Source organism: Pipistrellus hanaki, assembly GCF_964339955.1.
Source record: "Pipistrellus hanaki genome assembly, chromosome: 16".
In the NCBI taxonomy this organism is placed as follows: Eukaryota; Metazoa; Chordata; class Mammalia; order Chiroptera; family Vespertilionidae; genus Pipistrellus; species Pipistrellus hanaki.
The window spans coordinates 45,566,151-45,638,065 of record NC_140518.1 but is presented as its reverse complement, the minus strand read 5'-3'; the positions used below and the strand labels follow the sequence as shown (position 1 = coordinate 45,638,065).

General features: G+C 44.6%; 2 protein-coding genes across 4 annotated transcripts in view; both read right to left on the bottom strand.

Annotated features, from left to right (window-relative positions):
- The window catches only part of AKAP10 (A-kinase anchoring protein 10), an 80,199-nt gene extending 70,250 nt beyond the window's left edge, over nt 1-9,949 (bottom strand). For 2 of the 3 annotated variants that reach the window (XR_014792946.1, XM_084861430.1), the window contains exon 1: nt 9,672-9,948. Coding sequence is in view for 2 of the 3 variants with exons in the window: in XM_084861430.1 (XP_084717556.1) it covers nt 9,672-9,759 (88 nt within the window). In the remaining variant the exon portion in view is untranslated. Of the gene's footprint in view, nt 1-9,671 lie in introns of all 3 variants that reach the window. The other variant, XM_084861428.1, reaches the window with a different exon arrangement.
- An 18,024-nt stretch (nt 9,950-27,973) lies between these two features.
- LOC311610783 (phosphofurin acidic cluster sorting protein 2-like) lies at nt 27,974-41,157 on the bottom strand. The gene is made up of 3 exons (XM_084862303.1): nt 41,101-41,157; nt 40,545-40,655; nt 27,974-31,872 (listed from the first exon to the last, which is right to left on the bottom strand). Exons 2-3 carry the CDS (start codon nt 40,602-40,604, stop codon nt 28,144-28,146), a joined length of 3,789 nt encoding a protein of 1,262 aa, XP_084718429.1. The 5' UTR covers nt 40,605-40,655; nt 41,101-41,157; the 3' UTR covers nt 27,974-28,143.
- Between the last annotated feature and the right edge of the window lie 30,758 nt (nt 41,158-71,915).

Sequence of the window (71,915 nt, the reverse complement as noted above, 5' to 3'; positions counted from 1 at the left end):
ATAAAGTATATTTTAGTTAAGGTATGTACGTTGTTTTTTAAACATAATGCTATTGCTTACACACTTCAACTTTTATATGCACTAGGAAACCAAAATATTTGTGTGACTCACTTTGATATTTGCTTTATTGCAGTGGTCTGAAACCAAACCTACAATATCTCTGAGGTATGCTTATGCTCTTCTACACATTATCTTACACTTGTATTCATATAATAAATCAACATTTGTCTATATTGTTGCAATTCTAGTTTTCATGTAGCTCTAGTTCATTTTAGCTGCTTTATTCCTTTAAATAAATATGCCTCTATCCATTTTCCTGTTAAACATTTAGATTTTACTTTCTAGTTTTCACAAAGATTGATGTGATGGGCATTCTAGTACATATCTTCCTATGTGTATATATAAGAAATTCTCTAGGATAAATCCCTAGTAATTGGAGCTGCTAGGTAACATATTATGTGCATTTTTTTTTATTTTTTATTTTTTACAAAAGTAGCTATATCAATTTACACTACCTCTGTTTCATATTTATATCCTTGGTACTTCTAATTTTTGCCAACTTATTAGTTCCCAAATGGTATCTGATGGTGTTTTTAATTCATTTCCTTAATTTTCTTTGATGTAACATCCTTTTATGTTCATTGGCTATTCAGGTTTCCTCTTTTATGGACTGCTTATTCATGTTGTCTTTTATTATTTGTAGAAATCCTATACATATCCGGGATATGAATCTTTTGTTGTTTGCAATGCAAATACCTTAGGTATATTTTATTGTATGAGTTTTTTTATTTTAACGTCAAATTTACATTATGTGGAATAAATTTCCCTGACCTATTTTTTGAAATATCCTTTCCTGGCCCAAATCAAACCCCCCACCCCCAATTTTCTTCTATATGATTTCAAGTTCTGCTTTTTCAAATTCTGGCTCTTATTTACTTGGTATTTATTTCTGTGTATTAAGAACTGGCAAACTATTTAGCACATGGGCCAAATCCATCCCAATGCCAGTTATTTTTAAATATATACCATATTTTTATTGATTTCAGAGAGGGATAGTGAGAGATAGAAACATCAATGATGAGAGAGAATCAATGACTGGCTGCCTCCTGCATGCCCCCTAGTGGGGATCGAGCCCTCAACCTGGGCATGTGCCCTTGGTCAGAATCAAACCCAGGACTCTTCAGTCCACAGGACACTCTATCCACCCAGCCAAACTGGCTAGGGAGCCACTAGCAGTTTAAAAAAAAAAAAAAAAAAAAGTTTTATTTTAGCACAGCCATATTCATTTGTTTATATACTGTCTATGGCTACAAGGATAGAGGAGAGTGTGACAGTGACCATATGGCCTGCAAAGCCTAAAATATTTACTATCTGTCCTTTTACATAAAAGTTTGTTGAACCCTGAATGTATATAATAAGAGACGGGGAATCTTATTCATTTATTATTTATTTATTTTGCCAGAGGAATAACAAGCACCATTTAGTCCCCAGTGAATAGGAACTTTTTATTTACCAAGTTCCCATGTATACACAATCTGTTTCTGGGCATTCAGTTCTACTTTCTTAATTACTAAACTATATAATAAGCCTCTGGCAGGGCCAAGTCCGCTACCTTATTCTTTTTTAAAATATATATATATATTATTGATTTTTTACAAAGAGGAAGGGAGAGAGATAAGAGAGTTAGAAACATCGATGAGAGTCATCGATCAGCTGTCTCTTGCACATCCCCTACTGAGGATGTACCCACAACCAAGGTAATGCCCTTGACCAGAATTGAACCCGGGACCCTTCAGTCCACAGGCTGATGCTCTATCCATTGAGCCAAACCGGTTTCGGCTACCTTATTCTTTTTTGAAACTATCTTCAATATTAATATATGATCAACTTCTTATCCTAAACTCCCAATGGAATTTCTTTTTAAACAGCACTAACTTAATGATTAAGTTGGGAGAGTTCACATCTTTTGGTATTAAATCTTTTTATCTGCCGAAATTGGTTTGGCTCAGTGGATAGAGCGTCAGCCTGCGGACTGAAGGGTCCCAGATTCGATTCCAGTCAAGGGCATGTACCTTGGTTGCAGGCACATTCCCAGTAGGGGGTGTGCAAGAGGCAGCTGATCGATGTTTCTCTCTCATCGATGTTTCTGACTCTCTATCCCACTTCCTTCCTCTCTGTATAAAATCAATAAAATATATATTTTTAAAATATCTTTTTATCCACGAGCATAGTATACCTCCTCATTTATTTGATTCTCCTTTTATGTACAACTAGAGGCCCAATGCATGAAATTCGTGCATGGGGAGGGGTGTGTGTCCCTCAGCCTGGCCTGCACCCTCTCCAATCTGAACTCCTTTGGGGATGTCTGCCATTTTAGGCCCAATCCCACAACCAGCAGTCAGACATGCTTCTCGCAATCTGGGACCTCTGGCTCCTAACCAGTCGCCTGCCAGCCTGTCTGATTGCCCCTAACCACCTCTGCCTTGGCCCCTCACCTGGGACCAAGGCTTTTCTCCTCTGGCCAGTTACAGGTGCTAGGACCAGAGGTGGGCGGCTTCACCCAGGACACAGCCACAGGAGCCCTGGACTGGGGGCAGATGGCTTCGCCTAGGCCCAGCTTTCTCAGGAAGGACATCCAGAAGATGTCAAGTCTAATTAGCATATTACCCTTTTATTAGTATAGATTCTGTTTTATAAATTCCTTAAAATTTTAAGTCTTTTGTTTTAACTAGAATATAGGGAGATATAATTGAGTTTTATTGTGTTTAAAACATATTTTTATTCATTTCAGAGTAGAAGGGAGAGGGAGAGAGAGAGAAATATCAATGAGAGAGAATCATAGATTGACTACCTCTTGCACACGCCACACTGGGGACTGAGCCTGCATGTGCCCTGACCAGGAATCAAACCATCACCTCTTGGTTCATAGGTCCACGCTCAACCTGAGCCAAGCTGGCCAATCACGATTGATTTTTAAATACTTGGATATTTTTAAAACCCAGCCAAGCTCTTTTTTTGAGTTCTAATGGTATGCAATTTTCTTAAATTTCTATGTATACAATCATATTATCCCAAAATAATGGCTCTTTTGTTCTCCTCCCCTTCCAAACTTAATTTTTCCTTCTTTTTTCATGTATGTGCCATTGTAAAGATTACACTAACTTTCATTTTTAAAAAATGTGGTTACTGATTTCAAAGAAAGGAAAGGGGGAGAGAGAAACATCAATGATCAATGATGAGAGAGAATCCTTGATCAGCTACCTCCTGCAAACCCCTACTGGGGATGGGGCCCATGACGGGCATGTGTCCTGACTGGGAATTGAATCATGACCTCTTGGTTCATAGGTTAATGCTCAACTACTGAGCCAAACCAGCTAGGCTAGCTTTCTTTTCTTTTTCTTTAAAATATATTTTATTGATTTTTCACAGAGAGGAAGAGAGAGGAAGAGTTAGAAACATCGATGAGAGAGAACCCTCACTGGGGATGTGCCCACAACCAAGGTACATGCCCTTGACTGGAATCAAACCTAGGACTTTTGAGTCCGCAGGCCGACGCTCTATCCACTGAGTCAAACCGGTTTCGGCTAGGCTAGCTTTCTTTTTGTTTGTATCTATGATGGTATTTTCCTATTCTTTTACTTTTAACCATCCTATGATCTTTTTTATATTTAAATTAGTGGCCTAGTCACAAAATTTGTTCAGGGAGTGGGAGGAGGGGGGAGAGAAGGATGTCCCTCAGCCCGGCCTGCACCTCTCCAATTTGGGACTCCTAAGGGGATGTCTGACTGCCAGCAGTCAGTAATCCCTCTTGCAATCCAGGACCACTAGCTCCGAACTGTTCTCCTGCCTGCCTGCCTGCCTGATTGCCCCTAACCACTCTGCCTGCCAGCCTGCCCGCTCCCAACTGCCCCACTGCTGGCCTGCTTGCCCCCAACTGCCCCGCCCCCCCACTGAACTGATCACCCCCAACTACCTCCCTGCTAGCCTGCATGCCCCAACTTCCACCTCCTGCTGGCTTGCTGGCCCCAACTGTGCCCCACCCCACCCTGCAGGCCGGCTTCCTGTCGGCCTGCTCACCCCCAATTGCCCCACCACCAGCCTTACTCCCAACTGCCCCCCAGTTGACCTGCTAGCCTACTTGCCTCCAATTACCTCCTCTGCCAACCTGATCACCACCAACTGTCCTGCCGCTGGTTTTGATGTCCAGAAGATGTCAAGTCTAATTAGCATACTACCCTTTTATTAGTATAGACAGTACATACATAGCAGGAATCCAATCCATATTTTTACTGTCTGGGTTAGTCCATCTCTATTTAATTCTAAAATACAGCATTCCTAAAATTCTAACTCTGATTATGAATTTGTTGATTTCTCTTGGTAACTCCCTTATATTTTGCTTTATATATTTTGAGACGACATTAGGTGCAAAGTAGTTAGAAATTTTATCTTCCTAGTACCCTGTTCATTTTATACTGTAGTGACCTTTTTGCCCTAACAAAAAATTTTTGCTTTATGCTTTGAAATATTTCATCTGTGACACAAACTTTTTTCTGGTGAACGTTTGTCTAGTGCTGTGGTCAGCAAACTGCAGTTCGAGAACCACATGTGGCTCTTTGGCCCCTTGGGTGTGGCTCTTCCACAAAATACCACGGCCTGGGCAAGTCTATTTTGAAGAAGTGGCGTTAGAAGAAGTTTAAAAAATTTGGCTCTCAAAAGAAATTTCAATCGTTATATTGTTGATATTTGGCTCTGTCACCTAATGAGTTGGCCTAGTGAACTTACCCATTTATTTTAAATTTAAATTTCATTATGCCCTTATGTTTCGATTGTCTCTCTGGTAAATGGCTTATGGATGCATTTCAATATCATCAAAACTGAGTCTTTAGCTTACATGGACTTTTACTATATATTTAGCCATATGGATTTTAGTCTATTTAATTTTATTGTGATTACTGATCCATTTAGGTTTATTTCCGCCACCTTATTTTGTACTACTGACGAAGCTTTTTCTTACCTGTGTATTTCTTTTCATTAGAAACATTTAAAACTATATAAAAAAAAAGACCTTAATATGAGGCATATTCCAATTTATCAAATCTTAACATTGTCAGATTTGTTTCAGAAGGACTTTTAAAAGAAATAAAACACTGCAGGTGCAACTGTAACATCGCCCTGATTTCATTATAGTTCTCCCAAGAGAAACAATTTCATAAATTGAATATTTATTGTTTCTGCCGCATTTTCACTCTTTAAGACATTTATGTATCTATGAACAATACAGAGTACTGCTTGAGATTTTTAAACTCATACAAGCGGCAGTACTGACATTTCCAGCAGCAGTGGATTCTAGCCAATCTTGGTATAGTCAAGTTTTAATCCCAACTTCATAGGTCTTCTCACTCATGTGAGCTACACCCCCTCTTCCATATCAATCTCTCCCTCTCTAATGAGTCATTCCTATCAGCATACTCTGGTATATTTTATCTTAAAAATAAAACAAAAAACACTCAATCCAATATCCCCTTCTGCCTGCAAAGTTTCTTGAAAAGGTGTTCTTAATTACTTCTATTTTCCTCACTTCACATTCTTCCCTCAATCCATTCCACTGACACCACTCTTATATAAGTCTTTACTTACACATTATCAAATTGAGTAGATAGTTCTATTTATCTTGGCCTTGCAGGTAACATTCCACACAATACTTTCTCCTTTTTGAAATATTATCTATCCTTAGCTTTCATGACATTGCACTCCTACACCCATGACATTTTATTTTCATCTCTCCTTTGCCAATGGTGTATGTTTCTCAATTCCTAAAATCTGGATAAGTCTCAGAGCCTTCTCCTAGGCTCCTGTTTTGGCGGAAGATGCTACCAGGCCACTGAATTCATTCTCCCCTTAACTACAGTGTGGCACATAACTGGCCCACTATTTTTCATTTCCCAGAAGCCTTTACAGTTATCTATGACCATATAACTAGGATCTCACCAACGGAATGCGAATAAAAATGGAATGTGCAATTTTCTGGCCAAAGCTTCTTTCCTTCATACTTTTCCCCTTACCATGGATGAGAAGACCTAAGGACAGACAGAAGAGGCTATGACCTGCCTTTGAGGAAACAGCCCACAATCCAAGGGAAAGAGAAATAACAACCCAGGAGGAAAATGATCCTTGAATGATCATGAAGCAAAGCCACCCAATGACCAGCAACCTGGACTGTTACACAAGAGAAAAATATAGGTCTGTCTTTAGTGTCTGTGTTTTGGTAGCTTAGCTGTTCAATCTAACTCATATACTATATGTAGCCCTTAGGTGGTCATATATAGTTCCATGTCTTTATCATTTATGCACAGTACTTCTAAATCCACATCCAGACCTTGAGTTCTAACCTCCTTCCAGAACTACAGACTTGTACATCAAAAGCTTCTGTGACATATGCTTATGGATGTCTCAAAGTTATGGCAAGCTCCCAACAGCCAAAAGAGAATTCCTGATTCCTTTTACCCCAAACTCTGAGTCCAAAGCTTTCCTAGTTTTTCTTCTCTCCTCTCACTTATTAAAGTGACTGCCCTCTTCTCCAAGTTCTTTCTGTTCCTTGAACACAAGGAACTCGTTCCTGCCTCAGGACATTTGCACTAGTTAGTTCTCTCTAGCTAGAATGTGGTTCCTTTTAATCTTAAAAAGGCTGCTCTCTCCTCATTCAGATTTTAGTTAAATATCATTTGTTCCTTTAATGTAAACTGTTATTCCAGGTCTGCTCCCAAATCAGTTTAAATTCACTGCACAACACTTATTGCTAACTGATATTTTTTATTGACTTACCAACAAATATTTACTAAATTCCTAACTATATTCCAGGCACTGACCTAGACATAGATATAGTCATAAAAAAAAAAAAAAAAAAAGTCAGCTTTCATTCTAATAAAATGCATAGTAAAGCAGATGGTGATAAATGCTATAGAGGAAAAATAAAGTAAGGCAAGGGGATGGGAGTGCAGGGGCCAGTGACCGCAATGTTAAGTAGGATGGCAAAGAGAGCTTTCCTAAGATGACAACTGCTCAAAAACTTGAGAGAGATGAGGAAGCAAAACAGGTAGGTATCTGTGAGAAGTTGTTTCCAGCAGAGAAAACAGGTGCAAAGGCACTGGGGTGGGAATACACTTGACAAGGAGGGCAATATAAATGGAGAGTGATGGAGGAGAGCAGGAGATGATCCTAACGAGAAAATGAGACCTAAATTATGGAAGCCACTAGAGCGGTGGTCCTCAACTTTCTAATACAGCGACCCACAGGTTGAGAACCGCTAGCAGGGTCGCCTAAGACCATCGGAAAACAGATATTTATATTATGATTCATAACAGTAGCAAAGTCACAGTTACGAAGTAGCAACGAAAATAATTTTATGGTTGGGAGTCGCCACAACATGAAGAACTGTATTAAAGGGTTGTGGCATTAGAAAGGTTGAGAACCACTTCACTAGAGGAATCTGAACAGATATTTTGAAAATATACCACAGGGGTCAAGGATGAAAGAAACCAAATTGTAAGCAAAATAATGCTGCTTCCTCAATTTTCATAAAACCAGCTTCCTCTTGACATCTAAACTGATATTGGAATGGCATCCTCTCAGAGGACTTCCTTAACCACCCAACCTAAATAGAGATGACTGTTTAGACGAGGGTGGTGAGGAGTGGTTGAATTTGGGTATGTTCTGGGGTAGACCTAACAGATTTGCTAATAAATTTAGATAGAGGAGTGAAAGAGAGGTCTAAAATGTACTAAAGTTTAGCCTGAGCAATGAAAAGGCCAGAAATGACATTTATTGAAATGAGAAAAGCAAATGAACAGGTTTAGAAGAACTATATATGGAGTTAAATTTTAGATAATAATTTAAAGATGTATCTATTATATCTGTATCAATAGTAATAACTAACAATAATCTACTAATTAAATATCTATTATGCACTGGTATAAAGTGGACTGACAACAAATTAGGCTAGTCTGAATTCATAGAGGTGTAAATTTGGGAATCATCAGCATATGGGTATTATTTAAAAATGGTATTTAAAGACTGGATGAGGGTCCCAAATAAATAAGACCATCTCAGCGTCACATTCAGTCTCCAAAATATATCTAGAATAATCTTTTTAAAACATAAAATAAGATCAAGTCACTCCTCTTTAAAATTTTAAAAATAATATTGTCTCTGCACTTGGAATAAAATGTAAATATGGCCCACAAAGCTCATCTACGTCTCTGAGCCTGAGCCACATGGCCTTTCTTTATGTTCTTGAAGGACTCCAAATTTTCTTCCTCCTGACCTTGGAACACGCTTTTCTATGCCTGGAATGCTATTCCCTGACCTCTACATGCGACCTCCTGCTGATCCCTCAGCTCTAAATTTCAAGGTCACCTGTGGAGGCCTTTCGCTAACACCCAACCTAAATGTTTCTTTAGTCAAGATACCACTTTCAAAACACTAATCTCAACTGAGAGAGAGACTTACTATCTACTCCAGCAGACAGAAAGTTCCATGGGTGCAGGGACTCTGTCTTGTTCAGTGCTCTACACTGAGGGCCTACCACAGTGCCTGGCAAATAGTAAACATTCCTAAGTATTTGCTGACTAGAGACAACAGTCCATTGTCAAAACGCAATTTGTCTCACTATACATAGAATGCTCCCCACGCCCCTCTAAATAAATGACAAATACAACTAACCACTACAAAACCGTCACACAGTCCTAGCTGGGTTGGCTCAGTGGATAAAGCATGGATGGGCCTAGGGACTGAAGGGTCCCAGGGTTTGATTTCGGGTTGTTGGCTTGATTCCCAGAAGGGGACGTGCAGGAGGCAGCCGATCAATGATTCTCATCACTGATGTTTCTCTCTCCCTCTCCCTTCCTCTCTGAAATCAATAAAAATTTAAAACAACAACAAAAATACACACCTGTCAAACTAATTACAGCTAGTAACGACAAGGTACCTTACTTCCTTGTACCACTTTACTGTTCCATTTATTCAGCACTGTTTTCATTCATTCACCAAACTTTGTATGTACTTAAAAGGAATTCTTTAATTCATAGTCATAGTTGAATAAAGCTGTTGGGGAACAACTAATTACTAGTTGACAGACAAGTTACACACTTGCTGTAAGGTGAACCGAAGTCCCTGACTTGATTGAGGGTTTTTTCCAAAACCAGTTTTCATCTGGGACATTATCTCTGAAGCAGCAAGAATTTATACAAGAACCACTGTCATCCCAAACTGGAAAGAAGCACTAGTTGAAAAAATATTATGTGTTGCTTTTAGGCAAAAAGCTCGCAGTATTCTGGAAAGTCGGAGACTTCCGCAACAAGGTACCAGAGGAATTTCCTTTTTCTTGACCCACAGTGTACATACACTCCAGGACGCACAGCACCCGACCAGCGATTCTCACGCGAACAGTCATTAACTTGTCTGCGTTTCCGCAAACAATTCCGGACCAGCGGGCGCTTTCCCAGTGACCCCGCGCGAGAAGGCCGCCTTCCCCGCCCGCAGCCCGGGAGCAGAGCGCGGCACGCACCGGCGTCTGCGTGGAGGCCCGAGGCCTCGCTGCCCCGCAGAAGGCCAGGGGACCCACCGCCCACCGCCGCCCCGGGCCGCCCGGTTCTTCGCCTGCGCCCCTCAGCTACCTTTCCGCCGGAAGAAGGACATGGCGGGGCCAGGGTCGGGGCGGAGGGCGCGGGGGGACTGTCGCGGGGACGGCCCAGCTCCCTTCATTCAGCAATCGGCCCTGACTTCCGGCCCGCAGCGGCCGCCGCACTAGCCCGAAAAGAGACCCTTCCTCCAGGCGTGGGCTCCGCCGCCTCCTCGCGACGCCCAGGTACCTCCTACCGCCATATTATCAACTAGCCGCCGGCCAGAGTTCCGGTCCTTCCCCGCGCGAGGCTTCACGGGAGGCCCCGCGCGCCGGCCCCGCCCCGCGCGCCGGCCCCGCCCCGCGCGCCGGCCCCGCCCCGCGCGCCGGCCCCGCCCCGCGCGCCGGCCCCGCCCCGCGCGCCGGCCCCGCCCCGCGCGCCGGCATTCCTCCCCTCTCCCCCCCCACCCCCTGCCCCGCGCGCCGGCCCCCCCACGCTCTGAGGGAAAGGTGCCCGGGGCGCGCGCACAGGGAGCGGCGGCCGCCGACCGCCGGATGGCTCAGGCCGCTGGGTGAGGAGGGCTGGGGCCGCTGCGCGAGACCAGTATCAGTCCTTCCGGAAGAGGCGCGCGGGGCGCCAGCCTGTCCGGCGCCTGAGCGGCGCCTGCCACTCCCTGTGCGCGCGCCCTGGGCACCTTTCCCTCAGAGCGAGCCCTAAAAGGCAGGGCTCATCCCGCCCCGCTCCGGTTTAGCCCCTCCCGCCTCTCCGAGTTTGGCTTAAAGGCGATGGCGGGCCAGAGCATCTCTACCCTGACCGGACCGCCTTCCCGTGCTCTCCCAGGGGAGCCGACCACCACCCACCAGGTCCGGATAGAGGACTGGGGGGCATAACGGGTGTATGCGGCTCCACCGGCACCCTAGGTCTATGACCTTGGTAACGGAAAGGGTTGGATTTAGCGAGTTCTCAGAATGCAGGCTCTGAAAGCTGAGATTTGAAAGGCACCTGAAAGGAAAGCCTCGCCAATATTGACCCGGCAAACTCCAGTGAATTACTCTGCAAGCGCTGTTCAGATTTACTTTCCTGTGAATCTGATGACAGTCCTTTGTCATAAACCATTGAAACAAGCCTCCCCACCTTCAGGACCCCTCACCACCCCACGACATACTCAGGGACTGGGTGTTGATTGTAACCTTGAGCTCCTGCTGCAGAGCTGGAAAATCATAGCAGCTCAATAAATGTTGAGTGGGATTTTTAAATTTATGAAGTCCCATCAGGTGACAGGGAAACTGAGTTCCAGAGAGAAGAGGCAACTTGCCTAAGAGTATTCAGTGTGTCAACCTTGAGGCTAAATAGAACAAACTTGAGACTAACTAGGCTCTTTTGACATAATTAGAGCAAATTAATTGAAATTTAACTATTAATTAGAACTAATCAAATTAATTAAAACTATTTTGGTTTTGTTACTAACTCAAGGGGTTTGAGCTTGGAGTGATCTATTCAAACGAAATGTTGCAAAATAGTTGTTTTCTTTTTTTGAAATTTGTTGATCCACATATGAATAAAGTTAAAATAGAGAGGAATGGGGGCATGAGAGATCCCCTTGGTTTCTCCCCTTGAAGTTTCAATAATTTGAACAGCTATAACTCTACAAAGAATTCCCTGCTCAACGATTCAAGCATTGAAACATCTCATTTCAGTATATAGGTCCTTCACATCCTTTGTTAAGTATAAAATCCTAAGTATTTTATTCTTTTATGTTGCAATTGCAAAAGGAATTTTGCATGGGAAATTATTTATTGGGCAAATATAAGGGAGTGAGTGATATCTAACAGTGCAGATGCCTTCTGAATCATCACCCATTAAAGTGTGTATATACTTAGGGAAACATTAATAGTTTTGTCATTTAATTTTTTGCAATCCCCATAAAAATCACAATTCTGGTTTGGCAGTAATGAACTCCTTTAGCTTTTTATTTATTTATTTATTTATTTATTTATATTATTAGTGAAGCTCTTTATCTGGCTTTCAATTCTGAGTGATAGTTTTGCTGGGTAGACTATTTTTGGCTGTAGGTTCTTGTTATTCATTACCTTGAATATTTCTTTTTTTCTTTTTAAAATATATTTTACAGAGAGGAATTGAGAGGGACAGAGAGTTAGAAACGTGGATGAGAGAGAAACATTGACCAGCTGCCTCTTACACCCCCCCCCTGCCGGGGATGTGCCCACAACCGAGGTACATGCCCTTGACCGGAATCGAACCCGGGACCCCCTCAGTCCGCAGGCCGACGCTCTATCCACTGAGCCAAACCGGTCCCGGCACCTTGAATATTTCTTGCCATTCCCATCTGGCCTGCATGGTTTCTGTTGAGAAATCAGCTGACAATCGTATGGGTGCTCCTTTATAGGTAACTACCTGCTTTGTTCTTGCTGCTTTTAATATTCTCTCTTTGTCTTTTGCTCTTGAAATTTTAATTATGATGTGTCTTGGTGTGGTACTTTTTGGATTCCTTTTGTTTGGGGTTCTGTGCACTTCCTGGACTTGTGAGTCTATTTCTTTCCCTAGGTGGGGGAAGTTTTCTGTCAACATATTGGAAGAAAACATATTTCTTCCAATATGTTTTCGGTATCTTGCTCTCTGTCATCTTCTGGGACGCCCATAATTCTGATGTTGGTTTGCTTGAAGTTGTCCCAGAGGTTTCTTACACTATCTTCAACTTTCTGGATTCTCTTGCTTTCTTACTTCTGTGGAGGAGTGTCCTCTGGCTCTTCAATTGTTCCAAGTCTTTCACTTGATTCTTGCAATCTTCCATTCTGTTTTTAGGACTCTGTATAATATTTTTTATTTCAGAGAATGTATTCTTTATTTCTTGTTGATCCCTTATTATTTCTTATTGATCCCTTATTATTTCTAGTTGATCCCTTTTCATATCTTTATAAGTCTTGTTTATTTTACCAGCCTTTTCTAGGAGATTCTTGAAAAACCTTATAAGCGTGGTTTTGAACTCTATATCCAGTCGCTTTTTGTCCTCCATTTCTTTCTTTTGTGATCTGTTTCCTTGTCTTGGCATTTTCACTGCTTCCCTGAGTTGGTAGGGTGGGAGGATCAGCTGTATCAATGCCAGGAGACAGCCTTATTCAACTAGACTTGGAAAATTGCAAGAGCCTGTGTGCTCAGTTTGGATGGGGCGGAGTTTTAGGCTGGAGCCTACAGCCTTGGCTTCCCATTAGCCACGCCCTATGAGGCTCCTGAGTCTAAGTGTACCTCAGTGTCCTTTGGTACTTGCTGCAACCACTTCTGAGAGAAAGGTGCCTTAGAGTTTTGCCTGCTACCAGACAGTCTAGTCTCTCCCCCAACAAGCCCACAACTGGGTTCTGTGCAGTTGGAGTGGGGTTAAGAGCAGTCTGGAGCTTATGTCTCCTTCCCGCTAGGGCAATCCAGTGGCTCAATCAACAGTCTGCGCAAACTGTGCATGACTTGGGGGCTCTGCCTTTTGCCGCTCCCCTGAGCTTCCGCCTTACAGCCCAGATTCCCACTGTATAAGCCTGTGGCCTGAGGGTCTCGCCCAGAACTGGGGTTCAGTGCAGTTGGAACTGGGGCTCAGCATAGTCCGGAGATTTTGTCTCCTTCCTGCTAGGGCAATCTAGCAGCACAGTCAACAGTCAGTCCTCTGCGCACAATGTGCACGACTCTGGGGCTCTGCCTTTCGCCGCTCCCCTGAGCTTCTGCCTTACAGCCCAGATTCCCTCTGTATGTGTCTGTGTCCCCAGGGTCTCGCTCAGAACTGGGGTTCAGTGCTGTTGGAACTGGGGTTCAGAACAGTACGGAGCTTTTATCTCCTTCCTGCTAGGGAACGCCAGCCAGGCACTCAGCTGCCCCTCCTCTCCGGCTCCATCCTCTCCGTGCATGCAATGTGTCTCCGTACCTTAGGCTTTTACAGCTCCTCTGATTTTCCTTCTGGTTTTCTCTTTCCTTCTCATTGTAGAATTTCCAGTCAGTCAACTTTCCTGTAGTTCTAGATAATGTCCACTTTATATTTTAGTTGTATTTTTTGAAATTGTTGTGTGAGGCTGCAGTTAGGCAGTTACCTATGCCGCTATCTTGGTTTCTCTCTGTTTTGTTTTGCTTTTAAGGTTGACCTGTAATGCTATGTACTTCCCTCTCAGGACTGCTTTTGCTGTGTCCGAGATTTGGGATTGTTGTGTGTTCATTTTCATTTGTTTCCAGGATGTTTTTTATTTCTTCTTTGATCTTTTTAGTAACCAAGTCATTGTTTAATAGCATGCTATGTAGCCTCCATGTGTTTGATTTTTTAATGCAGTTGATTTGTAATTGTATGCCTTTATGATCTGAGAAGATGCTTGATATGATTTCAACCTTCTTGCCTTTGTAGAGACTTAGCTTGTGTCTAACATGTGGTCTATATTTGAAAATGTCCCATGTGCACTTGAGGAGAATATATATTCCATAGCTTTAGGGTGAAATGTTCTGAAGATGTTAATTACCCTGTTTCCCCGAAAATAAGACAGTGTCTTATATTAATTTTTGCTCCCAAAGTTGCGCTAGGTCTTATTTTCAGGGGATGTCTTATTTTTCCATGAAGAAGAATACAGTACACATTTATTGTTAAATGAAAATAAAGGAAATTTATTACCTGTATACAATACGGTAGTTGTCAACACAAATCAGACAAACTGTGAATCCTACAGTATCAAGAATCTACTCATTTATTCAATGACAATCATGTCATCATCTTCTGGAACATCATCATAACAATCCAATTCCTGAATTTCCTGGTGAATTTCTTGTGACTCCATTTCTTTCAGAATCAGTGGACCAAATCTCTCATGGTTAGCCTAGAAAAAGGGGGAAGGCAAAATCTCTAGATGCAGCACTTAAATAAAAAAAATAAAGTTAAGGAATTGGATGAATAAGGGAAGTACCACGGTTTAGAATAGAGGAGGGAGAAAAGAAATGAGAAGACAAAAAGCAGAAATAAAAATAAAAAATTAAAAAATTAAAAAAGAATAGAGGAGAGAGCAGATAGGCCTACATTTAGAAAATGAAACAAGTTAAAAAAAAATTTAGGAGATCCAAAACTGGTTTGGCTCAGTGGATAGAGCGTTGGCCTGCGGACTGAAAGGTCCCAGGTTCGATTCCGGTCAAGGGCATGTACCTTGGTTGCGGGCACATCCCTGGTGGAGGGTGTGCAAGAGGCAGCTAATCGATGATTCTCTCTCATCGATGTTTCTAACTCTCTATTCCTCTCCCTTCCTGTCTGTAAAAAAAAAAATCAATAAAATATTTTTTTAAAATTAGAAGAAAAGAGCAAGAGGGGAGAGAGAAAAATAAAATGAAAGAAGAAAAATTGAGTAGTGAAGAAAATGATAAGTGAAGGATAAGTGGAGTAGGAGCAGGGAAGAGGAAATTAGATATATGAATAAACCAACAGAGACTAAAATAATAACACATCAATAACACAATTAAAGAAGATCGATTTTTAAAAAGAAAGGAAAGAGAAAAATGAAAACGTGGAAAGGAAGAAAAATGGGAGAACAAGAAAAGAAATGAAGACAAAGGTGCAAATAATAATAATAATAATAATAATAATAAATAAAAAAGTGAAGTGTTGTTCACCTCAGCTGAGTTTTAATGCCCCATGGGAGCTGGTTTAGGACCCCACTCTTCTGTTCAGTCTGCCAGTTCTGTGCTCCCTGATAGGTACTGAGGTGCTAACCACTATCTTTTGGCTTTTAGCACCTGCTTGAAGCTCCAACTGATTTCCAGTCCTCTGCTGGTGTCTGCCTCCACAGTCCTCAGCTGCAAGCCGGCAGGGCCAACTTTCCCTCTTTGCCTGTCTGCCCGCTGTCAGTCTTAATCACTCAAGCGTCCATTTCTGACAGGGCTTTAGGTGGGTAGGTGCTGTTTGGCTTTCGGGGAGTAATATGGGTGTTTTTTCCCTGTCCCAGAGCTACTCTTCCAAGAGTGGACCAAAATATCACTATGGCTTTGGTAAGTCAGAGATCCTTGTATGGAGACCAATGGGGTTGGCTGGCAACCTTGAGTTTTTATCAGTCTGGATCCCAGAATAGCAGGGTGGATGGCCCCTCTTCCAATGCAGTCGTTCAGGGCTCTTTGGGACTATTCAGACCCGTAAGCTTGGCCGCTGCCTTTATTTTCTCTGAGTAGCTCAAAATGCCTGCTGTGCCACCTGCCCTGAGGCTACTGGGAGGGGCAGCTTCTCTGGGGAGAATGGCCACTCAGGGTTGGAAGCTTCAGAAGGTCCCAGTGCAGGACTCCTGGCCACGTCTCTCTGCCCTGCTTCCTTTCTCAGCCTCTTCTCAGGCACCTCCAGTCCAAGCCTCCCTCTCTACGCCAAAGCATCAGGAAATGAGAAGTCCCATGTTCTGATGTTAGAGATAAACACAAAGACAAAAGAAAACAAAACCAACAATGAAACCGTGGCTTTCTCCCCCACTGCCCGAGCTGCTTTCCCAAGTGGCACTGCCTTCCCAGGGGCAGCTGTGGTCTTGGGTGCAGACTCCTGGCGGCCAGCAGCCCCGCGGCTTTTCCTTTCCACAGCTGGGTGCTTTCCTGCCGCCAAGGGGTGTGGCTTTGGTACAAAGCAGCTTCCTACTCTCCCTCTCAAGCTCATGGCTCTACTCCTACTGGTCTCCAGGCATCCTCTGCCCTGGTTGTTAGCTGTCTCCTCAGCTCTGCCTCATTTGTTCATTACGGGTGGACGTTCTCCTCTTCAGTTGTATTTACAGTCTGGCCCCAGGACGAGGTGCACTACACATCTGCCTGTTCCGTCACCATTTTTTCTTCCTCCACACTGAACCCATGAGTAATTTACCTAGATTTTAAATTAGTGGCCTAGTTCACCATAAGAGATTATCAGGTATAACTTCTGACTTATTTACAGGGCAGGGTAAACTACTAATTATGTGCACCTGCTCTTCTAATTGTCACGCAATGACCTTCCTCCCCATTGAAGTCCCAAGGCACTTACCTTGTTCTTATCTCAGAATGCCATAAATACTTCATTTTCCCTTTTCTGACCCTGAACTTCTCATGTACGTGGAGGACTCTGACTCTCATGTACAGGGGGTTCCCAAACATATGTGGGTAATTAATTTGGTTATTTTCTGTTGTGACTCTGTCTCATGTGGATTTAATTATTACACCGGCTGAAAGAACCAACAACACATTCTTCCTACTTGTTCCTGAGTTTTATTGTCAGCTAACAATTAAGTTTAAGGGAGAATTTAATCTTTTTTAGATTCCCTCCTTAATTCCAAATGTACAAAAGAAACTGCCAAACTCATTCTCCATAACATTTGAGATCTTGCTTCCCAGAATTGTCGTCAGTTTGATTCAAATAAACTCATAAATATTATTTACAGGTTTGGATGTTTCTTATGTCAACATTTTTCCCCTCTCTTTACATCTCGTTGCTTCTATAACAGAAGAAGGCTGAGCTAACTGACATCTTTTTTGAAAAAAAGATTTAAAAAAATTGATTTCAGAGAGGAAGGGAGCGAGAGATAGAAACATCAATGATGAGAGGGAATCATTGATCAGCTATCTCCTGCATGCCTCCTACTTGAGGATTGAGCCCGCAACCTGGGCATGTGCCCAGACTGGGAACCTAAAAGTGACCTCCTGATTCATAGGGCGATGCTCATCCACTGAGCTACACCAGCCTGGCTGAGCTGACTGACACCTGAGGGTTCTTCCATCCTTTTAGGTCTGTAAGTTTTCTTGGAAATCTCAATTCTGAATGGGAGCCTACAACTTTCATCGGCCCTTCTACAGTCCCCTTCTCGAATGGTAATAATTCCTGCTTAGTTCCTCAAAAGCAGAAGATCCCACTTTTGTGGGCACAGCTGCTTCTTTCAACTCGACACAAACTCCCAATATTGACAAACTGGTGGGCCTCCTCAATCTGTGGGAATGCCATAGTCTGGGGAGGTGAAGGATGTTACTCTTTTTTTTTTTTTTTTTTTTTAATTGTGGTAAAAATACATGTAACAGAATTTATAACCTTCAGCATCTTCAGTATACAACATAGTGAAATTAAGTACATTCACATTATTGCACAATTATCACCACTATCCATTTCCAGAACTTTTCACCTCCCAACTGAAAGTTTGTACCCATTGAACACTAACCCCCTCCTCATATCACCGGTCCCTGTAAACCTCCATTCTACTTTCTGTTTCTGTGGATTTGACTAACCTAGGTATCAAGTGTAAGTGGAATTATACAATATTTGTTCTTTTGTATCTGGTTTATTTTATTTAGAATAATGTTTTCAAGTTTCATTCATGTTATAGCATGTACCAATTTTATTCATTTTTAAGGCTGAATAATATTGTATTATATGTATATAGCATATTCTGTTTATCATCTTTTGATGGTCATTTGGGTTATTTCTACCTTTTGGTTATTTTGAATAATGCTGCTATAAACATTGGTGTACAGTTAAGTTCCTGCTTTCATTTCCTTTGGATATATCCATAGGAGTAATTTAATGGGGTCATATTATAGATAATTCTACTTTTTGAGCAACTTGCAAACTGTTTTTCAAAGTGGCTACATTAATTTATATCAGCAATGCATAAGGGTTTCAATTTTTCATCAGCACTTGTTATTTTCTGTTTTTATAAACAACTAGTGGCCCAGTGAACAGATTTGTGCACATTGAAAGGAAATTAATTAGAAGAAAAAGCTGAAACCAGTTTGGCTCAGTGGATAGAATGTCGGCCTGCGGACTGAAGGGTCCCAGGTTCGAATCCAGTCAAGGGCATGTACCTTGGTTGTGGGCACATCTCCAGTAGGGGGTGTGCAGGAGGCAGATGATCGATGATTCTCTCTCATCAATGCTTCTAACTCTCTATCACTCTCTCTTCCTCTCTGTAAAAAATCAGTAAAATATATTTTAAAAAATTCCACAGCTGTTAAAAAAAATAATTAGAAGAAATATTTTAATATTGCTGTTTGCCCTCTCTCTATAAGTGTCAGAGATGAAATAAAACTAGTAAAATGTATATGAAAATTATATATAAATTGATTAATAAACAAACAATAAAAATATGATATAACAACAACAAAACATGATATAAAAACAACAAACACACAATATAAAAACAATATTGATAAAAAAAAAGACTGATAAATTGATTAAACTTATTCTAGCATATCCCTGTATACCACCAAGTCACTGCAGCTGTGCAGTAAACCAAATTCAGGGCTGACAGTGCCTCAGCAATAATGTAACCCACAGCCAAAGGTGGAATCAAGTGGCCCTGCAAGAAATCAGGCTCCCACCAAAACCGGTTTGGCTCAGTGGATAGAGCATCTGCCTGCGGACTGAAAGGTCCCAGGGCATGTACCTTGGTTGCCGGCACATCCCCAGTGGGGGGTGTGTGGGAGGCGGCTGATCAATGTTTCTCTCCCTTCCTCTCTGTAAAAAAATCAATAAAATATATTTTTTTAAAAAAGAAAGAAATCAGGCTCCCTCCTCTCTGGTTCCAGGGAGTGTCACTCAAGAAGCACTGCTGCCAAATCACTACAGCTTTGCAGCTCCTGCATTGAATGTCTGCCCCCTGGTGGTCAGTGCATGTTATACGTACTGGGTGGTCAGCCAGTTGGCTGGTTGGCTGGTCACTTAGCCTTTTATATATAGATATATAGATAGCCATACTAATGGCTATTAGAAGTGGTATCGCATTATGGGTTTGGTTTGCCTTTTTCTCATGGCTAGTGACGTTGAGCATTTTTTTCATTTGATAACTGGCCATTTGTATATCTTCTTTGGAGAATGTCTATTCAAGTTCTTTGCTAAGGCCATTACCAGTAAAAGCTGATTGTGTACTTTCTCCAAATCAGTATAGGGTAGGTTATGCTGCAGTAATAACCAACTCTAATATCTCAGTTGCTGAAGACATCAAAGTTTATTCCTCAGTCTGCACAGGCCCACAGGGAGCTCTGCTCATCGTGGTCCTCAGGGACACAGCTGACAGTGACAGCATCGCCACAGGTGCTTCCACTGCCACAACATGTGAAAGGGCATGTGAAAGCACGTGTTTGGTCTCAGAGCTCCTGCTCACATTCCATTTGCCAAAGCAAGTCACATGGTTAGACTCAACTTCATAGGTGAAATTCAAATAAAGCAGGGACCTATTCTAGCATAAACTTGGAAAAAGAAGAAACAGTACATTTGTGAAGAGCGATAATGACCACCATCTCTGCCCATCTATGCTGCACTCCCGCCCCTCAGGCAGTTCTTTCCCAGCCTCAGCTGGGGCTGCATTATAGTGGGAACCTGGACCCATCCAAAAGAATGTTAATTGTTACTAGAGTCTCTGGTCTCTTCCTTGGCTGTCAATCTTTGCAGTTTATTGTATGAGGTTATATCCCCTTTCTTTAGTTGCCACTGTGAATTTCTGACTGTTTCCCCCTATATCTTGTTAGTTGTCATATTCCTGATTGGTAGATTCTGGCACCTGGAACTCTTCTCTTGCATAAATAGTGAAGAGGCAATGCAAAGGCAAAATGTGTGTAATGCCCTCCCAAGCCCTGAGCATGAAACCCATCACAGCAGTGAGAAGCTGCACTGGCCAGGCTTCCCTGCTCCTCACACATGGGGCCTACCGCCCTACCTCTGGAAGTGGTGTTTGGTGCCAAAAAGCCCCAATTGCAGATGGCCTTCTGCTCACAGGTTGCATCCCACACAGGGGCCAGGTCCACAAGCATGGGGAGGCCAGACCCCCTTTCGGACAGCCATGGGCCTTCATGAGCCCCTGGGGTCCCCTTTGCCCCCACCGTGGGGCATCTCACAATGGAGTGTCCTGTGACTCCCACAGCCCTGTCTATGTTCTTTGACATCAGGGAGAGAGCTGTGTCAAGGCCCCGAAAATCATTTTCCACTCTGGAGGCACTGACCTGCCCTTCCTGAGGTACTTACTGGTCACCGGGCCCTGCGGGCCTTCCTTGAGGATAAGGGACCTTCTTGCTGGCATCCAGTCTGGACTACGGGATGGTGGGGCTTTTGCGGCCATTCGGGACCCCGTCCTCTCTCACAGGGCCCCATGGCCTTATCCACTGGACCACTTCCAGGTGTTTCCCTGGACCCAACCCATTCATGGCTTGGCCACTTCTGGCTGATCACCTAGCCTGCCCCCAAAACCCCCAACCCCTTGGTCCGGTCGCTGCTGCTGGGTGGCTGGCCTAATGGCCAGCAGGCCTTTCCCTGTCTCCCTGGTGACCAGCCTTTCTCCTGCTTAGGTCACAATGGCAGGCTCTTTACCTCCCCGCCGCCCCCCAATCCTCCCTTGTTGACAAGACGGCCTTCAGCTCTACTCCTGGCCCCACCCCCTTCTTGACATGACTGCCTGAAGCAGGTCACCTAGCCCCGTCACCTCTTTGACTTTACCACCTTCAGCTCTCGACCTGGACCTGTCCCCTTGTTGACATGACGGCCTTCAGCTGTTCAACCCCTTGTTCCAGAATACCCGCCCCCTCATTCATTGGGCCAATGAGCGAGCAGCACTGGCCAGGCTGCCCTGCTCCTCACACACAGGAGCCTACCAACCCACCTCTGGAAGTGGTGTTCAGTGCCTAAAAGACCCAACTGCAGATGGCCTTCTGCTCACAGATTGCCTCCCACCCAGGGCTCAGGTCAATAAGCATGGTGAGACCAGACCACTTTTCGGACAGCCATTGGCCTCCATGAGCCTTGGGGGGGCCCTCATTGCCCCCACCATGGGGCATCTCACAACGCAGTGTCCTGAACCCCCACAGCCCTGTTTATAGGCTTTGACATCGGGGAGAGAGCTGTGTCAAGTCCCCAAAAATCACTTTCCAATCTGGCAACTCTGACCCGCGCCTCCTGAGGTACCCTGTTTCCCCCAAAATAAGACATTGTCTTATATTAATTTTTGCTCCCAAAGATGGGCTAGGTCTTATTTTCAGGGCTTGTCTTATTTTTCCATGAAGAAGAATATGGTACACATTTATTGTTAAATGAAAATAAAGGAAATTTATTACCTGTATATGGTACAGTAGTACGGTACTTGTCAACACAAATTAGACAAACTGAGAATCCTACAGTATCAAGAATTTACTCATTTATTCAAGGACAATCATGTCAATATCTTCTGGAACATCATCATAACAATCCAATTACTGAATTTCCTGTGACTCCATTCTTTCAGAATCAGTGGACCAAAACTCTCATGATTAGCCTAGGGGGGCCTTATTTTCGGGGGATGCCTTATATTTCACTCAGAAAGAAACCTGTAAGTAGGTCTTATTTTCAGAGGATGTCTTATTTTCAGGGAAACACGGTACTTACTGGTCGCTGGGCCCTGAGGGCCAGCCTTCTGCCCCATTCACGGGGAAAGCCAGCCCTTCCTTGAGGACAAGGGACCTTCTTGCTGGCATCCAGTCTGGACCATGGGAAGGTGGGGCTTTTGTGGCCACTGGAGACCCCACCCTCATTCACAGGGCCCCATGGCCTTATCCACTGGACCACTTCTGGGTGTTGCCCCTGGCCCCAACCCATTCTTGGCTTGGCCACTTCTGGCTGATCATCCAGCCAGCCCCCCAAAACCCCAGCCCCCTTGTTTAGGTCACTGCTGCCTGGCAGCCAGCCTGACTGCCAGCAGGCCTTTCCCCTGTGACCCTGGCAACCAGCCTTTCTCCTGCTTAGGTCACAATTGCAGAGTCCTCACCTGGCCCCGCCCCTTATTGACATGACTGCCTTCAGCTGTTCACCTGGCACCGACCCCTCGACCCCTCGTTGACTTGACCGCCTTCAGCTCTAGGCCTGGCCCCGACCCCTCATTCCAGGAACCCCGCCCCCTCATTCATTGGACCAATAAGAGAGCAGCACTGGCCAGGCAGCCCTGCTCCTCACACGCGGGGGCCTACCACCCCACCTTTGGAAGTGTTGTTTGGTGCCTATAAGCCCCAACTGCAGATGGCCTTCTGCTCACAGGTTGCCTCTCACCCAGGGCCCAGGTCCATAAGCATGGGGCACCAGCCCCCCTTTCGGCCAGCCATGGGCCTTCATGAGCCCCGAGGGCCCCCCATTGCCCCCACCATGGTGCATCTCACAACGCAGTGTCCTGCGACCCCCACAGCCCTGCCTATGGGCTTTGACATTGGGGAGAGAGCTGTGTCAAGTCCCTGAAAATCACTTTCCACTCTGGGGGCACTGACCCGCCCCTCCTGAGGTACTTAATGGTTGCCGGGCCCTGAGGGCTGTCTTTCTGCCCTATTCACGGGGAACGCCCTTCTTTGAGGACAAGGGAACTTCTTGCTGACATCTGTACTGGACCACGGGAAGGTGGGGCTTTTGCAGTCTCTCGGGACCCCTGTCCTCATTCCCGGGGCTCCATGGCCTTATCCACTGGACCACTTCCAGGTGTTGCCTCTGGCCCCAACCCATTCTTGGCTTTGCCGCTTCTGGCTGATCACCAAGCCTGCCCCCTAAAACCCCCAGCCCCCTTTGTTTAGGTCGCTGCGCCCGGCTGCCTTCCTGATGGCCAGCAGGCTTTTCCTCCGTGTCCCTGGCAACCAGCCTTTCACCTGATTAGGTCACAATTGCAGGATCTTCACCTGGCCTGTCCCCTTGTTGACATGACTGCCTTCAGCTATTCACCTGGCCCCGCACCCTCATTGACTTGACTGCCTTCAGCTCTAGGCCTTGCTCCGCCCCCTTGTTACAGAACACCGCCCCTTGGTTCATTGGACCAATGAGCAAGCAGCACTGGCCTGGCTGCCCTGCTCCTCACACAAGAGTTGCTCAAAGCTCTGAAGGATTGTAAAGTTACATTTTATAGAATCAAAATTAAATTTATGTTTGAGTATTTCATTACGTTTTCTTTAAAATAGACTGTATGTTACTGAATAGTATAAGAAAAATACAGCAGTTATAAATAAATATATGATAAATAAAAATATTTTAAAACTTCATATAAAGGAGAGGAGGGTGCTATCTGTGCCATGGAAGTTGTAGCCGAGGATCCAGGACCACAGGCCTCATAGGAGCTGAGGCGAGTTGCTCAAATGCTGCAGGTGGTTCCACATCTGGATTTTCAAGGACAGCTGTGCCTGGAGCCTGCACTGGCTCTGGAGAGGACACAGAGTTGGCATTTCCTGTTCAGGTGTTTCTAGATCTTGCTCAGGAGCTGCTTCTGTAGATGCAGAAAGAAAACATGTTACACCATGACTGCCTTTTGTGTGCCTTCCAAGGAAGGGAACCTCCCATCTCCATCACTGAAGTCCCGGTTCAAGCCCCCACCCCAGGAGCCCTCCACACTGCAGGCCACGGGCACTGACCTGCACGGCCCTGTGCGCCTGCCTAACCCCAGCCTCTGGGAGCTCATCTCCTGGTGGGCAGCCCCATCCCCTCCCCACTCACCCACACACACCACCCAATCCACATGCACAGCACTCTGACTCCTTCCATTTTTTTTCCAGGAGAAGCTCTCAGACCTCTGTCCTCTTGCAGAAATCCCACAAGGCATGGGACCCAGAATGTTATCAGCGCCTCCAAGTCACAGTCCCCATACACCCCTTAAGGTTCTGATCCAAAGCCCACTCACTTTTTCTGCTGCTCCAGAGATTCACTTTCTGCTTCAAAATATGAGAAAATGCAGCAAAACTTGGAGAAAGAAGTCCCATTGACTGTCCTGTGGACACTACCTGCCTGAGCAGCCTAGTGTGTCTGAATCACTCCTGACTAGAAGGAAGCTCTTGGGTGCAGTCCTGGGGGCAGGGAATTTCCTGACCGAATGAGCGCAAACCAGCCCATGTCAGATAGCTAGGTGACACGGGGGACCCCTGCTCACCCCGGGGATTGCTTATCTGGCTTCACCCAGGACAGGGACCCCTAATGGAATCTCCAATGTTTCTATCCCAAGCGAAAATAGCTCAGCCTAAGGACTGAGGAGAATCACAACTAAGGCAGAAGCTTCTTTAAGAAGAAGACAAAATGGCCAATTAGGACAACCACAGCCCCTCCAGCACACCTCTCCAGTGTCCAATTTTGACAGGGCCTTTGTTTCAGGGAAACACCCCCACCCCAATTCCCTACCTATGAGGCTGGCTGCGTCTCAGTATTTTACTTGGTCAGATGCAGTGACCTGAAGACTCACAGCAAGCGGGTGGCAGAGTGACCACTGTGCTGTGGAGGGTTGGTCCCACCCACGTTGTTTAGTAGCAAATGTTCTGTATGAACTCAGAAAGGTGGGTCGGGACCCAGGTGGGGATGCTGCCTAGGAAGGTGGGCACCAAGTATTTGATCAGTTTGCCCACTGTTCCTGGGCAGCCTGCACTGTACATCCTTTATTTGATTTCTGCCTTGCAAGGGTCAAGTGTATTTGGAAGCCCAAGTGAGTGGTGTTGGGGTCAACATGAAGGCCCAGGGCTGGGATGTCTGGCCTACATGTTGGGCTCAGGATGACGCACAGGGAGGCCAGTCCTTGTTCTCTGGCCACCCAGCTCTGAGTGTGGACACGGGGAGCCAGCTCCCTGGGAAACAGAGTCCTGGCTCAAGGAAGAACAGGTGGAGAAGGTGAGGATAGTTCTCCTTGCGTGGGTCAGGGTCCAGAAAAACAGACTTGCTCAAAGTTCTGAGGGTTAATAGGGTTAAATTTTATAGAAACTAAATTAAGGGTATGTTTAGGATATTTCGATAACTTTTGTCTTCTACAATACACTCTATCTTACTAAATATTATAAAATTTCAGTAAAATTGTAAGGATATATAACACAAATAAAAAATGTTTAACAATGAATGCATCTAAATGAGGTTGGGGGCGCCCTCTCTGCCATTGCAGGTGACACGTGCTGTGGCCCGGAATCTGGCACCACAGGCCTCGCAGGAGCTGGCAGAGTTGCTGACATGCTGCAGGTGTTTCTTCTGCCTCTTGTAGTTCAGTGAAAGCTGGGCCTGGATCCGGCTCTGGCTCTGGTGTGGCCTCTAGGGTGGCGTTGCCTCTGGAGGGTTTTCCTGATGTTGCTCTGGAGCTGGTTCTGCAGATCCAAGAAGAGGACATGTTACCACCCTCACTGCCTTCTGTGTGCCTCCCAAAGGCACACTCACCCACACCGCCCCCAGAGGCCTCCTCCTCCTCCTGTCTCAGCCTCAGAGGGCTCAGGTGCTCCAGCCTTGACTGGAGGCACTGGGCCTGGTTTGGCAGGTCAGGGTCTGGAAAGTTGAGCTCTATGGAGGCCAACAGCATCATCAGGCTGGGAAATTCTGGAGGTGCTGGTCCAGCCAGATGCCCAGAAGGCAGGAGATGGCCCTGGGGAGAGAGATAGGTGGGAAGCAGGGTATGAGGTGTGCCCTTTCCTCCCAGAGGTCCTTTGCCTCCTGCTCCTGCCCATCTAGAAGCCAGACCTGCTCCTTGTGCACCTTCATTCTGGCAGTCCTGGAAGAGATGTGCCTGGTCACCCAGAAGGGGCTGGTACAAAGCGCTCCTACCTGACAGATCTGGATCAATGAGAGAACCACCTGTCCCCTTGTTCAAGGGAACCTGGCATGGTCTCTCAGTGTCCCTGTTCCCTCCCATTAAACTGACAGGGCTGCTGTCTACCCTGTTCATGTCACTCATTGGCACAGAGTCGGTGCTTCAGGAATACCGACCAAAGGAGAAACAACGAAGCCCAGGGCCTTCCTATCACCTGGAACTTTGGCTCCTGCACCTACATGCTGGATAATTCACTAGTTGTGCTGTGTGGTTCTTTGCCTCCCACTGAAACTAAACTCCCACAGGGTGGGGTAAACCGGCCAAGTCGCCACTAAAGAGGTTCTACCAGATTAGTCAGCAAGGTCTCAGGATAGGGGTGCAGGGAGGGCTGGGCTTAGGATCGAAAAGGTAAAGATTTTCTGAGGGTCTGACTCTCTCATCGACCTCCCACTACTCGCCCGCACCACCCATATCCATATGCACAGCTCTCTGACTCCTGTCCTTTTTTCTAGGAGAAGCCCTCAGACCTCTGCACTCTGGCAGAAATCCCACCATGTGTGGTATCCAGGGTTCTGCCAGCACCTTCAATTCACAGGTCCCATACTCCCCTCATGCTCTGACCCAAAACTGACTCACGTTTTCTGCTGGAACAGAGGTTCACCTTCCTCTTCACTGTACAGGAAGATGCAGCCACGGGTAGAGGAGGCCAGGAGGACGTCACATCAGCCGTTCTGTGGACACTAAGAGCCTTGCAGCCTAGTGGGACTCAATCACTCCCAACTACAAGGAAGCTCTGCAGTGCAGGCTGGGGGTCTGCTCTGTGCACTGGAATATGGTCAGTGCCTAGAGATGTGTCTGTACCTGGCAGGTCTTCTAATACATCTGCTGAATGAATGAGCCCAAACCAGCGCCATCTCAGATACCTGGGTGACCCTAGGGCCACACTCCTCACCCCTGGCCTCTCTGATCTGGATTCACCTCGGATATGGACCGCTAATGGGATCTCCAATCTCTTTATGAAAAGAGAAAAGAGCTTAGCTCAAGGCCCCAAAGAGAATCACAAATTTGGCAGAGGCTTCCTCAACTGGAAGAGGAAATGACCAACTGGCTAAATCACAGTCCCTCCAGCAGACCTCTCCCCTGTCTAGGCAGCCAGAGGACACTTACCTGAAGGACCCCAGGCAGTCCCAACAATAACCCTATGAGCTGGCTCCCGGGTTCACTGAGGGTTCAGAGCAACAAACTCTCAGAGAGTGCAGTGACCTGTAGGCAGACAGCCAACAGGTGGCCTGGTGACCATGCAGTCTGTGGGGGAGGGCCTCACCTGGTAAAGAATTGTTCCCACAGCTGTTGGGTGGTAGCAGACGTTCCATAGTAACAGAAAGGAACGACGGTGGGTTCCTTTCTCAGAAATTCGACCATTTTGTCTCGCCAGTGTGCCAGGAAATGTGCACCATACAGGTTTTTCTTTTCTTTCTTTCTTTTTTTTTTTTTCTTTTCTTCTGTCTGTGAGGCTGAACTTTATTGGGAACCCTGAGTATGTTGTGCTGGGGCCAGTTGTCTGGTTGGCAGCTGGCTCCTAAGGTTTGACTGACTGGCTTCCATGATCTGCTCAGATGCCCACAATCAGACATCAGCCCTTGACCTCTTGCCACCCGGCTCTGAGGCTGGATACAGGCTGGAGCTGGCTCCCAGGGAAGCAGAGTCCTGGCATCTAGGAAGGGCAGGACCTCAAGGCCAGAACCTTCTCGCCGGGAATGTTGGGCATCCTGAGGCCAAAACACATCCCCCATGATTCTCCAGATCAACACTGCCCTCTGGATCCCACCTGCCAGAGCGTCCTGGTTACTGAACAGAGTCCTGAGGAGCTCCAAGTGAGGGGTAACCCCCTTAGGTTCCAGGCTGTGAGTCCATTTGAAACCCCAAATGGTTTCTCTTTGTGTTTCCAGGGTCTGTGTCTCTACTAAACTGAACTGTTCACAGAAAAGCAGCTTCTGGGCAAGTCCAAGGCAGGGTGAAGGGCAGGGAGAGGGGGCGGGCTAGAAGGTGGAACTGGAGTGTCCAAAGATGCAGATGGGGAAGTGCTTGACCTGGGAGGACCACTGGGCTGCCAGCTGGAGGAATGTCACGTCGTTCCACTCCTCATCATCGATGATGACCGGCAGCATGTGCTGCTGGTGCTTGGACTTGCAAACCAGGCGATGGATGCCATGGATGCACTGGCTTGTGCACTCCACTTCCTCATCCTTGGCTTTCTTGGGCGCCTTCTTTGTCTTCTGCTTGGTGACCACTGTCATGGACATGGTGGTGGTTGCTGTGTCCTGACCACCGCTGGGCAGCCTGCTGACCTGGACAGACTGGAAGAAGCACTTGAGTGTGGTTTTGGCGGCAAGCGCGTCTTTCTTCTCCGCAACTCTCTTTGTGTCTGTTGGCTGGGCTGCCATCCAGTAATCCACCTGCAGCTCCATCATGTCTGCATGGACACTCTGGCTGGGGGAGGACAGGCCCCCGCTCATTGATGGGGAGGAAAGTGTGTTGGATGAGGCCTTGCTGGCAGGGGACAGAAGCTCGCTGGAGCAGGAAGGGCCCGCATCATCTGAGTCTGCTGACATGGCTGAAGATGGTTCCGCTCTTCCAATCTTCACTGCCCCCACAAAGGGGATGAACTTCTTGGAGGACGTGTCATCGGGACGCTGCTGCTTAGACATGAGCACAGCCTCTGCTATGGGCAGCAGGTAGACACAGTTGGCCCCAGTGACGTACTCTGTGATTCTTGACACAACATCCTGTGTGTCCTGCAAGATGTTCAGAGACTCCAGGTTGTTGAACATGTCCCACCAGTACAGGTCCTGGAAGAAGTTGTCGTAGCGGCAATCCATGGAGCCCAGGTAGCTGGCCAAGGGGTGGGAACCCAGAGGGATGACCAGGAAGCGCAGGTAGTCCAGCCACTGGGCTGGCTGTTGGGACAGCAGCTCCACGAAGACCCGCAGCACAGCGTTGAAGTAGGGCTGCGCCCCTGCCACCGCGATCTTCACAGGCGTCGGGGTCTGGGAAGTACCTTCGCAGTAACTCTGCATCCAGGACACGATGATGCCGAAGGCCTCCTGGACGTCATCTGTGGAGCAAGTGCACACCATGGGCAGCGGGTGCCCCTGCAGGATGTCTGAAAGTAACTGGCCCTGCCAGTCTGAGGTGTTGACCAGAATGATGTTCTCAGGCAGCTTGTCAAGGGAAATGAGGATGACCTTTAGCTGGTCATGCACGGGCTTGCTGGGGATCTGCCGCTGGCTCTGTGGTTCTGGGTCCTCGTCATCCGGTCTGTTGAACCACTCATTCCGGGATGTGTTGCAGCTCTGGTGGCCAGCCTGCTTCCTCTTGGACCTGCTGGAGGGGATGACTAGAGACTTGGTGAAGCGCATTATGGATGGCAGCTTCCTGGCGAACCAACCCCTGGCAGAGGATGCTGCCTCCCGGCTGTCCTCCCGGCTCACCCCAGGGGAGCAAATTCTGTGGGCCACTGAGTCAGAGTCACTATCATTTGACGTGCTGTCAAAGTATCGCCTGAGCTTGGGCTTTGGGGTACTGGGGACGCTGATATCGTCCTCTGAGTCTAGGCTACTCTCGCTTGAGCTCTCCACGATGGCACGGCGACGGACCTGCACCTTCTCCACTCTGGGGACATACCTCACAAGGGTCTGTTCTGAGGACACGACCTTCTCCGACATTTGGGCCATGAGCACAGATGCCACAGCTTCCTGGTGGTAATTCTGTTGCAAGGTGGTGCACCTCCTTCTTACTACCAGGTTCCTTTCCTCAAAGTTGTCCTCCCGGGACTGCCTGTGGGCCGATCTGTAGCTGGCCGCCTGCTGAAAGAAGCTGTCAGACGGGCCAGCAGAGTCATTAGGTGAGGTCTGGGCCGTGGTGTTGGCCTGCCTGGCCCTGGCCTCATGATCGATGGGCCGGCTGGACAGGGAGGCCATCTGCATGTTGTCCACCTTAGTGGTGCATGTACTGTAGGCCACCAGTTTTGAGTCGCTATGGCTTGGCTGCTTGCCTCCCGGGGTGCATGTGTTCTCATGCACCTGGGCCAGACTCAGAGACTCCTTTCGGATCCTGGCGCTGTGGGAGCCCCACATCTCCATCTGCAAGCTGGAGCCTGGCAGGCCCTCGATGCACGGCCTGAGCTTGGGATTGGGGCTGCTGAGGATACTGTGATTGTCCTTCATGTCCAAGTCACTAGACAGGCCTTGGAAGTATGGCCTGAGCTGAGGTGTGGGTGTGCTAAGGACACTGTCATCGTCCTCGGTGTCTGGGCCACTGTCACTGGGGTTCTCCAGCATGTCATACAGGAGGTCCAGGTCCTCTTCCACTTCCAGGACATGCTCCCCATGATCCTGCTCAGGGTCCGGGGCCTCCTCCCACACTTGGACTGTGTGCAGCCATAACAGGACTTTCTCGTGGTAGTTCTGTTGCATGGTCATCGTCCCCCCTGTGACCTCCAGATTCTCTTCCTTGAAGTCATCCTCCTCCTGTTCCTGCCTGTGGGAATCATTGGAGCTGCCCTCCAGCTTTGAGAAGCAGGTCTCACACTTGCATTCAGAGGAGCTGTCTGAGGACTCGGCCTTGGCACTGGTTTGCCTGGTGCTGTCCTCGTGGTCGATGGGTGGCCTGGACAGGGAGGTCATCCGGATCTTCTCCACCTGGCTGGTGGGTGTGCTGTAGGCAGCAAATTCATCGTCACTCTCACTTGGCTGCTTGCCTCCCATGGCCCATGCATTCTCTGGCATGTGGGCCAGACTCAGAGGCTCCGTTTGGCTTCTGTCGTTATGGCTGCTCCGCATCTCCGACTGCGAGCTGGAGTCTGACATGTCTTCAAAGTATGGCCTGAGCTTGGGCCTAGGGACGCTGAGGACACTCTCATCATCCTCCGTGTCAGACCCACGGTCCCTCTCTGACACTTTGGACCTGTGACACAGCGCCAGGACTTTTCGCTTCAAGTCCAATCCTCCTATGGACCGCCGCTGCTTCTTTGGCTTCCCCTTCCCAAAGCCATCCTTGTACAAGTCCTGTCTGTGCTTTCTACTGCGGCTGGCCTCCAGCTCAGACAAGGGGCTCTGAGAGTAGTTACCTGCGGACTCGGGCTTCGGCCTGGCCCGCATGGCACTTTCCTCATGTTTGATGGGCTGACTGGACAGGGAGGAGATCCAGACTTCAGCCACCTTGGTGGAGGACTCCTTGACGGTGCTGTAGAGGCTCAGCATCTGGCCGCACTTGGAGTTTCTCCTCATGACATCAGCCATGCGGATGGCCCCCGTGGCCAGTGTCTTGTAGCCCAGGACGATCCTGTTCTTATAGCACTTCCTCTGCTCCAGCATGATCTGGAGCTTGTTGCCTTCTCCCCTGAGGAAGTGGGAGTACTGCAGAGAGAAGGTCAGCGCCAGGTCAGTCTCCACTGGTTCACTGGGAGGCAGCATAATCTCTTTGGACCTCAGGATACCCTTGGAGTCCTGCATCTTCACGGAAATCACCACGGAGACCAGGTCCTTCGCCAGCTCCTTGAAGACCACTAGCTTCTTTAAAGTGACACTGCACCACCTGGGCACACAGCTGGGGCTGGAGCAGTCCACCGCCCAGGTGGCTAACAGGTTCTGGGCTACCTGTGTTTTGAGCACAGTGGATGTGCTGGCCAGCCCCACAGTTCGTGAGCAATCTACAGCTGGTGGCACCCTACGGGTCCTTTTCCTACTCAGGGTTGTTGTTTTGTCCTCCTGTGGTGGGACAGAGGATAGACATGATTGGTGACAAGAGGTGGGGCATAGGTGATCGAGTGTGCAGACACAAAAAGTGGCCACTCGCTAAACTGTGATTAGCTCAGGGAAGTCCTGGGTGGTGGTCTTTTAAACTCCCAGATCTCAAGTTATTCCACAGGATGTCCTAAAATTGAAACTTTTTAACTAAAAGTGGTTTATGGCGGGTCGCCCTGTCCTAGGCTGGAATCTTCTCTTTAAAAAAAAAAAAAAAAAATGAAGATGATTCTTTACCTTCATTGAAACTGCCTATTGTCTTTTGCAATGGACAAGAACATAGCTTTGGAATATCAATGAGATTTTCCTTGTTCTAGACCAGAGGTTCCCAAACTTGTTTGTGCTGTAGACCCCTTGTCATGTTTTTCGGTTTTGGGTAGACCCCCTACTTACCTGATATTGATTTTTTTGTAAATTTCTAACTGTAGTGAAGTTAGTGTTAAAATTTAATAAAAAATAATGTACCTACTTTTCTCTGGCATTCTCAAACAAAATAACACTGATTCACTATAATTTGTATGATAAACTACCAGTTTATATTTTTTTAAATATTTTCTCAGCACTTTCCTATTCAAGATTCAGGAAACAAATGAACGTATTTTTCTCACATTCATATTTATAGAGTGACGGATTGAACAAGTCGGTGCAAGTTCGCGAAGCTTTGAGACAAAAATTGGCAAGAATGTTTACTGCGCGTATGCTTGTAACAAGATGATACTGGTATATCATTATGTGCAGGTTTTTATCCTACAACTTACACAATTTTATAAACATATATAATAAATTTTTTACTTCATTAGGTACTTTTATAAATAATTTATATGTTTTTATATTATAAGATAATATGATGTAAGTAAATAGGTACTATCAGTGTATGTTGAGATCCACTATCGTGGACCCCCATTTTCATTTCATGGACCCCCCAATTTTTTTTTCGCTGATGTAGACCCCTTGCAGGTTGTCATAGACCCCTGGGAGTCGATATAGACCACTTTGGGAATCACTGTTCTAGACTCTCTGTGCTCTGTGGAGACCACAAATCCCCTCATTGTTGAGTTCATTGGTGGCTGTTCTATCCTTTATCCACATATGGGAAAGAATTATGTGTCCATCATTTTACTTTTTATACAATCTATAACCAATGGATTTCATGCAACCTGCATTCATCTCCACCTTTGATTGTAATATCTAAAATAAGGTGAAAGCTGCCATTCTCAAGAGCATTATTTCAATCCATTGAGATTTTGCTTTAAGACAATTGACAGTTTGGCTCAGATAAAATCCCAACAATCGTTCCCAGTTTTGACTGCTTCTTATATTGACATTTACTTGGCACAATACAGCAGGACCCCAGAAAAGCTCACGCAGCACCACCCTGCAGACCTACACCTGGTGCTGGGATGCAGCAGAGGGCCCATTGACCCACCAGTTCCCTGTCCATCAGGTGAACTTGTGTGAGTTGTCTCTTGGATCCAGGACTTGCTCTTGCTTGTGCTGCTGACTTTATTTAAGCCATATTTTTGAATACTCTTGGTGGAACTAAGGTGAATGCTTGACAGATCTCAGGCTAAGGAGAGACAGGAGGAAAAATGAGCCTGGTTCTTGCTTTTCTGTTGGAATTGCCTTTTGAGAGACTGGGGGAAACACCTTGGATGTATCAATGAGAGCTGCTCTGGGTCACCTATGAAAATAAAGGGGCCCATTCTCCTTCCCGCAGGAATCTCAGCTGTTCTTGGACAACTGAGGATCTTTGCGAATATGTCGGAGGTCCTTCCTCATGACACACCTAAGCCCCATAGGGAAATTCCCAAACAACGGTGACCAAACTAATTGGCTCTTCACAGGGAGGACTAATCAGGTTTGGTCCACCTGCACTGGAAGCCCTTCTGGTGGTTTTACACAGCAGGGAGAGAGACCGAGGCACATCAGAGGGCTGGATGAGACCCTAGGGGAGTGGGCATCGTGCAGCTCCATCTACAAAGCAGCACACTTCAACCCACTACATCACATCCTCGAAGATGTGCTGAGACTCTGAAGACTCCAAACAACAATAAAAACAGCAGCAGCAAACACACCTCTACTTAACATGGGAAATTGTGCCTCCATGGAACTCCCAGGCTCCAGCCCTCATTAATATCCCCGATAGAAAGCCTTGACTTGCTAGTGCTTTATACAAATAGGAAGATTTATCTAGAAAATATCCACTGAAAAAATGGTCAACAAACAATTGTCTTTGGTGCCTACATTAATTTTTCCGAAGGGGAAGGTGGGTGGGGAATAAAACTAGAAAAATGCTGGCCTGAGAATTAAACTGATTGAATGAATTGGACACATATCTTGATTTGGAAATTAGAAAATTCCAAGGAGAAACCCAGATAAATGCTCTTTAAAAAAAGAAATTTCGGTAAGTATCTCCTGAAGTTAAATGCTAACACGCCATTTCCCACTTCTACAGCATGCCCACTACATCTTTTGCCCCTGAGCTTCCTTGTCCAGAAATGTTCTTTCCCTTTCCTTCTTCCTTCGCCTTCTGACTCCTGCACTACCACTCCCCACTGACTTAAGGGAAATTGAGAATAGGAATTCTACCAAGTCCCTTTGGAGGAAAGCTGTTCTCAGCCACAGAGGAACCAGCAATCCTTCTCCATTCTCTCTGCGGCCTTGTTTGGTTCACTGAGAAATTTCACTGTTGCAATGAAATCCATGTAATCCTGGCCATTCTAACCTATGCCAATTAATATACTCCAGGTTTCTGGGAGCACAGCAACAGAATTACCGAATAAGGTTGTCAGAAAACTGCTGTGGAGAAGTCTGCCCACTTTAAGGATTATAGGAAATGAAAAAGCATTTAGAAAAAGTAAACAAAACAAAACAAAAAAAGTATAGGGTGGCTCCAATGTGTTTCCCCTTCTCACTGATAGTTTGGGAGAATTTTAAATTATCATTAAAAGGGAAGCCACTGACTGACCTAGCCATTTACTCTCATGGGATAGAGCATCAGACTGAGGATTGAAACGTTCCAGGTTTGATTTTGGTCAAGGGCACATGCCCAGGTTGCAGGCTGTATTCCCAGTAGGGGGTGTGCAGGAGGCAGCCAATTGATGATTGTCTCTCATCATTGATATTTCTATCTCTCTCTCCCTCTCCATTTCTTGCTGAAATCAACAAAAATCTATTTTTCTTAAAGGGGGGAGGGTGGGGAGAAGGCACTAAGTCTCCTGTTTATACTGAGGCTACTTTATTTGTTCTTAACCTCACCCAAATAATTGCTTCCCTACAATTGTCTGTTTTTTAATCAAAACCTGTTTCCTTGCAACAAGACAATGTTATGGGACTATATATATCAATGGTATGCTTATCAAATCTTCCCCAATTCACCTGGTAAATGAGTGGGTTTTTCTCTTTTTAATGAATCAGTGATGCTGACATATGCCTTTTCCATAATAGTTACATGTACACTTAGACTAAATGAATCAGATAGGAAACCAAAAGGGAAATTAATGACTTTAAAGGAGCCTTCCAGGTGGAAACTAACCTTGAAACTGACCAAACGTTTGCTAGTCATCTTTCCTTCATTATTATCTTCCACCAGAGCCTGAGAGTGGGTTTCACAGGATACCCACCCTACCCAGAATGGTCCCAAGCAACCCAAACACGGGCAGAGATGCCTCTAATACTGGGCTTGCTCTTATGTCTCTCTGTAGATGGGGAAGCAGCCCACAGTGATGTGAGAGTGCTCTTATGGGGTACATACCCATCCAATGGGGAAACTTGACCCTGAGGCCCTCAAAGAAGAGTCCAATCTTCTTTTGTTGCACCACTCACCTGTTCCCAATATAAAGTGGGTAATAGAGAGGTTTTGCATCATTCATTTTAAGACTATCATACAGCTAGGACCTGTCTTGCCATTTCCAAGGGAGATGGACAGAGGTTTCATATACCTGAAGGCCTTTATACCTCTCAGAGGTGTGTGCTTTCTGGAAACTAGAAAAAAATGTACCCAAATAGAAACATTCCAAAAATGGTGAATGATTTTCTCAGTCCCTTGCCAACAGTTGGGTGGCACCCCAGTCCCTGAGGTATTGAAGATGACTATCCTTGTTTTACAAATAAAGTTTTCAAGTGCCAGAGCTTTGGCTCCAGAAACATGTGAAAGCAAGCCCACTAAATCCTTTTACCTTCCCCAAACCTCCCCTAGTCATTTCAGAGGCTTGTAGATAATTGGCTTTATGCAACCAAAGTCCCAGAACCTTTGAAGTGGAAATACCTGAGTTCACCAAGACCGCTTGTCTAGGCCATTTGTCTTTGGAAGATATGTCTTATCCCAATAGAAAAAAATACCTTACGCACCTGCGCAAATCATTTTAGCTTATTTCAACTATTTCTTTCTAACTTAGATTTAATGAGAGTTATTGAATATTTCGATATTTTGAAATAACATGAATTACTGAAACATTGCTAGACAAGAATTATGTTCACCTGCTTTTGGGTTTTTTATTACAGAAGGTCTGTACAATGGATTTGGAGCTGTTGATGTAATGTTGTGTGCTTTGTGAAAGGTGTGTTTCTTGAATGTGAGAGTGTGGTTGCAATATGTTCATCACCGTCAATTTAAGGAATGCCGGTTATTCACTTTGTGGTTATCATTGTAAATTAAGGCTCCTAAGATTAAAAGTTCCAGCTAAGAAGGAAGAAATTGCGTAGTTGTGATAAGAGAAGGCTTGAGGTATGGGGAGTCATATTTGAAGGAAAGGGTGAAATGCAAATTTCTCTAAGGATAGTTATTTCTGAATGGATGAGATGGTTTGTGAAAGTTAAGAAAAGGTTTGTAAAAGGGGATATGGACTATAAACTTTTGTGAAAGTTTTACATAAAATATTCCGGTATTTCTCTGAAAAAATTAGTAAATTTAAATTGGTTGATATGTGTTCATCTATGTGTTATGTGTGGTGTATTTTCAACCTCCAGATGGCATTACTAGGATATAATCTTTTATTGATCTAAAAGGTTAAATATTTATGTAAATTAAGGTGAATTCTGTAGTTTGGGCAAAATATTTTATATTAAAACTGTTTATAAGTATTATTAAGATGTGTTAGAGTTATTACCATAAGTCTGTGTTTGCTTTACTTAGATTTACAAAAAGTCCGTAGTATATTCTTTTGCATAAGTATATTTGACAACCTTCCTAAAATTTCTATTTTAAGAGGCTTTTTAAACAAAAGATGAGTTTGAGTTAATTCCAATGGGCCCTGAAATACCTAAAAGATTTATTCTCTCCCCTTATTAAAGGGCCATAGTGGACCTGAATTAGTCCTACTTCATATGCTTGAAATTACCTGAGAAGCTTAACCAACTTAAAAAATGAAAACAACTGTGCTATTTGTGTACATATATTTTTATTAAAATGGAAGTTCTATAGATTTCAACCTGTCCTAGGAAGGAAGGTAGACAGACTCAAAGAAAAGTTCAAATTGGAAACTCTAAAATGGAACAGGGGTCTTGGTGTCAGCCACACCCTGCCAGCCAAGAGAGATGGTTCCCTGTGAGAGCATCTAGCTGTGGGACTCCAGGTATTTGTGGTGCAAACATTGGAAGTTTATGAATTATACCCAATGCTCAATACAAGAAGCCATGGACCATGTTTCAAAATCTTCCATGTTATTTGGTCTTTTTATATCGAAATTGTGTATTGAATCCAAATATATACATATACTTACATTTTTCATATTATTCTCTGTCATTTTATAGTAATTACTAGAAGCCTGATGCACAAAGATGTGTGACATAATGGGCTTTCCATTCCCTGGCTGTTGGCACTATTTTTGCTCTGCTCAGAGGCCCAGAGTGGCTGTGTAAGCAAATTAACCCCCATTATGTTGGGTTAATTTGCAGACCCACTCCTGATTGGCTGGGGGGTGTTGCAAAAGTATGGACAATTAGCATGTTTGTCTGTTATTAGGTAAGATTACTTTCCAAAAATTATTGTCTTGGTATAGTTTACCAAAAAAGCAAAGTATGTATATATATATATATATATATATATATATATATATATATATATATATATATTGCATTGCAAACAAAACTATAACCACTTTGTTTTGTCATTCATACATAGTTACTGTTTTGCTCTGATGAATTTTCAAATATGTTACATCTTTAGAAAATCCATGAGAAAGACTCTTAACTGCTCTAAATAACAGGTTTCTAAGCAGGTCACATCTTTGAACTGAATGAAGAAGTATAGAATTCTAAGGAATAACTGAATTCATGAAAATACTGGCAAATAACAAGGATAAACAAAAAATGGGTACAGAAATAAATGAAGTGAAGATGATTATTGTTGTTAGGACTCTGGTTAAAATACTGCTGATTTTTAAAACCTTTTTTGTTTTCCAAACATAAGGAAAACTAAAAGCATGCGTTCTACATTACTATCAATGACTCACTAATAAGGTTATAAGGACTGATACATTTGGGACATTCATTTCACAGTACTCCCAAGAGGCAAAAACTTTACAGACCAAAACTTACAATCAGGGGAGTTTAGTTTATTGAAACACGTTAGTTATAGACTCTCTCCAACATGTTTAAAAGGACTTTACTTCATCAGAGGCCTAACCACAATGAACATCTGTCTCTGACACTGGTTTCCATCTACCACGGAGATTGAAGACATTTCAAGGATGAGAATAAACTGGCCATGGGAACTGACCACTATCCCAAGAAGTCAACAAGGCCTAGATGCTCACAAATTACTGCTGCTCAAACCCTGTTCTTCTAGCTCCTAATTGTTATTGACTAAATGTACATCAAATGATTTTATATTGTTAGTATCCTCTTTATGATTTGCTAATGGAAACAATATCTGTCTCCCTAGGCCCCTTCCTTACTACACATGAAAACTTGAATTTGGATACCTCCTAATTTTTCCGACCTACTAGACAATGACATTCTGATGATCAGTTATCATAACGAAAGTGTAGTGTCTTAACTCATCTGGCCAAACATAGCAAAGTACAAGTGACAGTGGATGAAGCATAAGTACAAGTGACCTGCTGGCAGAGGTATGGGGCACCTGTGCCTCCTGAAGGAAAACATATAATTAAGTTAATAAACAATTATGATAATGCATGCAAAGTGTTTTTTGGTTGGCTGCGTTGCTTATTCCCCTCAGTCTAGCACTAGACACTTTCTATTCCTAAATGGTGTTACTGCTTTAATACCATTGCTTTTGTTCCTGGTTGTAAATGTTATACTAGACTCATAATTCCAAAACTTAAGGCAAGAAGCAAAAGGACCCTGCTCAGGATAGCTCAAAATTTAAAATTGATACAGAATATTTTGTAACAAGGACATATAGGATCTCACGGTCTCCCAAGCACCTGCCTTTTTTATTTTGAATAATCATAAAATTCCACCTTGAATGCCATTTAAGGTTATGGTCTTGTCTCATCACCAATGGTCCATTGTTCACCAAGAGAACACACAAACACTGATCATCGATGCATAATTTGTATTGATTTATGAACAAAAGGAGGGTGCATGAACGATAAAAGGGGCTACATGCTAACCTGACTAGCTCGGGGAACTCCGGTGTGGTGGCCTTGCAAACTCAGAGACCTTAAGTAACCATATAGGATGGTCTGAAATTAAAACACTAACTAAAAGAAGCTCATGGTGGGTAGCCATGTTCTAGTGTGGCATTTTCCTTGACAAAGGTCAATCTTCAGGTTAACAGAATCTGTGTAGTGTCTATTTGCAATTATGATAACATATATTTGGATTATCAAAGGAATGTTCCTCGTTTGGGACAACTCATGCATAGGCACCGCTCTGTACTCTACAAAGATCAACAAAGATCTTTGTCATTCAGTTCATTGTTAACTTGAAACTATCCTACATCCACCTATAAAGAAGAAGTATGTGCCTATCATTTTACCATTTGTTCAATCACAGAAGTTCCCACACTTTGCTTTCTCCTCTCTCCCTAATCTGTCACCCATGGATTTCATTTAACACACATAAGTCTGCACTTTTGCTTGTAATGTATCAAATAAGGTGCAAAATTGTCATTCTCAGTAGCATTATCTCAACCCATTGAGACTTGCTTGCCCACGATTATCAACACATTATGTCAAATAAATGCACAAAACTTTTTCACAACTTTGAACATTTTTCACATTGATAAGAGAAAAGGTTCTTTGCAGGAAAAGTAGAATTGGAGGTGAGAAATATGAAACACGTTAGTATCTTAGGTCATTTTCTTAGCAAAGGACAGACAGCACATGCTTTATCCCGTGTGATTTCTGACAAAACATCCCAATGTGAGATGAGAACACAGAGGCTTTTTCTGGGATATTAGGACACGTGTTGTATTCAGGGTGGCACCATTGTCATGGCAACAGAGGGGATAAGGTCCAGGTCCCACAGCAATGAAGACATGGGTCGCTGTGATAACTAGTCCCTAGAGCCCAAGGGGCGGCCCAGCTCCTGACTGGAGGAAATGGGGACCTTTGGAAACTGGATGCTAGGAGGGCTCTCAGGAGAGAAGCAGTGTGCCTTCTGGAACCCAGGTCCTGTTGAATCCCAGAGGTGCTGGAGTATGGAGCAACTTGGTCACCTATACTCACCCTGCAGCTGTCCTGCATGCTGGAGGAGGTATGAGGCACCTGTGTCTCCTGCAGGGGCATTGAGTTGAGGACCCCATCTGTCAGGTCCGGTCTGTTCTCCTGTGTGGAGCTCTGTAAGGACAGTTCCCAGTCCCCAGGAGAAAGCCTCAGAGCCCTGTCTTGCTGGTTCGGTGACTCCTGTGACCCTCCAATCCAGACACACACACACACACACACACACACACACACACACACACACAGTGTGATCTACTTAGGCCTCCACTGGTGAGGAAAAGGCATGACAGCCTGAGGGCCTAGGATTCCCATTGGCACAGATAAAAGATCCCTCTGGAAGCCCATCTCCAATTACCCGTCCTGCCCTTCCCTGCTCTTGGGTGTGATCACAGCAGGACCTCTAGGTTATCCACTGCTCTGAAAGCTGTTCCTGTCCTGGGATTCTCCTCTCATGTCTCTCTTCCCATCACATGAAGGGCAAGGGATGTGGGCTGCACTGGGATGGCACCCAGAGCAGGCTGGCCTGGTGTGAATGGGTCTGACCCAGGCCACCTTGTCTTACCTGAGGAGATCTTCTTGAACATGGCCAGAGATGTCGGGCATGAGTGCTGAACCGTCTACAGAGTCTGGGGCACCTCTCACTGCAGGGTCTCTGGGAACCAGAGCCCTGATAACTGGGAACACAGCAAGAGAACATGTTGAACCGTCAACCGTCTCTTGCCAAGTGAGTGGCAGTTGGGCAGTTGCTGGAAAGTGGGTGCCTGGTTACATGGATTCCAAGTTCTATTAGGAAGTGACATCACTTCGTGGGATTGCCCCCTGCCCCGAATCCCCTCACCTAATAACAGATATAGTTAGTCCTGTGGCCTGCTAACTGCTCACCCACTTTCTCCATGGAATATCTTCTCCATGGAATATCCAACAGTGTACACAGAGACACCAACATGCCCTCTCCACAGCCCCTAGAAGGTCTGGCTGCAGCCAGGGTCCCAGATTTGAGGAGACAGACCTAAGCTCAGACTCAACCCCTCGTACCTCCTTTGGATCTTGGATAAGTCACTGTTCCTGTCAGGGCCTGCCTCTCCCCTGCCTGCACAGTGGGTTATTGCAGCATTTGCTTCTTAGCGATGTTCAGGCTCATGAGGGGGAGTAGCTAGCAAGTAGAAGGAGGACTGTCATGGGCAAAAGTGCCTTCAACCTTCTTTTAATTCCTATTGTCACCTCTTCTGTGTCTGCTTTTCTTCTACTCCCACACAAAATCATTGGATCTAGCTTGTGTGTGTGTGTGTGTGTGTGTGTGTGTGTGTGTGCACGCTCGCGCAGGCGTGCACACTATTGCTAGGTTGTATTGTGTTGACAGAGCCCTGAATCTCAGTGATTTAAAGCAGCAGAGTCTAATTTCAGAGCCAGGTGACTTCAGTGATCTGATGGATCTAAATAGAGTTCCTGTCTTTTGGATTGTTCATCGTTTTTCTTATTGTAAGGGTGAGAGTAAGGACTTCCAAGCTCTTATATGTCTGAGTGGAAATCAGAAGTTGCCATTTTAATTGACAATGGACTATGGTTGACAGGACTTCATTTTTTTAAATTATTTTATTGATTTTTATTTTGCCCCCCTCCCTCCCTCCCACAAATCCCCTCCTTCCCCAGAGTTTTGTGTCCATTGGTTGTACTTATATGCATGTATAAAAGTCCTTCGGTTGATCTATTATCTCCTCCAAATCTTCCTCCCCTCCCCGCTGTAATTTGACGATCTACTTGTTGATATACTGTCTCTATATCTATCTTTTGGTTCATCAGTTTATAATGTTCTTTATTATCCACAAATGAGTGAGGTCATTTGGTGTTTCTCTTTCATTGATTGGCTTATTTCACTCAGCATGATGTTCTCCAATTCCATCCAGATTGCTGCAAATGATGAGAATTCCTTCTTTTTTATGGCAGCATAGTATTCCATTGTGTGTAGATGTACCATAGTTTTCTGATCCAATCATCTGCTGACGGGCACCTAGGCTGTTTCCAAATTTTGGCTATTGTAGATTGTGCTGCTATGAACATAGGGGTGCATATATCCTTTCTGATTGGTGTTTCTAGTTTCTTGGGATATATTCCTAGAAGTGGGATTACTAGGTCAAATGGGAGTTCCATTTTCAGTTTTTTGAGGAAACTCCACACTGTTCTCCACAGTGGTTGCACCAGTCTGCATTCCTACCAGCAGTGCACGAGGGTTCCTTTTTCTCCACAACCTCGCCAACACTTGTCGTTTGTTGATTTGTTGATGTTGGCCATTCTGACATGTGTGAGATGGTATCGCATTGTTGTTTTGATTTGCATCTCTCAGATAATTAGTGACTTTGAGCATGTTTTTATGTGCCTTTTGGCCTTCCTTCTGTCTTCTTTTGAAAATGTTCTATTTAGGTCCATTGCCCATTTTTTAATTGGATTATTCATCTTCCTTTTATTTAGTTGTATAAGCTGTTTGTAGATGTTGGAGATTAAACCTTTATCAGTGGTATCATTTGCAAATATGTTCTCCCACACAGTGGGCTTTCTTGTTGTTTTGTTGATGGTTTCTTTTGCTGTAAAAAATCTTTGTATTTTGATATAGTCCCATTTGTTTATTTTCTCTTTAGCTTCCCTTGCCCTAGGGGTAGTATCAGTGAAGAAGTTCTTTTGGCATACGTCTGAGATTTTGCTGCCTGTGGATGCTTCTAGTATTTTTATGGTTTCCCGTCTGATGTTTAAGTCCTGTATCCATTTTGAGTTTATTTTTGTGAATGGTGTAAGTTGGTGATTTTGTTTCATTCTTTTGCATGTGTCTGTCCAATTTTCCCAACACCATTTATTGAAGAAACTGTCTTGACTCCATTGTATATTCGTGCCTCCTTTGTCAAATATTAATTGAGCATAGTGATTTGGGTTGATATCTGGGTTCTCAATTCTATTCCATTGATCTATTTGTCTGTTCTTGTGCCAGTACCAGGCTGTTTTGAGAACAGTGGCTTTGTAATATAGTTTGAAGTCTGGTATTGAGATCCCTCCTACTTTACTCTTATTTCTCAGGATTGCTGTGGCTATTCGGGGTCTTTTATTGTTCCAAATGAACTTTTGGAGAGTTCTTTCTAGGTCGGTGAAATATGTCATTGGTATTTTAATGGGGAGTGCATTGAACCTATAGATTGCTTTAGGAAGTATGGACATTTTGATGATGTTGATTCTACCAATCCATGAACATGATATGTTCTTCCATCTCCTTACATCTTCCTCTATCTCTTTTTTCAGTGTGGTGTAGTTTTCTGCATATAGGTCCTTTACTTCCTTAGTTAAATTTATTCCTAGGTATCTTAATTTTTTTGGTGCGATGGTAAATGGAATTGCTTTTTTAGTCTCTGTTTATGCAGTTTCACTGTTGGTGTATAGAAATGCCATGGATTTCTTGGCATTAATTTTGTATCCTGCTACATTGCCAAATTCATTCATTAAGTCAATTAGTTTTTTAATGGAGTCTTTTGGGTTTTTTTATGTACAATATCATGTCATCTGCAAATAAGGATAACTTTACTTCTTCTTTTCCAATTTGGATGCCTTTTATTTCCTCCTCTTGTCTAATTGCAATGGCTAGTACTTCCAGTACTATGTCAAGCAGGAGTGGCGAGAGTGGGCATCCCTGTCTTGTTCCTGTTCTTAGAAGGAATGGTTTTAGTTTTTGCCCATTGAGTATAATGTTGGCTGTGGGTTTATCATATATAGCTTTTATTATGTTGAGGTATGATCCTTGTACTTCCACCTTGTTAAGAGTTTTTATCAGAAAAGGGTGTTGGATTTTATCAAATGCTTTTTCTGCATCAATTGATATGACTATATGATTTTTATCTTTCAATTTGTTTATGTGATGTATCACGTTTATTGATTTGCGGATATTGTACCATCCTTGCATTCCTGGAATAAATCCTACTTGGTCATGGTGTATGATCTTTGGGATGTTCTTCTGGAGTCGATTTGCTAGAATTTTGTTGAGGATTTTGGCATCTATGTTCATGAGGGATATTGGCCTGTAATTCTCTTTCATTGAGTTGTCTTTATCTGGTTTTGGTATTAGGGTGATGCTGGCTTCATAGAAGGAGTTTGGAAGTGTTCCTTCCTCTTGGATTTTTTGGAATAGTCTGAGGAGGATAGATTTTAGTTCTTCCTTGAATGTTTGGTAAAACTCTCCTGTGAAGCCATCTGGCCCTGGGCTTTTGTTTGCTGGAAGCTTTCTGATGACTGTTTCAATTTCTTCCCAAGTCACTGGTCTATTGAGATTTTTAGATTCTTCCTGATCCAGTTTTGAAAGTTTGTATTTTTCTAGGAATATGTCCATTTCCTCCAGGTTGTTCAGTTTGTTGGAATAGAGTTGTTCGTAGTATTTTGTAACAATCCATTGTATTTCGGTGGGGTCTGTTGTTATTTCATCTCTTTCATTTCTGATTTTGTTTATTTGGGTCCTCTCTCTTTGTTTCTTGGTTAGCCTGGCTAGAGGTTCATCTATCTTGTTTATTCTTTCAAAGAAACAGCTCTTGGTTTTGTTGATCTTATGTATTGTTCTTTTGGTCTCTATGTCGTTTATCTGTGCTCTGATTTTTGTTATTTCCTTCCTTCTGCTTACACTGGGCTTTTCTTGTTGCTCCTTTTCTAACTCTTTGAGTTGTAGAGTTAGATCATCTGTTACCCTTTTTTCTAGTTTTTTGCAATAGGCTTGTAAGGATATGAACTTCCCTCTCAAAACTGCTTTTGCTGTGTCCCATAGATTTTGGATTGTTGTGTTTTCATTGTCATTTGTTTCCAGGATGTTTTTAATTTCTTCCTTGATTTCTCTGGTAACCCAGTCCTTGTTTAATAGCATGCTGTTTAGTCTCCATGTGTTTGATTTCTTTGGATTATTATTATTGTAGTTAATTTCCAGTTTTATGCCATTATGGTCTGAGAAGATACCTGATATGATTTCTATCTTCTTGAATTTGAAGAGACTTTGCCTATGTCCCAAAATGTGGTCTATCTTTGAGAATGTCCCATGTGCACTTGAGAAGAATGTATATTCTGTGGCTTTGGGGTGGAGTGTTCTGAAGATGTCAATTAATTCCATCTGGTCTAGTGTGTCATTTAGGATTGATATTTCTTTGCTGATTTTTGGTTTAGATGATTTGTCAAAGGGTGACAGTGGGGTATTAAAATCTCCTACTATGGTTGTATTGCTATTAATCTCTCTCTTAATGTCCTCCAGCAGTTTTTATTATTATTATTATTTTTTATGTATTTGGTTGCTCCTGTATTGGGTGCATATATATTTACCAGGGTTATTTCTTCTTGTTGGATTGTTCCCTTTAGTATTATGAAGTGGCCTTCATTATCTCTTGTTATGTCCTTCACTCTGAGATCTAATTTGTCAGATATAAGTATTGCTACCACAGCTTTCTTTTCATTTCTATTTGCCTGGAGAACCTTTTTCCATCCCTTCACCCTCAGTCTGTGTACATCTCTTTTTCTGAGGTGGGTTTCTTGTAGACAACAGATGTATGGGTCTTGTTTTCTTATCCAATCTGTTACCCTATGTCTTTTGGTTGGAGCATTTAAACCATTTACATTTAATGTTATTAATGATAGGTACTCATTTGACGCCATTTTTATTCTATACCTTTGTGTTCCTTCTTCGCTTCCTATATCTTTATTTTTACAGTAGACCCTTTAGCATTTCTTGCATTGCTGGTTTGGTGGAGATAAATTCCTTTCGTCTTTTTTTTGTCTGTGAAGCTCCTGATTTCCCCTTCAATTTTGATTGATAGTCTTGCTGGGTACAGTATTCTTGGATTCAGACCCTTCCTTTGCATGACTTTGTATATTTCATCCCATTCCCTTCTAGCCTAATAAGTTTCTGTTGAGAAATCAGTTGTTAGTCTGATGGGGGTTCCTTTATATGTAACTTTCTGTCTCTCTAGCTGCTTTTAAGATTCTTACTTTGTCATTGGTGTTTGCCAATTTAATTATAATATGTCTTGGTGTCGGTCTTCTGGGATCCATTTTGCTTGGGACTCTGTGAGCATCTTGGATTTGTGTGGGTTTTTTCTTCTCTATCTCAGGAAAGTTTTCTGTCATTATTTCTTGAAATACGTTTTCCATGTCTACCTCGGTTTTGTTTCCTTCCGGAACCCCTATTATTCGAATATTGTTTTGTTTTGCATTGTCCCAAAGCTCCTGTAGGCTCTCCTCCTGCTTTTTAATTTTTTTTTTTCTAGAAGCTGCTCTAATTGGGCATTTTTTTCCATCTTGTCTTCTAGCTCACTGATGCAATCCTCTACTTCTTCTAGTCTGCTCTTGATGCTTTCTATTGAGTTCTTCATAGTAGCGATGTCATTTTTCATTTCATCTTGAGTCATCTTCATTTCCTCTTGTTTTTTTTTTTCATTTCCTCTTGGGTCTTACTCATATTGTCAAATTTGTCTTCCATTCTTTTTAGCCATCTTAAGATTGTTACTCTGAATTCTTGCTCTGGTAGGTTGCTTGCCTCTAACTCGTTTACTTCCTTTTCTAGTGATGCCTGCTTTTCTTTCATTTGTGGGCTGTTTCTTTGTCTCCCCATGGTCTCTCTTCAGGATGTCTCTCTCCTGTGTTGATTTATCTCTGCTGCGTTGATTTAAAGGCACAAAATACAACACAACCAGGTACAATACACAAGGCACAGAACAGAAATGTGTTTGCAATATTAATAACTTCCAATAAAGGTAACGACTAGGGAAAGGCAAATTAGGGAATAGGGGAGAAAGAGGAAGAGTAAAAAGAGAGGAGGGAGGGAGCAAAAGAAAAAGATAGGAAAAAAAGTGTCAAAATGAATTTGGGAAACAAGGAGGAGAGAGAGAGAGAGAGAGAGAGAGAGAGAGAGAGAGAGAGAGAGGGGGGGGGGGGAGAAAAGGGAAACAAACTATATATATGGGGAGAGAATTTCAATTGAACAACCACTAACCCCAACAAATGGTGTCAGCAGTACCTGGACATCCCCTAATTTCCAACACAGTAAGGGAAAACAGAAGTAATAAAATAACAACTAACAAAAACCAATCAAATAAGAAAATACTGAGCAACAGCAACAACAAAAGATTAAGCAAAATATTCTCACTTAAAAAGCATAAAAATATAATATAATCATCATTCCCCCAAACAGCATCGAAAGAACCGTGAGGAAAACAATTTTTTTTTTTTTTTTTGCTAGTTAATATAGCTCAGAGAGGGGTGTGTATGCACTTGGCACTAGGGATGGGAGATAAGATATATAAGTAGGGTAGAAATTTAGGCAGGGGGGATTACAGAGAGAGTAAAGAAATCTAAAACAGGAAAGGGTTAAGATAAACAGGATAGCAAAAAGGGGGAGGGGTAGAAAGAGAATGATGGTGTAAAGGTTGTGTTGAGTTTGGGTTAAACAATGTTAAAGGAGAAATGAAAATAAAATGAAGAACGCTAATTCCAATTGTAAAATAAAGAGAAAATAAATGGCACTTAAAAAAAATTAAAATAGCAGTGTTAAAAATGCTTATTGAACCTAAAAATGTAATTATTAAAAAGTTAAAATCTAGTGAGGAAAAAAGGGAAAAAATTGTTTCTTAAGTAAAAGAAGCAAAAAATGAAGAAAAAAAATTAGAAAAAAAAAAAAAAGTCCAGTTGTGAAGGCCATTCATTTGTTATTCTATTTGACACTCCCGTTTCTTAGTCCAGCCCGTATTGCAGTTCCCTGCGTTCTGCTGCACCTCAGTGGCGATTCCTTAGTTTCTTGGTTTTTGATCAAATAAAACTAATAATAAACACAGTCAGATGGTACTCCAGACCCTAGGTGGCAGTGTTTGTGGATTGATGTCCCGTCTTTTTGGTTGCTTTAGCCTTCTTTTTCTGTGGCCCTCAATGCCAGTTTTTTAATTTTATTTGTTTATTTTTATTTATTTATTTATTTTTGCCTCGGAGCTGAATCCTGGATGATTTCTCCCTGCTCTACTTCTCAGTTTCCAGAAAAGCAGATTCCCCCTGCTGTCTCTTAGGGTCAGCCAATCTGGGTGATCTCTCCTTTGTAATCAGAAGCAAAGTGTTGCAGGGGAACCAGCCCAGGTGCGGGATGGGCGAGTCTGTGCGCACTTACAGACTGCTTTCCAACTCCTATGTTCTCCCTCCGTGTGGGATCAGGATGGGTTGCTCCCTAGAGAACCCCTCTAGTAGCAACCTTGGGGACCCCCGTCCACTCTCTCGAATCACGCCAACCCCAACAGTTGGGGGCTTCTGTGGACGCAGATTTCCGGGGTCCCAGCGCGCGCTTTTTTTTTTTTCCTCTGCCGCCCCAGTGGCTGCCGCTGTTGTGGCTGCTGCAGCTGCTGCTGCTTTCACTTTCATTTTCGCGAAACAGACACCCCGCCTTATCCCTGCAAAATCCAACCTTTCTGTGGAATCCGCCTGTCCGCTCAGGTCGGACTGCTCAGATTCTTAACAATCTGTTCCGTGTCCCTCGGCGTTTTAAAAGAGTCCCACTTCTGGGGAAGATTACACCAGACCCAGACTCGGCACTGGGTCTCCCCAGGAAGGATACTCGCTGCAGCCAAGCCTTCTTTCTGCGCCACTCAGCGCAGGGCGCGGTGGCTGCAGTTGCTGCCAGTGCAACAGGGCCCGGATCCCTCACGCTATCCCCGCAAACTCTGACCTTTCCGTGGGTGATTGAAAAATTCCCTTGAATCCACGCTTTTGCACCAATTGGGGTGTCTCAGCTACTCGATGGTCTCTGCGGTGGTTTTTCTAGGCCTCCTGTTCCATGCTTACGAGCGTGAGGAGATCAGGCTCACAAGCTGGGAACTGTGGCGAAACGGGGACAAGCCACCATCTTCCCGGGGAATCTCTAGATCAGTAAATGAGTAAATTCTTGATACTGTAGGATTCACAGTTTGTCTGGTTTGTGTTGACAACGACCGTACTACCCTGTACCATATACAGGTGATAAATTTCCTTGTTTTCATTTAACAGTAAATTTGTACCCTATTCTTCTTCATGGAAAAATACGACCTAGAGCATCTTTGGGAGCAAAAATGAATATAAGACAATGTCTTATTTTCCGGGAAACAGGGTCCCTCAGGAGGGGCGGGTCAGTGCCCCCGGAGTGGAAAGTTATTTTCGGGGACTTGACACAGCTCTCTCTCCGATGTCAAAGCCCATAGACAGGGCCGTGGGGGTGGCAGGACACTCCGTTGTGAGATGCCGCTTGGTGGGGGCGGCTGGGGCCTCAGAGGCTCATGGAGGCCCATGGCTGTCCGAAAGTGGGGGCTGGTCTCCCCCTGCTTGTGGACCTGGGCCCTGGGTGGGAGGCAACCAGTGAGCAGAAGGCCATCTGCCCTATGGGCTTTTAGGCAAGGAACCAACAAAGCTTCCAGAGGTGGGGCGGTAGGAAAACTCTGTGAGGAGCAAGGCAGCCTGGCCAGTGATGCTCGCTCATTGGTCCAATGAACGAGGGGGCGGGGTTTCTGGAACGAGGGGCGGGGCCAGGCCCCCAGCTGAAGGCGCTAAACTTAATGAGGGAGCGGGACCAGGCGAACAGATGAAAGCAGTCATGTCATCAAGGGGGCGGGGCCAGGTGAAGACCAGGCAATTATGACCTAATTAGGAGAAAGGCCTTTCGCCAGGGTAACGGTGTATGGGAGTGGGGGGGCGTCCCGATGGAGGGGTGGTAAATGCCTGCTGGCAGTGAGGCCCGCTGCCAGGTAGCAGCGACCTGTACAAGGAGGCTGGGGTTTTGGGGGGCTGGTTCGATCATCAGCCAGAAGCGGCCAAGCCAAGAATGGATTGGGGCCAGAGGCCACACCCGGAAGTGGTCCAGTGGATAAGGCCATGGGGCCCCGGGAATGAGCATGGGGTTCCCCAGTGGCCACAAAAGCCCCATCTTCCCGAGGTCCAGACTGGATGCCAGCTAGAAGGTCCCTTGTCCTCAAGGAAGGGCTTTCCCCGTGAATGGGACAGAAGGCTGGCCCTCAGGGCCCAGGCACCGGTAAGTGACTTGTTTCCCTGAAAGTAAGACATCCTCCGAAAATAAGACCTACTTACAGGTTTCCTTCAGAGTGAAATATGAGGTATCCCCCGAGAGTAAGCAACCTACCCCACCCAACCCCTACTAAACACGAGAGTTTTGACCCACTGATTCTGAAAGAAATGGATTCACCAGACATTCACCGGTAAATTCAGGAATTGGATTGTTATGATGATGTTCCAGAAGATGTTGACATGATTGTCATTAAGTAAATGAGTAAAGTCTTGATACTGTAGGATTCACAGTTTGTGTGGTTTGTGTTGACAACGACCGTACTACCCAGTACCATATACAGGTGATAACTTTCCTTTGTTTTCATTTAACAGTAAATTTGTACCCTATTCTAGTTCATGGATAAATAAGACAAGCCCTTAAAATAAGACCTAGAGCATCTTTGGGATCAAAAATGAATATAAGACAATGTCTTATTTTCCGGGAAACAGAGTACCTTAAGTGGGGCAGGTTAGTGCCCAGAGTGGAAAGTGATTTTCGGGGACTTGACACAGCTCTCTCCCCAATGTCAAAGCCCATAGACAGGGCCGTGGGGATGGCAGGACACTCGGTTGTGAGATGCCGCTTGGTGGGGGCGGTTGGGGCCTCCGAGGCTCATGGAGGCCCATGGCTGTCCGAAAGGGGGAGCCGGTCTGCCCCTGCTTCTGGCCCTGGGCCCTGGGTGGGAGGCCACCAGTGAGCAGAAGGCCATCTGCCCTATGGGCTTTTAGGCAAGGAACCAACAAAGCTTCCAGAGGTGGGGCTGTGGGAACACCCTGTGAGGAGCAAGGCAGCCTGGCCAGTGCTGCTCCCTCATTGGTCCAATGAACGAGGGGGTGGGGTTTCTGAAACAAGGGGGCGGGGCCAGGCCCCAGCTGAAGGCGCTCAAGACAATGAGGGGGCGGGGCCTGGCAAACACCTGAAAGCAGTCATGTCAACAAGGGGGCGGGGCCAGGTGAAGACCAGGCAATTGTGACCTAATTAGGAGAAAGGCCTTTCGCCAGGGTAACGGGGGATGGGGCGGGGGGCGTCCGGGTGGAGGGGTGGGAAATGCCTGCTGGCAGTGAGGCCCGCTGCCAGGTAGCAGCGACCTGTACAAGGAGGCTGGGGTTTTGGGGGGCTGGTTCGATCATCAGCCAGAAGCGGCCAAGCCAAGAATGGATTGGGGCCAGAGGCCACACCCGGAAGTGGTCCAGTGGATAAGGCCATGGGGCCTCGGGAATGAGCATGGGGTTCCCCAGTGGCCGCAAAAGCCCCATTTTCCCGTGGTCTAGACTGGATGCCAGCAAGTAGGTCCCTTGTCCTCAAGGAAGGGCTTTCCCCATGAATGGGACAGAAGGCTGGCCCTCAGGGCCCAGGCACCAGTAAGTGACTTGTTTCCCTGAAAGTAAGACATCCTCCGAAAATAAGACCTACTTACAGGTTTCCTTCAGAGTGAAATATGAGGTATCCCCCGAAAATAAGCACCACACCCCAGCCAACCCGTACTCAACAGATGAGAGTTTTGACCCACTGATTCTGAAAGAAATGGAGTGATCAGAAATTCACCGGTAAATTCAGGAATTGGATTGTTATGATGATGTTCCAGAAGATGTTGACATGATTGTCATTAAGTAAATGAGTAAATTCTTGATACTGTAGGATTCACAGTTTGTGTGGTTTGTGTTGACAATGACCGTACTACCCAGTACCCTATACAGGTGATAACTTTCCTTTGTTTTCATTTAACAGTAAATTTCTACCCTATTCTTCTTCATGGACAAATAAGACCAGCCTTTAAAATGTGACCTAGAGAATCTTTGGGAGCAAAAGTGAATATAAGACAATGTCCTATTTTCCGGGAAACAGGGTTCCTCAGGAGGGGCGGGTCAGTGCCCCCGGAGTGGAAAGTGATTTTCGGGCAGTTGACACAGCTCTCTCCCCGATGTCAAAGCCCATAGACAGGGCCGTGGGGGTGGCAGGACACTCCGTTGTGAGATGCGGCTTGGTGTGGGCGGTGGGGGCCCTCGAGGCTCATGGAGGCCCATGGCTGTCCGAAAGAGGGGGCTGGTCTTCCCCCGCTCGTGGAACTGGTCCTTGGGTGGGAGGCATCCTCCGAAAATAAGACGTACTTACCCGTTTACTTCTGAGTGAAATGTAAGGCATCCTTTTGAAACTAGGTGGGGTTTTTGGATTAAGTGGTCGTTTCCAGGCCGTGAGCTGAAGGAGGTCAAATCAATGAGGGGGTCGGGGCAAGGTGAATAGTTGAAGGCAGTAATGCAAAAGGGGGCGTGGACAGGTGAAAAGCCTGCAATTTTTACCTAAGAAGGAAAGAGGCTGTTCGCTGGTGTCTCTGGGCAAAGGTGCTGGCCTTGTTCCCCAGTGTCTTGCCCATAACTGGTGTTCAGTTTAATGGGAACTGGGGTTCAACACAGTCCAGAGGTTTTATCTCCTTCCTGCTAGCTAGGGAATGCCAGCCAGGAACTCAGCTACCCCCTCCTCTCCAGCTCCATCCTCTTTCCACACACACACACACCGTGTCTCTTTACCTTAGGCTTTTATAGCTCCTCTGATTGTCCTTCTGGTCTTCTCTTTCCTTCTAGTTGTAGAATTTCCAGTCAGTCAACTTTCCTATAGTTTTGGATAATGTCCATTTTGTATTATTTGGCATTTTTTGAATATTGTTGCGCCAGGCTGCAGTTAGTTGTTTAACTATGCCGCCATCTTGGATTCACTGATCCTCAAGTTCTCTCTCTGTTATTCTTGAAAAACACTGTCTCCCTATCACTATTTTCCCCCACACACTAAAAGGTGAAAAGTGTTCAGTCAACATTGTCATTTTTGTGACTTTAATACACAAACAAACAAACAAACAAATGAACATGTTTTTGATTAGACAAATTCTGGTTCTAGAAATTTATCTTAAGAATATAATTATCTAGATGGCAGGCATGGGGCTAGGTGCTGGGGATTCCACTATGGCCAGGAAGGACATGATTGCTTCCCTTCACCTCATGGAGTTTGTAGACCAGGACTGGAGAGAGTTCCTCAAAGCAAGCAGACAGGACAAAATACCCATAAACTGATAAATGCAGCAAGGAATCAGTAATCTGAAATAGAGAGTCATGGGGATGGGGATGAAAGGGCAATATCTTAGACTAGATGGTCAGGGAGGTTTTCTCAGAGAGATATTTAAGCTGAGTCAGTCAGCTGGGAGCACCTGATACTCAGCCAGTTGGGAAAAAAGATTTGCAAAGAGAAGGAAGAATGTCTGCAAAGGCAGAGAAGTGTGCATCAAAGACTGAAAGGAGATGTTTGTGAGTGAAGTTATGAGAGGTCCTAGTTGAGGTTGGGAGGTCTACCGGGTACAACAAGCCAGTGAGTCCTTCTGTTTTATGTTTTAAAGACAATGAGAAGTCATTAAAGTTTCTTAAGCAGGTGGGGGCGGGGGGGTTGGTTTTACGTTGAATGGATCACCCTGGTTGCAGGGAGGAGAATAAGTTGAAGACAGGACAAGATCAGAAGCAGAGAGAGCAGTGGCCCAACAGGTGGGGAGGATGGCCTGATCTAGGACAAGAACATGAAAGGTAGGAAAAGAAATAACTCCTCTTGTAGTTGAAATCATGAAATGGCAATGATGGACTTGGCTTGGGAGATTAAAATCATCTAGTGTTATTCATGTACTAGAGGCTCAGTGCACGGCCAAAGCAATGAGACCCTGCATTTCAGACCAGGGGCCCTCCAGAAGGTGCATAAAGGGTTAATGTGGGGAAGAGTTTGAACTCCTGAGTGGTGAGCAGGGAGATGGCAAGAGGGTATTTAGATGGGAAGTCTTGGATGGTGGTGTAATTTGGAAGAGGGGAAGTTACTGGTAATAGAATCCAAACTGAGTAGGACAGGGAAACAGGGCAAAGGAAAGTCACAGTACAGGTAAAATTGGGGAAGGAAAACTGAGACAGAAGATCAGATAATGTTACCACACTTTGAATCCTACATCAAATCAACTAAGTAGGGAGCTCTTTTGTTGTGAAGCCAGGGAAACAATTTTAACCATTATTTCCTTTGAAAAGTTCAGGGAAATTATTTCCACTTGCAGTTGAGCAATAGGAAAAGCTGAGTACTGGAAAGGGTGTAAAAAAATACCCACTCATATATTTTAGTGAAATTTTTTATTGGGTAAAGCTTATTAGAGGATAATTTAGGGCATCCACACAAATTAAAATGTTCAATCTTTTGACACAATTCTCCTCTTTGATCTTATTTTATAGGAATTCAAGAAAGAATGTAAAATTGAAAACGTATGAGTACTAGTAAATTTATGACAACATTGTCATCATAAACATTTGGAATTATTGCACCATCTATGATTACACAACTGAGTAAAATACATTATTGTGCATACCTAAAGAACACTTATGCAGTTGTAGAAATGAGTCGTGTTATCTTAAGACAGATATGAAAACAATTTTCCATGATGAAGTTTAAATTAAAAGCACAAGTTTGTGTGATCCTCTTTTGAATTACATATGTGTGTTTGCATGTTACCAGAAAAACCTGCAAGTGTATTACCAAATCATTAAGATTGGGAAATCCATTTTTAAATAACAAGATATTAAAATATCTATTGTTTATATAATTTGGTTCCATAATTCTATTTCTATAGATAATGATCCTAATAAATAATTCAAATGGATACATTTTATAAAGATAGATATCCATCACAGCATTATGATTATCTTTGGCTGTAGGTTCTTACTATTCATCACCTTGAATATTTCTTGCCATTCCCTGCTGGCCTGCATGGTTTCTGTTGAGAAGTCAGCTGACAATTGTATAGGTGCTCCTTTATAGGTAACTACCTTCTTTGCTCTTGCTTCTTTTAATATTCTCTCTTTGTCTTTTGCTCTTGGAATTTTAATTATGATGTGTCTTGGTGTGGTCCTCTTTGGATTCCTTTTGTTTGGTGTTCTGTGTGCTTTCTGGACTTGTAAGTCTAATTCTTTCACCAGGTGGGGGAAGTTTTCAGTCACTATTTCTTTCAGTATGTTTTCAATATCTTGCTCTCTCTCATCTTCTGGGACCCCCATAATTCTGATGTTGGTTCGCTTGAAGTTGTCCCAGAGGTTTCTTACATTATCTTCAATTTTCTGGATTCTCTTGCCTTCTAGCTTCTGTGGAGGAGTGTCTTCTGGCTCTTTATGTTCCAAATCTTTGACTTGATTCTTGAGATCTTCCCTTCTGTTTTTAGGACTCTGTAAAATATTTTTTATTTCAGACAATTTATTCTTTATTTCTTGTTGATCCCTTATCATTTCTTGATGACTCCTTATTAATTCTAGTTGATCTCTTTTCATATCCTCATAGGTCTTATCCATCTTTTCTAGGAAATTCTTGAAAAACCTTATAAGCGTAGATTTGAACTCTATATCCATACGCTTTTTTGTTCTCCATTTCTTTCGTTTGTGATCTATTTTGTTGTCGCATTTCGCAGTTACAGATGGGATGGGGTTTCAGGGTGGAGCCTGCAGCTTTGGCTTCCGTCAGCCCCGCCCTATGCGGGTCCTTCAGTGCTCGCTGCCAGCACCTCTGAGAGAAAGGTGCCCTCGATTTTCGCCTGCTGCCAAACTGTCTATGCTCTCCCACAATGAGCTCGGTATTGGGGTTCAGTTCAGTTGGAAGTGGAGTTGGAGGTGGCGTTCAGAGGAGTCTGGAGCCCCAGTCTCCTTCCCACCAGGGCAATCCCGCGGCACAGCCAACCGTCCCTTCTCTGCACACAGTGTGCGCGCCTCCGGGACCTCCTTTTGCAGCTTCCCCGGGGTGGAACCTTACAGCCTGGCTTCCTATGGATGAGCCTGAGTCCCCGGGGTCTGGCCTAGAACTGGGGTTCAGAGCAGTCGGGGGCCAGCACAGTCGGAGTTTTATCTCCTTTCCGCTAGGGAACGCCAGCCAGGCACTCAGCCTCCCTCCTCTCCGGCTCCGTCCTCTCCGCGCGCTGCGTGTCTCCGTACCTTAGGCTTTTACAGCTCCTCCGCGCTTCCTTCTGGTTTTCTCCTTGCTTCTCATTGTAGAATTTCCAGTCAGTCGACTTTCCTGTAGTTCTGGGTAATGTCCATTTTATATTTTAGTTGTATTTTATTGAAATTGTTGTGTGCCTCTGCGGCTAGGTGTTCACCTGGGCGCAGCCATCTTGGATCCTCCCATCACAGCATTATGTATGCTTTTTTAAAAACAAAAAGAGCCTAAATACCCATGGAATAGGCAATGCTTAAGCAGATGTTGGAACCTAAACAGGTAAAATATTATGCATCCATTTACGGGCAACAGACATTTCTCGTTAGATAATGAAAACAAGACAGAGACTATTTCAACATGGACAGGAAAATACTACAGGCAAATACACTGATACTGTACCTTGCATGTGATTATCCCCTGGGTGATGGGGTTCCGGGTGGTTTTACTTTGTTTCTCAGTGGATTGAGACTTAGGACCTCTCCTGGGTAAGAATCACTCTTTCCCCTCAATGTTCCAAGGGTCAAGATCTTGGGGCCCAGAAGACCTAAGTACTGTCAGCCTAAAGGGAAATCATGTGGCTAAGACTCCAGCAAGGTTTGAGTCCCCAACTAAGCTTCTCGCTCACATACAAATCACTAAGAAACTACAACCCCTACAACAAGCTTGCTCAGTAAGTAAGATTGGGTGTCGGGTTTTCTTGAATAGTGTCTCAGAAGGTGGTTCTGGAGCACCTCAGAGCAGCATGCCATTGGGTAAAGCCAGCATCCACTCTATTCTATCCACTGGGATTTTGTCTCTCAGGGCCAGACAGGGGAAGAAAGGCATCAACACAGCAAACTCTGTGAATACCAAGTGACAAATGCATTGGCAGAGTATGCCATGTGCTTCTCTGGGCACTTGAAGAAAAATGTGGAGGGAAATCCCAAGGTCCTTGCCCTCAATCAAGGATTTAAGCGATCACTTTTGACCCACAGGCATTTATTGATACCTAATGGGTGTCTACTCCTGACCTGGGCACCTAGCACAGACCTAGCAGACATTGTAGAAGTTTGGTCCCTAGATCTCCTGGGACCAGGCCATAAACTTGTGCAAAGGAGAAATAGCAAGACATGTTAATATGGATTATCTCTGATCCCAGAGATAAAACCTGGCTGTTGTGAATGGTAAGAGTTCTTTTAGTATGCCATTGTGCATATGTACTGTAGTTTTTTAATCCAATCATCTGCTTATGGGCACTTAGGCTGTTTCCAAATCTTAGTTTTTGTGCTGCTATGAATATAGGGGTACATATATCCTTTCTGATTGGCGTTTCTGATTTCTTGGGATTTATTCCTGGAAATGGACTTACTGGGTCAAATAGGAGTTCCATTTTTAATTTTTTAAACAAACTCCATACTGTTTTCCACATTGGCTGCACCAGTCTGTGTTCCCACCAGCAGTGCACAAGAGTTCCTTTCTTCCAGGTCCTCACCATCATTTGTCCTTTGTTGACTTGTTGATGATAGCCTTTCAGACAGGTGTGAGAGATAGTATCTCATTGTGTTTTTTAAAAAATATATTTTTTATTGATTTCAGAGAGAGAGAAGAAGCATCAATGATGAGAGAATCATTGATTGGCTACCTCCTGCATGCCTCCTATTGGACATCAATTCCCCAACCTGGGAATGTGCCTCTGACTGGAATAGAACCCATGACCTCACTATAGTCCTCAGGCAGACACTTTACTCTATCAACTGAGCCAAACCGGCTAGTGCCCTCATTGTGTTTTTGATTTTCATCTCTGGGATGATTAGTGACTTTAAGCATGTTTTCAATAGGCCAAGAGACATATGCAAACAAAATTCTTTCTCTTGTGACTAATAGAAATAATTTTATTAAACTCACTGAAGTCACATGTCCACATGCAACCATCATCACTGCGGCTAAGCCAGTTAGATGTGCTCATATCTCCACTCTGGGGCCCTGAAACACACTTTCCAGAACCACCTGGATGTGGAAATTGGCAGCTGTTAGAAAGGGGGAAATAGAAGTCATGTCCACCACAGTCCATTGTCAAATAAAAAGGCAACTTCTGATTTCCACTCAGACATATAAGAGCTTGGAAGTCCCTACTCTCACCCTTACAATAAGAAAAATGATGAACAATCCAAAAGACAGGAACTCTATTTAGATCCATCAGATCACTGAAATCACCTGGCTATGAAATTAGACTTTGCTGCTTTAAATCACTGAGATTCAGGGCTCTGTCAACACAATACAACCTAGCAATAGTGTGCAGGCCTGTGCGCGCACGCACACACACACAAGCTAGATCCAATGATTCTGTGTGGGAATAGAAGAAAAGCAGACACAGAAGAGGTGACAATAGGAATTAAAAGAAGGTTGAAGGCACTTTTGCCCATGACAGTCCTCCTTCTACTTGCTAGCTACTCCCCCTCATGAGCCTGAACATCGCTAAGAAGCAAATGCTGCAATAACCCACTGTGCAGGCAGGGGAGAGGCAGGCCCTGACAGGAACAGTGACTTATCCAGGATCAAGAGGAGGTAGGAACTAGGGGTTGAGTCTGAGCTTAGGTCTATCTCCTCAAATCTGGGACCCTGGCTGCAGCCAGACCTTCTAGGGGCTGTGGAGAGGGTGTGTTGGTGTCACTGTGTACACTGTTGGATATTCCATGGAGATGATACTCCATGGAGAAAGTGGGTGAGCAGTGAGCAGGCCACAGGACTAACTATATCTGTTATTAGGTGAGGGGATTCGGGGCAGGGGGCAATCCCAGGAAGTGATGTCACTTCCTAATAGAATTTGGAATCCATGTAACCAGGCACCCACTTTCTAGCAACTGCCCAACTGCCACTCACTTGGCAAGAGACAGTTGACAGTTCAACATGTTCTCTTGCTGTGTTCCCAGTTATCAGGGCTCTGGTTCCCAAAAACCCTGCAGTGAGAGGTGTTCCAGACTCTGTAGATTAGGGGTGTCGAACTGAATCAGAGAAGTGGCCAAAATCTAAAATCCAGCCTAAATTGCGGGCCGAATGGTTTACTGAACAGTCATAAACTGACAATGTCATAAACTGACAGCGGAGTGTAGTGATGACAGCGTGGTGTGGGCCACATTGCAAGGCCTGGCGGGCTGGATTTGGCCCGCGGGCCTTGTGTTTGACACATGTGCTGTAGATGGTTCAACACTCGTGCCCGACATCTCTGGCCATTTTTAAGAAGAATCCCTCAGGTAAGAGAAGGGGGCCTGGGTCAGACCCATTCACACCAGGCCAGCCTGCTCTGGGTGCCATCCCTGTGCAGCCCACATCCCTTCCCCTTCATGTGATCGGAAGAGGGACATGAAAAAAGAATCCCAGGACAGGGATAGCTTTCAGGGCAGTGGATAAACTAGAAGTCCTGCTTTGATCACACCCTAGAGCAGGGAAGGGCAGGACAGGTCATTGAAGATGGGCTTCCAGAGGGGTCTTTTATCTGTGCCAATGGGAATCCTAGGCCCTCAGGCTGTCATGCCTTTTCCTCACCAGTGGAGGTCTAAGTAGATCACACTGTGTGTGTGTGTGTGTGTGTGTGTGTGTGTGTGTCTGGATTGGAGGGTCACGTGAGTCACAGAACCAGCAAAACAGGGCTCTAAGACTTTCCCCTGGGGACTGGGAGCTGTCCTTACAGAGCTCCACACAGGAGAACAGACCGGACCTGACCGATGGGGTCCTCAACTCAATGCCCCTGCAGGAGGCACAGGTGCCTCATACCTCCTCCAGCATGCAGGACAGCTGCAGGGTGAGTATAGGTGAGCAGTTGCTCCATACTCCAGCACCCCTGGGATTCAACAGGACCTGGGTTCCATAAGGCACACTGCTTCTCCCCTGAGAGTCCTCCTAGCATCCAGTTTCCAAAGGTCCCCATTTCGTCCAGGTCAGGAGCTGGGGCCCCCCCTGGGCTTTAGGGACTGGTTATCACAGCGACCCATGTCTTCATTACTGTGGAACCTGGACCTTATCCCCTCTGTTGCCATGACAATGGTGCCACCCTGAATACAACACATGTCCTAAAATCCCAGAAAAAGCCTCTGTGTTCTCATCTTACATTGGGATGTTTTGTCAGAAATCACACGGGTGACACTGTTTATAAAGCATGTGCTGTCTGTCCTCTGCTAAGAAAATGACCTAACATACTAATGTGTTTCATATTCCTCACCTCCAATTCTACTTTTTCCTGCAAAGAACCTTTTCTCTTATCAATGTGAAAAATGTTCAAAGTTGTAAAAAAGTTTTGTGCATTTATTTGAAGGAATGTGTTGATAATCGTGGGCAAGCAAATCACACTGGGTTGAGATAATGCTATTGAGCATGACAATGTTGCACCTTATTTTTTACATTACAAGCAAAAGTGCAGACTTATGTGTGTTAAATGAAATCTATGGGTGATAGATTAAGGAGAGAGGAGAAAGCAAAGTGTGGGAACTTCTGTGATTGGATAAATGGTAAAATGATAGGCACATACTTCTTCATAGTTGGATGTAGGATAGTTTCAAGTCAACAATGAACTGAATAACAAAGATCTTTTTGATCTCTGAAGAGCTCAGAGTGGTGCCTATGTATGTGTTGTTCAAAACAAGGGACATTACTTTGATAATCCAAATATATGTTATCATAAATGAAAATAGGCTGTACATAGACTCTGCTAACATAAAGATTGACTTTTGTCAAGGAAAATGCCAGACTAGGACATGTCTACCCACCATGAGCTCCTTATATTTAGTGTTTTAATTTCAGGCCATCCTAAATGGTTACTTAAGGTCTCTGAGTTTGCAATGCCACCACACCAGAGTTCCCTGAGCTAGTCAGTTTAGCATGTAGCCCCTTCCTTTTGTTCATACATCAATACAAATTATGCATTGATGATCAGTTTTTGTGTTTTCTCTTGCTGAACAATGGACCACTGGGGATGAGACAAGACCATAACCTTAAATGGTATTCAAGGTGGAATTTTATGATTATTGAAAATAAAAAAGGCAGGTGCTTGGGAGACTGTGAGATCCTATATGTCCTTGTTACAAAATATTCTGTATCAATTTTAAATTTTGAGGTATCCTGAGTAGGGTCCTTTTGCTTCTTGTCTTAAGTTTTGGAATTATGAGTCTAGTATAACATTTACAACCAGGAACAAAAGCAATGGTATTAAAGCAGTAACACCATTTAGGAATAGAAAGTGTCTAGTGCTAGACTGAGGGGAATAAGCAACCCAGCCAACGAAAAAGCACTTTGCATGCATTATCATAATTGTTTATTAAGTTAATTATATGTTTTCCTTCAGGAGGCACAGGTACCCCATACCTCTTCCAGCAGGTCACTTGTACTTACTTATGCTTCATCCACTGTCATTTGTACTTTGCTATGTTTGGCCAGATGAGTTAAGACTCTACACTTTCGTTATGATAACTGATCATCAGAATGTCATTGTCTAACAGGGGTCCTCAAACTTTTTAAAGTGGGGGCCAGATCACGGTCCCTCAGAGAGCTGGAGGGCCGGACTATATGAACTACTAATTCCTACTGTAACACCTTGGCTGCGCTCACTGCCCAAAAAACCTGGCGGGCAGGATCAGACTCCCCTGGGGGCTGCATATGGCCCGCGGGCCATAGTTTGAAGACCCCTGTAGGTCGGAAAAATTAGGACGTATCCAAATTCAAGTTTTCATGTGTAGTAAGGAAGGGGCCTAAGGAGACAGATATTGTTTCCATTAGCAAATCATAAAGAGGATACTAACAATATAAATCATTTGATGTACATTTAGTCAATAACAATTAGGAGCTAAAAGAACAGGGTTTGAGCAGCAGTAATTTGTGAGCATCTAGGCCTTGTTGACTTCTTGGGATAGTGGTCAGTTCCCATGGCCAGTTTATTCTCATCCTTGAAATGTCTTAAATCTTTGTGGTAGATGGAAACCAGTGTCAGAGACAGATGTTCATTGTAGTTAGGCCTCTGATGAAGTAAAGTCCTTTTAAATATGTTGGAGAGAGTCTATAATTAATGTGTTTCAATAAACAAAACTCTCCTGATTGCAAGTTTTGGTCTATAATGTTTTTGCCTCTTGGGAGTAGTGTGAAATGAATGTCCCAAATGTATCAGTCCCTATAATCTTATTAGTGAGTCATTGATAGTAATGTAGAAAGCATGCTTTTAGTTTTCCTTATGTTTTGAAAACAAAAAAGTTTTAAAAATCAGCAGTATTTTAAACAGAGTCATAACAACAATAATTATCTTCACTTCATTTAGTTTTGTACCCATTTTTTGTTTATCCTCGTTACTTGCCAGTATTTTCACGAATTCAGTTATTCCTTAGAATTCTATACTTCTTTATTCAGTTCAAAGATGTGGCCTGTTTAGAAACCTGTCATTTAGAGTAAGTTAGAGTCTTTCTCATGGATTTTCTAAAGATGTAACATATTTCAAAATTCATCAGAGCAAAACAGTAACTATGTATGAATGACAAAACAAAGTGGTTATAGTTTTGTTTGTAATGAAATAGATTTACTCAAAAAATTTGCTTTTTTGGTACACTATACGAAGGCAATAATTTTTGGAAAATAATCTTACCTAATAGCAAACAAACATGCTAATTGTCAGTACTTTAGCAACATCCACCTGCCAATCAGGAGTGGGTCTGCAAATTAACCCAACAAAATAGTGGTTAATTTGCATACACAGCCCCTCTGGGCCTCTGAGCAGAGCAAAAATGTTCCCAGCAGCCAGGGAAAGAAAGGCCCATTCTGGCACGAATCTTTGTGCATCAGGCTTCTAGTAATTACTATAAAATAATAGAGAATAATATGAAAAAATAAAGTATATGTATATATTTGGATTCAATACACAATATCAATATAAAAAGATCAAATAACATGTAAGATTTTGAAACATGGTCCATGGCTTCTTGTATTGAGCATTGGGTATAATTCATAAACTTCCAATGTTTGCACCACAAATACCTGGAGTCCCACAGCTAGATGCTCTCACAGGGAACTGTCCCTCTTGGCTGGCAGGTGTGGCTGACACCAAGACCCCTGCTCCACTGGAGAGTTTCCTATTTGAACTTTTCTTTGATTCTTTCTACCTTCCTTCCTAGGACAGGTTGAAATCTTCAGAACTTGCATTTTAGTAAAAAATATATGTACACAAATAGCACAGTTGTTTTCATTTTTTAAGTTGGTTAAGCTTCTCAGGTAATTTCAAGCATATGTAGTAGGACTAATTCAGGTCCACTAAGGTCCTTTAATAAGGCGAGATAATAAATCCTTTAGGTATTTCAGGGCCCATTGGAATTAACTCAAACTCATCTTTGTTTAAAATGTCTCTTAAAATAGAAATTTTAGAAAGGTTGTCAAATATACTTATGCAAAAGATTATACCATGGACTTTTTGTAAATCTAAGTAAAGCAAACACAAACTTATAGTAATAACTCTAAGAGTTATTAGTAATACTAATAAACAGTTTTAATATTAAATATTTTGTCCAAACTACAGAATTAACCTTAATTTACATAAATATTTAACCTTTTAGATCAATAAAAGATTATATCCTAGAAATGTCATCTGGAGATTGAAAATTCACCAGACATAATACATAGATGAACAGATATCACATAAAGACTATAGACACAATTTTAATTTACTATTTTTTTCAGAGAAATACCAGAATATTTTATGTAAAACTTTCACAAAAGTTTATAGTCTATATCCCCTTTTACAAACCTTTTCTTAACTTTCACAAACTTTCTCATCCATTCAGAAATAACTATCTTTAGAGAAATTTGCATTTGACTGTTTCCTTCAAATATGACTCCCTATATCTCAAGCCTTCTGTTATCAAAACTATGCAATTTCTTCCTTCTTAGCTGGAACGTTTAATCTTAGGAGCCTTAATTTACAATGATAACCACAAAGGGAATAACCAGCATTCCTTAAGTTGACGGCGATGAACATATTGCAATCACACTCTGACATTCAAGAAACACACCTTTCACAAAGCACACAACATTACATCAACAGCTCCAAATCCATTGTACAGACCTTCTGTAATAAAAAACCCAGAAGCAGGTGAACATAATTCTTGTCTAGCAATGTTTCAGTAATTCATGTTATTTCAAAATATCGAAATATTCAATAACTCTCATTAAATCTAAGTTAGAAAGAAATAGTTGAAATAAGCTAAAATGATTTGCACAGGTGCGTAAGGTATTTTTTTCTATTGGGGTAAGACATATCTTCCAGAGACAAATGGCCTAGACAAACGGTCTTGGTGAACTCAGGTATTTCCACTTCAAAGGTTCTGGGACTTTGGTTGCATAAAGCATATTATCTACTAGCCTCTGAAATGACTAGGGGAGATTTGGGGAAGGTAAAAGGATTTGGTGGGCTTGCTTTGACATGTTTCTGGAGCCAAAACTCTGGCCTCTTGAAAACTTCATTTGTAAAACAAGGATAGTCATCTTCAATACCTCAGGGACTGGGTTGCCACCCAACTGTTGGGAAGGGATTGAGAAAATCATTCACCATTTTTGGAATGTTTCTATTTAGGTACATTTTTCTAGTTTCCAGAAAGCATACACCTCTGAGAGGTATACAGGCCTTCAGATATACAATATGAAACCCCTGTCCATCTCCCTTGGGAATGGCCAGACAGGTACTAGATATATGATAGTCTTAAAATTAATGATGCAAAACATCTCTATTACCCACTTTATATTGGGAACAGGTAGGTGGTGCATTAAAAGAAGATTGGACTCTTCCTTGAGGGACTCAGGGTCAAGTTGCGCCGGTTGATGGATATGTAGCCCATAGGAGAACTTTCACATCACTGTGGGCTGTTTCCCCATCTACAGAGAGACATAAGAGCAAGCCCAGTAATAGAGGCATCTCTGCACGTGTTTGGGCTGTTTGGGGCCATTCTGGGTAGGGTGGGTATCCTGTGAAACCAACTCTCAGGCTCTCGTGGAAGTTAATACTGAAGAAAAGATGGCTAGTTCGGTCAGTCCCAAGGTTAGTTTCCACCTGGAAGGCTCCTTTAAAATCATTAAATTTTCTTTTGATTTATTATCTCTTTCATTTAGTCTAAGTGTATATTTAACTATTGTGGAAAAGGCATATGTCAGTATCACTGATTCGTTAAAAAGACAAAACCCACTCATTTATCAGATGAATTGGGGAAGATTTGATAAGCATTCCATTTATATATAGTTCCATAACATTGCCTTGTTGCAAGGAAACAGGTTTTTATTAAAAAACAGACAATTGAAAGAGCGGATCCAAGATGGCTGATCAGGTAGACACCTAACTGCAGCAGCACACAACAATTTCAATGGAATACAACTAAAATGTAGAGTGGACATTGCCCAGAGCTACAGGTAGTCAACTGACTGAAAATTCTACAACAAGAAAGAAAGAGAAAACCAGAAGGAAAATTAGAGGAGCTGAAAAAGCCTAAGGTACAGAGACATGCTGCGCGCATGCACGCGCGGAGAGGACGCAGCCGAAGAGGAGGAGAAGGCTGGGTGCCTGCCTGGCGTTCCCTAGCAGGAAGGAAATAAAAGCCCAGGACTGGGCTGAACCCCAGAACGGGCAGCTCTGAGCCCCAGTTCTGGGCCAGCCCCTGGGGACCCAGGTTAGGGCAAGGGGAGATGGGGCTGTGAGGCGGAATCCCAGGGGAGCGGCGAAAAGCGGAGCCCCCAGAGTTGTGCACATTGCGCGCAGAGGACGGAATGTTGACTCTGATGCTGGATTGCCCTGGCGGGAAGAAACAAGACCTCTGGCAGTGCTGAGGCCCAGTACCGACTGCTCTGAACCCCAGTTCTAGGTCAATCCCTGGGGACCCAGGCTCAAGCAGAGGGAGACGGGGCTGTGAGGCGGAGTCCTGTGGGAGCGGCAAAAGGCCGAGCCCCCGGAGTCGCGCACATTGTGCCCAAGGGAAGGAATGTTGACTCCGATGCTGGATTGCCCTGGAGGGAAGGAAACAGGAGCTCCGGCCATGCTGGGCCCCAGCTTTGACTGCTCTGAACCCCAGTTCTAGGCCAGACCCTGGGGGCAGGAAGGAGAAAAAAAGCTCCAGACTGGGAGGAACACGACGGGGAGCAGGAGCCCCTGCCTGACACCGGCCAGCCAGGTGCCAGCAAGGAGCCGGGCGACGGGGCCCCCAGGGAGGGTGCCCCTGGGCCTTTGATCGCTGAGCGCGGGTCACGGAGCCGAAGCCGGGGGCTGCTTCCTGGGCAGCGCTGACCCCGGCAACAGGCTGAAGCAGCGCAGGAGCCCGCAGAGAACAAAGGGGTGCCGCAGGCCAACCTGCTGAGCTTCCAGGACAAGGAGGAAGAAACTGAAGAAGTTTTCAATGTGAAGAAATCAAGTGATAGCAAAAGATAGTAAAATTAGTTAAGAAAGAATACAAAGAAGATCTTGAAAAATCAAAGACTAAGTCAGAACTCAACTCAGCAGCAAACATTGCAACATAAATGCGTTTATAAAAAAAAAAGAAAAAAGAAAAAAAAAAAAAAAGGACAGAATGTTGGAACGGCGGTGGCCAGGCCTAGAGTAGCCAGGCACAAGGCAGTGGCAGCCTGGCCTGGAGCAGCAACAGCCAGGCCCCAGAGCAGCAGCAGCCAGAACCAGAGCAGCAACAGCCAGGCCTGGAGCAGCCAGATCTGGGGCAGTGGCAGCCAGGCCTGAGGCAGAGGCGGCCAAGCCCAGGCGGAGAAGCCGGGCCCAGAGCAGCTGGGTCGGGAGCAGCCAGGCCCAGAACAGCAGCAGCCAAGCCCGGAGCATCCAGGCCGGGAGCTTCCAGGCTTGGAGCAGCCAGGACCGGAGCAGCTGGGCCCAGAGCAGCCGGGGTGGGAGCAGCCAGGCCTGGAGCAGCCAGGCCCAGAGCAGCAGCAGCCAGGCTGGGAGCAGCAGTGGCCAGGCCTGGAGCAGCTGGTTGTGGAACGGACCAGAGCAACAGAGGCCAGGCCTGGAGCAGCCAGCCCCAGAACGGCTCACTCCTCGCCTGCCTCCGCCCAAGGCTGCCTCTCAGACATGGCTGGAAACTTTTGGGGGAACTTGAGGGCCTGCTGAATCAAGTGATGAAGGCTTAGATCTGGATGTGTTGAGTTAGTATAGCGCTGGGGTGTGGATCTGTGAGTGCCTTGTGTGGGGCCGGGATGAGGTTGGTTGATCTATTTGGAAATGTCTTTTGTGTGAAGTGTATCCTTGGGCATGTGGAGGTATTATTGATTTGAGAAAATGCTAAGTAACTGATTTACTATCTGAAAAATTTAAAGTTCTGAAAGTTTAAGGTCTCTTGCCAAAAAGAGGTTTTAAAGCTAACACCTTAATTTTAATGGAGAAAGGGGAAGACAAGCCCTTCCCACCCAGAACAGGTAATCCAATTCCAACCAGCAGCTATCTTTAAACAATGTGTCCATTTACACTTGAATGGCTACACCTTTTGATAGCCTAAGGGCAAATTTACATGTAAACAAGTTTGCTTCTCAATTACCAGGGCAGGAAAAAAAACAACAAGGTTTAAAATTACTAGATTTTAAAATTTATTCTTAGAAGTGTAAAAGTTTATTAATTAAACAATAACAATAGCATCAACAACAACAACAACAACAACAAAAAAGGAGATTGAAAAACCTGATGAACAATAATAGCTGTTCATTGTAGTAGAGTTGGCAATATGGGAGGGGAGTGGACTGACTGTTCTCCAGGAAAGGGGGAGTGGTGGAGGGAGGAAGAGACTGAACATAAACTGTGCACCTATGGATGAGGACAATGGGGGGTGGGGAGGGGGCGGAGGGTGGGGTGGGAACCTGGTGGAAGGGGGGAAAAAAGAGGAACCTTTGTAATAATATGAACAATAAAGATTGATTTAAAACAAAAACAACAACAAAAAAAAACCCAGACAATTGTAGGGAAGCAATTATTTGGGTGAGGTTAAGAACAAATAAAGTAGCCTCTGTATATACAGGAGACTTAGTGGCTCCCTCCCCCCACCCCCCACCCCCCGTTTTTTTTAATAGATTTTTCTTGATTTCAACAAGAAAGGGAGAGGGAGAGAGAGAGATAGAAACATCAATGATGAGAGATAATCATCAATTGGCTGCCTTCTGCACACCCCCTACTGGGGATACAGCCTGCAACCTGGGCATGTGCCCTTGACCAAAATCAAACCTGGAACCCTTCAATCCTCAGGCTGATGCTCTATCCCAGGGGTCCTCAAACTTTTTAAAGTGGGGGCCAGATCACGGTCCCTCAGAGAGCTGGAGGGCCGGACTATATGAACTACTAATTCCTACTGTAATACCTCGGCTGCGCTCACTGCCCAAAAAACCTGGCGGGCAGGATCAGACTCCTCTGCGGGCAGCATGTGGCCCGCGGGCCGTAGTTTGAAGACCCCTGCTCTATCCCATGAGACTAAATGGCTAGGTCAGTCAGTGGCTTCCCTTTTAATGATAATTTAAAATTCTCCCAAACTATCAGTGAGAAGGGGAAACACATTGGAGCCACCCTATACTTTTGTTTTGTTTTGTTTACTTTTTCTAAATGCTATTTCATTTCCTATAATCCTTAAAGGGGGCAGACATCTCTACAGCAGTTTTCTGACAACCTTATTCGGCAATTCTGTTGCTGTGCTCCCAGAAACCAGGAGTATATTAATTGGCATAGGTTAGAATAGCCGAGATTACATGTTGCAACAGTGAAATTTCTTGGTGAACCAAACAAGGCCACAGAGAGAATGGAGAAGGATTGCTGGTTCCTCTGTGGCTGAGAACAGCTTCACTCCAAAGGGACTTGGTAGAATTCCTATTCTCAATTTTTCTTAACTCATTAGGGAGAGGTAGTGGAGGATTCAGAAGGCGAAGCAAGAAGGAAAGGGAAAGAACACTCTGGACAAGGAAGCTCAGGGGACAAAAGATGTAGTGGGCATGCTATAGAAGTGGGAGATGGCATGTTAGCATTTATTAACTTCAGGAGATAATCACCGAAATTTCTTTTTTTAAAGAGCATTTATCTGGGGTTCTCCTTAGAATTTTCTAATTTCCAAATCAAGATATGCATCCAATTCATTCAATCAGTTTAATTCTCAGGCCAGCATTTTTCTAGTTTTATTCCCACCCCCCTACCCCCGCCCAGGAAAAATTAATGTAGGCACCAAAGACAATTGTTTGTTGACCATTTTTCAGTTGATATTTCCTAGATAAATCTTCCTATTTGTATAAAGCACTTGCAAGTGAAGGCTTTCTATCAGGGATATTAATGGGGGCTGGAGCCTGGGAGTTCCATGGAGGCACAACTTCCCATGTTAACTAGAGGTGTGTTTGCTGTTGCTGTTTTTATTGTTGTTTGGTGTCTGCAGGGTCTCAGCACATCTTCGAGGATGTGACGTAGTGGGTTGAAGTGTGCTGCTTTGTAGATGGAGCTGCACGATGCTCACTCCCCTAGGGTCTCATCCAGCCCTCTGATGTGCCTCGGTCTCTCTCCCTGCTGTGTAAAACCACCAGAAGGGCTTCCAGTGCAGGTGGACCAAACCTGATTAGTCCTCCCCGTGAAGAGCCAATTAATTTTGTCACCGTTGTTTGGGAATTTCCCTATGGGGCTTGGGTGTGTCAGGAGGAAAGACCTCTGACATATCCGCAAAGATCCTCAGTTGCCCAAGAACAGCTGAGATTCCTGCGGGAAGGGGGATGGGCCCCTTTATCTTCCTAGGTGACCCAGAGCAGCTCTCATTGATACATCCAAGGTGTTTACCCAGTCTCTCAAAAGGCAATTCCAACAGAAAAGCAAGAACCAGGCTCATTTTCCTCCTGTCTCTCCTGAGCCTGAGATCTGTCAAGGGTTAACCTTAGATCCACCAAGTGTATTAAAAAATATGGCTTAAATAAAGTCAGCAGCCTAAGCAAGATCATGTCCTGGATCCAAGAGACAACTCACACAAGTTCACCTGATGGACATGGAACTGGTGGGTCAATGGGCTGTCTGCTGCATCCCAGCACCAGGTGTAGGTCTGCAGAGTGGTGCTGCATGAGCTTTTCTGGGGTCCTGCTGTATTGTGCCAAGTAAATGTCAATTTTAGAAGCAGTCAAAACTGGGAACAATTGTTGGGACTTTATCTGAGCCAAACTGTCAATTGTCTTAAAGCAAAATCTCAATGGACTGAAATAATGCTATTGAGAATGGCAGCTTTCACCTTATTTTACATATTACAATCAAAAGTGGAGATGTATATGGGTTGCATGAAATCCATTGGTGATAGATTGTATAAAAAGTAAAAGGATGGACACATAATTCTTTTATATATGTGGATAAAGGATAGAACAGCCACCAATGAACTCAACAACGAGGGGATTTGTGGTATCCACAGAGCACAGAGAGTCCAGAACAAGGAAAATTCCATTGATATTCCAAAGTTATGTTCTTGTCCATTCCAAAAGACAATAGGCAGGTTCAGTGAAGGTAGACAATCATCTTTTTTTTAAGGGAAGTTTCCAGCCTAGGACAGGGCGACCCGCCATAAACCACTTTTAGTTAAAAAGTTTTAATTTTCGGACATCCTGTGGAATAACTTTAGGTCTCTGAGTTTAAAATAAATGCGGGAGTGTCAGCGCCCCGGGGCGGGCACGGCGGCGGCGGCGGCGGGGGCGCCTGGGACCGGGCTGCGCGCGGGCGGCAGCGCGGCTTGGCTCCCGGGGCGCTCCCTGCGCTCCGGCTCCTCTGGCTGCGGCTCCGGCTCCTCCGGCTCAGGCCCGGTGCGCGCAGCTCGGCTTGCGGCTCCCCTCTGGCTCCTGGCACCGGCTCGGGGCCGTCACATGACGCCGGCACCGCTCGCTCTGCGAGCCTCCCGGGGCTGGCAGGGTAAGTAGAGGCTGGGACCCGGGGTAGGAGGGTCAGGGACCAGGGACGGGAGGGGAGCCGCCCGCGGCCGCCCGGGCTGGGCTCGGCGGGTCCCCACCCACTGGGTCTCTGAGTTTAAAAGACCACCACCCAGGCCTTCCCTGACCTAATCACAGTTTAGCGAATGGCCACTTTTTGTGTCTGCACACTCGATCACCTATGCCCCACCTCTTGTCACCAAACATGTCTCTCCTCTGTCCCACCACAGGAGGACAAAGCATCAACCCTGAGTAGGAAAAGGACCCGTAGGGTGCCACCAGCTGTAGATTCCTCACGAACTGTGAGGCTGGCCAGCACATCCACTGTGCTCAAAACACAGGTAGCCCAGAACCTGTTAGCCACCTGGGCGGTGGACTGCTCCAGCCCCAGCTGTGTGCCCAGGTGGTGCAGTGTCACT

Coding starts and splice junctions, on each gene's coding strand:
- LOC311610783 (XM_084862303.1), bottom strand. CDS start 40,604: ATGCCCCTGCAGGAGACACAGGTGCCTCATACCTCCTCCAGCATGCAG. Junction 31,873..40,544: donor GCATGCAGGACAGCTGCAGG/GTGAGTATAGGT, acceptor GTCCCACCACAG/GAGGACAAAACAACAACCCT.